We start from the raw sequence: 60,948 nt of genomic DNA, 5'->3' as shown, positions 1-60,948 counted from the left end.
ATAATGTTGAACATCTAAATGATCGAGTGCTATTAATAACATGCCACCATGAAGTTCTAATTTTTGTTACCATGTTGTATCCCCACTTTCTCCAAAAAATAACAAATTATCTTTGCCCATGGTTGAGAACCCGAACACATCTCTTTCAAGAGACTAAACCTTCGAGCAACCAGATGATCTTCCAAATTGAGTAAACCGGCTCCTCCTAAATGTTTCGGGGTACATATATGGAGCCATGAAACCCAACTGATACCAATGTTGGACTCTTTCTTCCATAACGTATACCTAAGAGCACAAGCCAAGTGATCAAGTGATTTCTTTGTCCAAGGTAACAAAGGCAAAAAATATGAAATCATCAGAATCATAATTGCTTGCACCACTTTGAGACAAGTAGCAAACGGCCAAGCTTGGGACTTCCAATAAATAAATTTATCTGCTATGGTCTCAGAAATCCAAGTTAGGCTTTGATTTGGTGAAATATCCACACCAATCGGGTAGCCCAAATGCCAACAAATCTTCCCTCTATCTAATATTCGACCACTCCAACCAAGATTAACCAAATCTTGTTCAGTGCATTTAATCAACAATGACTTGTGCATATTAATATGTAAACTTGATGCTAAGGCAAACACCTTCCACACCTCCATGGCTTTGGCTATGTTACTAGGATGCGCCTTGAGAAACAAAAAAGAATCATCTACCAATGCTTGAGCTATTAGCTGATTCCCTGAGGATAAAATAAGTCCCGCTATATCTTGACATATCGTGAACTCATGCATTTTAACCAAATTTGGGTGGGTAACAATGGCAAATAATAATGGAGTCAATGGACATCCTTGTCTCACTAACCTTGTAAGTTGTTAATGATATTGCCTTAGTCACTCCACCATTTAACATGACATGTGACATTGCACCTAATCCCAACATAAATGAGAGTCGAGACATCATTGTACCAAAACCCATCTCAAACATAAGTTGGGCAAGAAATGACCAATTGACATGATCATAAGCCTTCTCAATATCCAATTGTATCCATAGATTGACATATATCGCATTGGTGGGGCTTGCCCCACGAATCCATATGAATAGGAATACGAATGCATTTAATTGTATTCGTTTTCTTTTCTTTTCTTTTCTTTTCTTTTTTTTTTCTTTTTTAAAAATAAAAAATAAAAAATAAAAAACTGTTTTTTTCCTGTGAGCGAGTGAACGAACAACGAGCAACGAGTGAGGAAGCCTCACCCTACTCCCTCCCTGTGCATGCTGCCCTCACTTCCCTCTACATATTGTTCTCGGCCAGAAAATTAGGGTTTCGGTTGAAAACCCTAATCTATGTCATAGTCTTAATTTCGACAATATTTCTTTCTTTTGAGCCCGCATCCGTGACTCCCTCTCATGCTCTATTCTAATCCTACATCCTATTCTTAGCTCCAAACTCAAGCTTTCACTAAAACCCTAAGTTTAGCTAAGTTTAGTAGAAGGCCTAATTAATTAACTAATATTTTTCAATTAATTAATTAATTTTTTAATGAATTAAGATATGTATACAGTATTAGTAAATTAATTAATGTATTAGTGAGTCAATTAATGTTTAAGTGAATTAATTAATTATGATATTAGTGAGTTACTTAATTATTGATGTATGTGTGTATATACATATATGAGTGATATATGTGTGTGTATACACATGTATGTATGTGTGTATATGTATATATCATATATGTATGTGTCTATATATACATATATCATATATCATATATGTATGTGTGTACATGTATATGTAAACGAATGGTTTTATAATATTCTTGGAGCCGTTTTATATTCTCGAATATTATGGACGTCGAATACCACGAATATTACGCATGGGTCAATCTATGATTGTATCATAACAATTTCTTGTTTTGATTCCTTCGCATGATCCACAACCATTTGAACATTTAAAATGTTATGAAGGATGTCCCTTCCTCCAATAAATCCATATTGCATAGGATGTACAATAGAGGGCAATACCTTCTAAAGTCGATTGGCAATTACTTTGGTAAAAATCTTGTATAAACCACCCATTAATGATATTGGCCTCCATTGACCAAATGAAGTTGGAGAAGCAACTTTAGGTATAAGTTTGATGAGCCCAATCTTCCAGGAATGAGGCATGTTACCAGAACTCCACACTTGAAAGATTGTTGTAAGGGGGCCTTTAAGATCTTGAACAAATGATTTAAAAAACTCATTCGTAATTCCATCCCAACCTGGACTTTATCATTTGCTAGATGTGATAAGACATACTCTACCTCTTCTTCTCTTATGTCCTCTTCTATACTCATCACAACCTATTGCCTAACATTGCCCTTGATGGATTGAAAAAACATTTTTCGTGCTTCTGTCATATCATTATCTAGAATACTTTCATGACCTAGAAGTGTTGTAAAATGTTGAATACAATTATCAATAATTACTTGTGGATTTGTACTCAAAGTTCCATCAACTTCTATGTGTACCACATTCATTCTGGCATGAGAGGCATGTAACCCATGAAAGAATTTATGCGGGACAGAGTTATGATCATATACATCTTGTTTCTTGTTCCTCACCCGAAACTGTTGATAACTTCAGACCTCAAGATCTTGTAGTGCTTGATTCAATGTAACTTGAATATCCAATAATATGTCATCCACCAGGCTTAAGACCAACAAAGCATTACACTTGTGTAATAATTGTTGGAGTGCTCTCACTTTTTGTTTATGGAAAATTGCTTAAGAAATCCCATAATCTCGAGCAAACCGTTGAATATTAGAAAGGCAAACATCCCAGGAAGAAGCACCACCAATATTAACTTGTCTTCTAAATTCTCCCACTAACTGTCCCATAGCACGCCTCAACCGTTCATGCTCAAGAAAAGAAGAATTAAATCTAAGTGATTGTCTTCCCAATAAAGCTTTAAAACCATCCACCCCATGATGTGTGCATTCCAAGATAACTGGAAAATGAGACGATGCAATACCTCTATATACTTGCATAATCAACACTTCTGGCAAAAACCTTTCATCATGCATTATATATATGCGATCCAGCCTACTCCATGTTGATCTGAATTGTGTGGATTGGAAAGTATACCCAAAATTTGTTCCATTAATCCAAAGCCATGCATCATACTTCAAAACCTCTATTGTAAATAAGTCCCAAGCCGCTCTTTTTGGAGCATCCATCAAACTATGCATCGAAGTAGATTGCCCCACCTCTGAACACATATTGAAATCACTCAATAAAAATCCTGGATTTCCATTACTAAGAACTTTATTCAAACGTTGCCAAAGTTCAATACGTTGAGAGACTTCATTTGGTGCATAAATACCAACAATCCAAATCCTTTGCCCTTCATAATTTATCTCAACCACTATGTACCGACCATGTATATCACTTTGAACCACCAGAAGTTGCAAGGTATCTTTAACAATAAGAATTACACCTGAATGAAGTCCACCAGTGACACCCGCATAACAAACATGATACCCATTATGCTAAATAAAAGACCCAGACTTAGCATGGTCCTTATGCTCTACTGCACACAATATATCCCATTGCCCCTCAAAAACATTTTTCCACATATCAAACTTCTTAGAAGGAGAACAAACACCCCTTACATTCCACATGACTATCTTCATCAACACTAATTAGGTTACTTCTTCAGAACCTGATCGCGTTCCCGTTGAGCTAATATCTCTATGATATCTCCAAAATAATCACTTAAGACTGCAAAAGCATTTTGTACAGATGGTAGCTAGTTATTGACTGATGCCTCTATGACCCTTGAATTACCTCCTTTCCAAAGTTGCTTCTCTAATGGAGAAATGAATTTACCAGTTTTATCAAATCTAAGGTTAAAAGGCCTTGATCCTTGAGGGTATAGTGTTGGATTAAATATTTCATGAGGGGTTGACTAGGTGAGATTTATTGATATGGTGAAATGCAAGGACTCGTGGACGTGAAGACTTAGTTTTGCTTTCAAAACGATGGTGAAAAATCACTAAACAAATTACAACATGCAAGTACAAGGATAACCTATTGTTGATGGGTCTTGAACCCATGATATAAGAATAATCCTTCTTGATTTAGCAAACAAATGTCTTAAGCCATTCAATCAAAACTTTGATTGAAATGGGGATTCATAAAGTTCCCATCCCGGAGTGCCTATGTGGGTGAAGATGCATCTATTCCTTCTTTCTTTTTGAGATAATTATTATCAATTGTTGATTAGATTTCAGCCCGTGACATAAGAATATTATGTGTTGATTTAGCAAACGAATGTGTTCAGCCATTTAGCTATAACTCTGGTTGCGATGGGAGAATCATTAAGATCCCATCATGGAGTGCCTACTTGGATCAACATGCACCCACTAGGGTATACTTGTTCTTGATATAAAAAAATGGTTTTCCGTGTACATAATGATTAGATAAAAATGCTCAATGGTAGCATAATTAGTTTCTAGTACAAGTGATTAGTTTCTTGTGAAAGAGAGGTAATGACTCTAAGTAAAGTTACAAGAAGAACCTTTGTGAGGAGCTTATTCATTAGCTCTTATACCCTTACCATTTAACTTCACTTGTCGTTGTCCTCTTTCATAATGTAGGGACACAAGACCCCCTTTGTCATATAACTACATATGTCAATGTCCACATCTATAAAGTATGCACACTACTATAAGTCGGAATCCCTACATCCTCCAAGTAGTCAAGCAAGTGGATGCTCTGAGTGTTGAGGACCTATTTTAGGACTCCTTCAAGGTCCACGCTATGTGGAGAACTTGGATATGCTATTCACCCATTAGAAGGAGAGGATTCTTTCATATTGTTGGCAATCACATTTAATCTTAGTCGTGTGTAGTTAGAATCAACCCAACAACAATGGGCAAATGCTGAGGTTTCCCAAGCTCAATATCTCATCAAATTATTTGGAACAATGTTGTGATGTGGTCACATGGAGAAATAGAGGCAAAGCCATAGGATTTTGTTAGATTAAGAAGGATACGAGAGTTTATGATAGACAATGTTGACATGAATTGATTGAAGTGATGTTTAAAGGCATACATGTCCCTCAAACCTTCAATCCCATTGACTTTGTTCATTCTATCTAGCCATCCTAACCCTAATACCCTTGTAATTGGGGGCTATTATAAATTGTGTGTTTCTCCTTTTACTTTTCTTTGTTCCCACACTATACTCGATTTACTTGATCTATAAGATCATCTACCTCTACTCATTATGTACTTGCAAAAGTCTCGTTAAATTCCATATCGAGTGGGAGAGAACGTGGGTGGGATATCGCTATATATTCTAGATAATTCGCATTGGTAAAGATCCGAATGACGACAAAAGCTCGAAGCAAAGAACACAACGAGAGCCGAACAACGAAGGCCCCAATGATGGGAAGGTCCAACAACAATGAGCCTTCTTAATGACAACAACAAGGTGTTTTGTGTATGGGTTGTGTCAACGAGGCGTTTTCTGTACAATGAAACCATCTTAAAATTATATGCTCCACATGGGTAACCATGTAGGGTTGGGTTGACATTCATCAGAGAGACCTATTTGACAAAGAAAGTTGAAAGAGGGGCATGCTTTCATCATTCATACACGAACACATAACATGTATGTATGTATGTATGTATGTATGTAATGTTCATCCTCGGACACTTCACAAAATCGAAACATCTTTAATTAAACCGCCATGGCGGAGAAGGGAACCATGTAGAAAAGCCCTACGATTTTTTACATTGATAGTAAAACCATGGGGTGATGAGTTTTAGCATTTGATGATGATCATATCATAATACATATCATGATGGGGCCTTTCTAATTTGCCCTTTACAAAGAGATGTGTGTGTTCTGTTTTTTTTTGTATGTATGTGTGTGTATGTATGTATGTGTTCACACATAAACAGCTCAAAATCAGAAAGCAATTAGGGTTTTGTACTAATAATACCCTTCAGCAACCCTACCCCTTCCTCCTCCTGCCGTGTCTCAGGAACAATGAGGTAAGCTCTTCTGTAACTTTACATCGATCTCTTTCTCTGTGTCAGCCTTTTGTTAGTTTTTCCTACTCGTTACAACCAGATTTTTTTGTGTTCTATCATACTTCATTGATATCATACCTGTTCTTTTGGGCTGTGTTAATTGTGAGTTTAGTTTAGAATCATGAATGTGATTCATTTCCTAGATAGATTTATGAAATCATTCGTGCTGTAATCTATTCTAGGCTTGTTAGTTTTTGTATACACTGTCTAAAATATGTAGAGGACTATGTGTGGTGAGTGTCTCCAACTTAATTATTAACACAGTAAGATCCAGAATGCAGTATTCCAGGGCTATACCTTATTACTTAATGGATTTATTGCTAAATTGAACGTAAATTACATTTGGTCTCCAGAATAGGCGGTGGGTTTTAGCTATTTATCTAAGTATGTAAAATCATACATTTTTTTTGGTTAAAGTTGTAGCTTCTGCTCTATGGATTTAAAAATTGCTTATAACAGAAAGTTATATCAGAGTCTGGAGTGTGTAATATTATTAATTTTTTATATATTTTACGAAGTTGTAATATCTTGTTTCATGGATTTAATGTGTCACTAAGACATAAAATATACATAAAAATAAACTCTTCTTTTTGGTTAATGTTGTCGCTTCAGCGCTCAAGCTTTTTTTGTTTGCTAATGGCAGAAATGTAGATCAGAATCTTGAATGTGATGTTGTATGTTTTTATATATATTTCTACGAAATCGTAAATCTTCTTTTATGGATTTAGAGTTTTACGAGAATATAGATCGGAGTTTTAGATCAGAGGTTTAGATCAGAATGAGGAATGCAATGTGACTTGATTATTAAATTTAATTGAATGTATGCCACATTTTTATTTTATTTCACAGTAAACTTCAGAGTGATGTGTTAAGGGAAGCAATAACTCAAATTATCAATGATTCAAAGGAGAAGAAGAGGAAGTTTGTGGAGACAGTTGAGTTACAGATAGGATTGAAGAATTATGATCCTCAGAAAGACAAGAGATTTAGTGGATCGGTGAAGCTAACTCACATTCCAAGACCTAAGATGAAGGTTTGCATGCTTGGAGATGCTCAACATATTGGAGAGGTAATATACAACTAATTATATATATGTATATTGGAGGGTAATGTTGTATTTTGTAAAGGAATGTGAAATTAGTTACAATATTATACATATAGAAAAATGAAATTTGTCTGCTATAATATGCTTGTTTTATATTGAAAGTATTATACGGTACTGACTAAAAACAATGTATTGTTTTGTGTACAAATATTAAAGTTTGTGTTTCTTGTCTTATTTGATAGAAGATCATCTTCGAGTTAAGCTGAAGTTGTTATTTACCATGTTTAATCTGAGTGTATATTTTTGTATTTGCTAGTGACGTGTAAATTTTTGGGTTCAATATATTCTGTCTTCTTGGGTTAGAGGAAGGTCATGGAAGTGCACGACCTCATGTGATATTAGTCTTTTGTTCTACAAATTTCACTGTGCATTGCTAGAAGAAAAAGATGAATTTATCATACATTTGTTTTAGCGTGATGGAGTATTATTGGTTTATTTTGAGAAATGACAATATTGTATTTCCTAGTGAAATGTAAAATTGCGTGCAAATGTGGTCTCTTTGGTAGAGAAGTTGAGTAAATGTGTGGTTAGAAAGGCATGAATTTATGAGAATATCTATATGCAAATAGCTTCTTTGGTGGAGGTCTAAAGATGATTTCATGTGAACATCTGTTCTCATGTATTGTCTTTTTTGTTATGAAAGCATGATTTTAAATTCTGTGGTGGAAGATCATCCAACTTGGACTTTAGTGATTATTATCTGCTTTTAAAAGAAGATAATCAATAATAATTTCATGTGAGATTCTATCTGCAAATCTACCTTTCGGAAAAAGAAAGCTCATGAATATCTTGAATTTATTAAATCTTGTATTCTGCAAATATTTTCGTTAAAAGAAGAGCTTATTTATAGTTTCATGTGTAAATACTTTTCCCTGTAATGTGTTCATGTAATTTTATGGATTGCATGTGTATTCTTATTTTCAAAATAGTCTCTTTGGAAGAGGGAGATCACAAAAGAATATGATTTCCATGTGATTGAGTATTTGCAAATATTACCTTGAGTAGATAGACCATGGAAATTTCTGGTTGTATGGCAACTTTTATATGCAAATGCTCTCTCTTTTGTAGAAGAAATAACATGAGTATCCTGTTTCATAAAACAGAGGACCATGGTGATGATCTCTATATGATTTTTTGTTTACACATTTGTTAAGGCATATTGGCTTTTGTTTTGGTTATATTTCTTGCGACTTTATTTTTTCTCTAGTTTCAAAACATGAAATGGAAAATTTGATGATCACTCAAAAGGGGTCTTGTTAGGCTGAAATTTAATTTTGAGTTTTTTAACCACTGAACCCTTGGAAAACTTACTATGAATTCCTTAACGAATGCTTCATGGACATCTTTAAGCATAGATGTGGTTGTTAGTAGAGTAGGAATCATTAAGATACCGAACCATCTGTTGTAGAGATGGATTTCAGTACTGCTGATCCAGTCACAGAAGTGGCCCCTTAGCTTTTTGCTTTTGGAAGTTGTGGTTATGATATCTTTGGTTTTCAAATAATTATTGATTCTCCCAGGCTAATAAGCTTGTTGATCCATAGTATATCTCAAAAACTGCTTATTTTGTGGAAAGCTATGATGATTATTCAAAAGGTCTCGTTCGCCTGAAATTTGCTGTTTTTGAGCAAGTTTCTTGATGACATCTCTTTTGTCTGAGCTTGTTCACTTGCTAACACATGAACTGAGATTCTTCATCACTCACAATGTTTCATGTCTTTAGTGAAAAGAACATGATTTAAGTATAGATGTACTCACTCTGAAAATAATCTATGGTAAAAAAAAAGATCAATATGAAATGTACTAACTCCCATTAAGTTCAGCATTTATATTAAATGTAAGAAAATAATTTTAAAGTATATTTATACTCGTGCTTTTATGTGTTTGCTAAGTGTTTCTTTGGAACATAGGAGATTGTTGAAGAATAGTAGGGCTATCTATACATTTTGTTTTCTCAATTAGTGAATGAATGCTGTTTTTTTATCTGTCTTAATATATTTTTGTTCGATGCTACTGTAAGGGATGATTCATCCATCTATTTGTATATTTTATCAGGCAGAGAAGATTGGGCTAGACTATATGGATGTGGATGCATTAAAGAAGATGAACAAGAATAAGAAACTTGTGAAGAAGCTGGCAAAGAAGTACCATTCTTTCTTGGCATCAGAGGCAGTTATAAAACAGATCCCACGTCTTTTGGGCCCTGGTCTTAACAAAGCAGGGAAATTCCCGACGTTGGTTTCCCATCAAGAATCGTTAGAAGCCAAGGTTAATGAGACGAAGGCGACGGTGAAATTCCAATTGAAGAAAGTACTGTGCATGGGTGTGGCCATTGGCAACTTGGAGATGGAAGAAAAGCAGTTGTTCCAGAATGTGCAACTCAGTGTCAATTTTTTGGTTTCTCTTCTCAAGAAGAATTGGCAAAATGTGAGTACCTTTTCACAATTATTTGATTTGACTTTATTATATGCAAATTACAAATTATGTTTTCAAATGCATAAAATAAATTGAAAGTGCTTGTATAAGTGCCAAAAATAGCTCAGTTTGTTGTGCTCTACTACTGAGCTAAGTAATACCTAACTAAGTTGGAGGGATAAACAAACTGACTTCCATTATTTGTGGACTCTCCTTGTGCATCCTTTCTATCATTTTTTGATGATTTCTGGATTGTAGTTCTTTATATACCAGAGAGAGAAATGATGGAAAAAGATTCACATTCTGAAAGTGATATAATAAAGTTCGAAAAATGCATTTTTCTGCATTGGCAATAGATCAATACAACTGTGGTGCACTGCTTTGCATTTTCTCAACAATAATGTAAAATTTCTGCATATGTTTCGGTCTGACTACAATGTTTTATGATTGTATGATATACATATATCTTATGCGATGTTTTTTCCATCTGTTTTGGAATTTAAATCTTAGTGTATTGTTTTTCTTTGGAATATTTTACATTGTAATTTTACTGCATCGTTTTCACATGTTTTTCCTCAAGTACTTAAAAATAGTGCGTATATGTTTCTTTTTGACATTATGCATCTACCTATTTATTTCTGTACACATTGTTTCACATTCTAAATCTAGTGTGTTTCCCATTGATATTGTGTTTTGCGTTGTAGATGTAGTACTTTGTTTCTTTCCATGTTATTTTAAGTTTACCCTTGACTCAAATTTAAATTATTCTCAACCCTAAGTAAATCTAGGTTAAGCTCAAATGTAAATCTAGTCCATCAAGTATGATTAAATTTAGCTATTTTTTGCTGTAAAAAGACTAATAATATTGTGAATGGAATATGTTGCAGGTAAGGGTGTTATATTTGAAGACTACCATGGGCAAACCAGTGCGCATTTTCTAAGCTATCTTCAATTGTACTTGGATCATTTTTAATTATTCTAGTTAACATTTCTGAGTTGCTGAATTGATCTTTCAATGATCACGGGATTCAATGAAGAGAATGATGATGAGGATGTAGCATTCTGAAATTTAAGGTTGAAAGAAAAAAAGTTTTTTTTACTGAAATTGTGTATCGTCATTTCTGTATAATGTTGGAAATTCTGTCATCAACCAAACAGTTACTTGCTTGAGACTGGGGCAAAAATGGGTATACATATTTGCTACTTAAGGTTTCAATGTACATGGGGAAAAATTGGTATACACTAGAAAGTTATTGGAAAATTTGAGCTCCTTTTAAGAGGACCATTGGACCAGTTCTTATCCTGCTTTGCTCAGTAGCTTTTATTTTACTGTAGACCAGCTCGTTAAAAGTTTTTTGGCCTCATAAAACATCAAATTATGCATTGAAAAGTGTGAGCTTTTGGGCAACAAAAGAACACTTGTGTGTACTCTAAGAAAGTAGGAAACCATGTCAGCCAATCTTTGATGCTGTCATTAGAAGAAATAGAAAAAAGGTGGAGTGAGCAAAAACAAGGTGTATCTTATAACAATTATTATAAGAATGGGTTCTATCACTATTGATATAATGCAGACGATTTTTGAAATAGGAAATATGCACTGAGGCGATCTCTGTACTATTATTTGAAGGGGTTTACTTTTATTGTTGCGATGAAATGGTGTTTATTTTTATTTATTGAAAAACATGATGAACAAGTGGATTAAATGTCCAGACATTGTTCAAAGAATTATTGGATTTCCCCCCATTGAAATACCTTGAATTGTGCAGATGCCTTGGATGTTTATTTGATTGGTGGGAACCTGTTCTAGTGGCTTTAGAACAGTTAAATTCTTAATTCATCTCGAACATATTTGAGCTAGTATCCCTTTCGCATCCTCAATGGTTTGAAAACAGTCATCCTTGTCACATTCTCAATTGTGAAGATCTATTGAGCATAATGATTACATGTATATGTTACAATTTGTAACAGACTCAGCCTATCTTTAAACTAAGACAAACATTAGCCTTAGCTAAATTCATTATATAATGAGAGAAATTGTATATAATTCAAGCTTATAACTAAGACAAACATCTCTTTTAAAGGCGTCAAATATATGATGGTGTTCTTGGAAATAATAATCTCATTGATGATTGAGTGTAAACTCGTGGTTCCTTAACAATTAATATCCTCAGGTCTACAATTGACCGCAAACATGAAGATGTGTAGGACAAAGGCCTTAAATGAAATGCGTTGCTGAACCATTGATTGTAACTGTCTTTGACTCATAGCTATCATAAATAGATAACACAAACATGATGATGTATAGGCTATATGGGTCTTTGTCGGAAATCGAATGTTTTGGGGAACCAAATATTTTAATTGTGTATATGCTCTTGGTGTTAAATGAAATGCTTTGGTGAACCATAGACTTTAATTACCTTTGATTCATAGCTATCAGAAATAGATCACAGAAACGCTAGTGAATGTTAAAGAGGGAAACTATATACAAACATAAGATTGATCTTCATTTAACTAGTGAAGTTCTAATACAAAATGCTAACTAAAGTGAGTTTCCTTTAACTGATGAAGAGTTCATTACAACCATTTTATGTTAGTTAGACATTAAAGACTCCATCTTGAAGCGTGTAAATGCTTTACACTTGATAATGAGCATTTACACTTGATAATGTCTCGAGAGACCCGCAAGAATGAAAACATAAACTATGGGGATTTTTGGCCCAATAGCATGAAACCTTAGAAGCACACTCCAAATTTCATCATCCCAACAAGCCCAAAAAGTCCTAGCCATCATATATAGTACAATGTTACTCTCGAATGTATCATTGAATCCAAAAATTTAAAAAAGTCTTAACATGATTTAAGATAAATGATTTGTTACCTTGGATAACAAAGGTATCAAGAATAGATTGCCGACTTCTGGTAGCGGTGTTGAAATCTGAAGAGAAATGATGATCGGTAAAATTCCAAAATTTTATGCAATTCTAGTAGCACTAACCAAATTAAGAGACACTAGTTTATTTACGTTCTTTCCACACTAGAAAACCATAATAAAATATGTAACTTACATAATATATTTACCCAATTGTAAATCATAATATAAGTTTTATTTATATTTTTGATATTGTTTGTTGAAACTCAATTGGGTAAATATATTATGATTTACCCATATTAGACATATCAAAGCCAAACCAAGAATTGAAAAATGTATTAGCCCCATCTCCTATTGTCATATACCTTAATAATTATCGAATACATCATTTATAAGGTTTGCAAAAATTTGCCAAAATATGCTTTTATGCATAAAAATCTTATCTTCTGGTTTTTTAAAGTTGGCCCTACATATTATTTACCTGTTGTACCAAAGCAATTGGTGGTGGTGTTGACACCTGAGCATATGCACACAAACCCATACACATTGTAAGCACACACTCCATTGCTCACTTGGCAACTATTACAATTGCCAGAGTAAGTTGACTCATCATAGTAGAACTTCAAAGCAATTCCATAAGACCAATTGTTAGGATCCTCAAGATACACATTGGAGGGCGAAGACGAATCCGAGTTTCCACTTGAGGCGAAACCTTCATATTGGGAGCCGAAGCTATAGATGCTAGTGTAAGATGTGCATTGAAGTAGAGGCAAGTTAAGTTCAAAAGGTGGGTTATTAAGTTGAGAATTAGCATACACACAACATGAAGAAGTGGGTGAGTTGATAGATAGGCCTAGGTTTGTTATAGAGGGACAAGAGTATAGGGCCTTGCAAAGGGATGTTCCGGTGGGGTTACACACTGAAGCCCCAGAGGCTGATCCTGACATCTCCGAATGACATCCTAATAACACGAAATGATTGGTCGAGACTATAGAAAATGGTGCATCCACCGGAAGACCGAAGCTTGAGCTTTGTTGCATCATGCCACAAGTCGACATGGTAGGGTCAGTAATGACTAGGATATTGTTGGTATAGTCAATCTTTTTGATATCATAGGTGCCACCCATGGGTGTGTGCAAGACCATATTTCCTTTGTCTTTGCTACAATTTACGTATTTCTCGAAGGCCTTGCTCCCGCATCCTTTCGAAGTGCCGAATGGGTACATGACTGGGATGTCACCACAAACATTCTGGCACGGTGTCCACAACGCCTCTATGCCGACTATCTTCATCATTAGCATCATCATGATGGTCATCATTATCATTGTCATTACCATAGGATGCTTGTCATCATCATCATATGATTTCATTACTCCATATTGTCTCCTCTTTAGAGCCTCAATCCACATGGCTCTTATTCTTAGTCCTGATTCAAACACAAGAGGTTCAAGCTAAAGAAAGCTAAGGGTGGGTAACCCACCACGTTAATATATGGGAGTTTAAAGACAATCAACCCCAAAATGAGCATAGTTTATATGATTCCATATGCTTTGAGCATCGCCCCCTCAATGAACAAAAAAGAAAGAAAGAAAAACAGAGCACTATGCACAACGTTCCAAAAACAAAGAGTAAATCAAATGAATCGATTGTCTCTGAATAACAAAGTTTATGCACAATGCTCCAAAATAAAGTTTATGGGGAATAAAGAGAGGTTGATAATGGGAGTCCTACTTTTTCATTATCCCCCCCCCTCCCCCCTCTTTTCCTTTCTTTTGTGTGCCCACTTGTAGTGTTTTCTTTAGTCATTTTTTATTTATTCATGGAAAGTGTATAATGGCTGATATCCAAAAGTAAAAGCAAAGAAAACCCTTTTATGCTTCTAGCTCATTGAGTGAAAACTTCAAATATAAGGCTTGCTTTTTAGACAAGTGAAAAATGCAAATGCATACCTTGACCTCTTATATACTTTCTCTTATTGCGTTTTATGCTTATGTCCTACTTCTCCCAATGCACATGCTACATCTATGCATATGCACGCTACAGTCTCAATATTGTTCACCAATACTTTTGACATAGTGAATTTTAAGTGTGTCTAGGATTTAGATATTCTTCTAAAGTCACACTTACAAATATTGTTTGACGAAATTAAACTTCTCTTTCCAATATATTGGTGATGGTACTGTTAATCATCTCTCCAATTGATGCTAAATAACCTTTCAACACCTTGGTCATAAAGTGAACACATATAGATAACCTAAATTGAACACATTACACCTTTTTAGAAAAGATTGATAGGATTCTCTGAATGACATTCATTGCCACATTCAGGATTGCAAGTGTACTTCTTTACTTTTCTATCTAAAGAATTATGGGTTGATTTCTCTTTGCACCAAAACTTGTGGGATGTTGAATTCAGCACTTCATACTCTTATAGCCAATTCAACCAGCCATATCGTAGACTTATTTATTCTTTCAAACATGTAAAATCTATAGGCTCCCAAGGGTATAGGCAATTTTGATATGATGTGAGTCTCTAACTATTTACAAAGAATTTCACACATATTATGTAGTTTAGATACACATTATGTCACATTAAACTCATGTGCTTTGTATTTGTAGCCTTGATTATTGTGCTACATAATTCCTACTGGGTCTTCTTTCCCGCCAAGATGTAGTATATTCAACAAAAATAGTTGATTAGAAGATAGACTTGAAAAAATTAATCAGGTTCTACTTTATTTGTCATTAGCATCGTATAGCTTTGCATGTTCCCCTGGGCAACCATTGGTGTACTAATAGTGTTCAATACAATGTAAATGTCAAATGGACATAATTTTATTTTCCCATGGAAACAGAAAGTACTTTCATATAGACATTCTAAAGAAACACTCTCAAATGAAATACCGCATCTCTATCCCATACCAAATTTGAATGAAAGTTCACTAAGAGAAGCAAATGACTTTAAAAGTAACTTTTGCCAATTCCTACAATTTACTTGGATTATGAAAAGTCATGGACTCATAATAATTTACCAAGGCAAATCCTTCGATTGATGAGATTCATATAATTCAGAGGTGACAGGCTATATACATATACAAGAAAATTATAATACTTCTAGCATTCACTTGCAGCAGCACTAAAGGCTCTCTTCCTTACTAAATAGTTTTTCTGATAATACCTGATGGTATAAAATGAACCATAAGTACATATAGTTATCCATTAATAAAAGAATGAGTCATCGATACCATCATCATCACCATCAGCCATGCCATTATCATCACCATCATCCATGTCATTATCGTCGTCGTCATCATCATCATCATCGATGTCATCGTCATCATCCATGAATACATTCTCTTCACCTTCAGAATAATCATATGGGCTCAAAAACTTTGAATCATCATCATCTTCTTCCTCATCCACATCCTCATCCTGGTAGTTTGATTCTGTATCAAGATCAAATTCATCAAAGTAACTATCCTGGTTACTCTCACTGCTATTACTACTTAGATTGCTATCGATTTCTTGAGATAAATTGTCCTCAGAAAGAAAACTCCGTTGCAGATGCTCGCTATACTCATTGTAACCAAAGCTAGAAGTTAAGGACATTGAATCACATTCACTGGGGCTGCAAATGTGAGCAACAAATAACCAGAAGTAAGTTATAAAGAAGATTAAGATTGAGAGAATTCAATGACTCATTTCAGTTTACCACCAGTTAGTCAAATATATCTCAACCACCATTAATCAATGGATAGTATTTCTAGGGTTCAGATATATCTTTGGAATATTCAAAACTTTTTGTGTTTGGTGTACTTAATTCACTAATACTCAGATCTTCATACAATAGTGTACTAATAGATCCAATGCAGAATACTTAACCTTTTTTCCTCTTCAAAATCTGCACGGAGATCTAGTTTCGGTCTCTCCTTGCGAACAGTCAACAAAATCTCTTCTCTAAAGATAGGAAGAAAATATTATTAGATCATCACAGAAAAATGCTACACTCCCCAAAGCACCACAAAATGACAGTCACAATATCACAGAATTTCACAGAAAACTTACTTTAACTTAGACCTCCGGAGATAGGATACTAGCTCAGGTTCATTGGACCTTACTGACCTAGGTGCTCTTGATACCAGTCCTACTCCATTACATACATCCTTCTCACATGAAAAAGAAAAGAGACGCTAAGTCCTCTCTTAAACACAACAGTATATGCCATGGCAAACAAATTTTAGATAAATTACAAGATGCTGGAGGCTCTTGCATTCACCAGCAGTTAAAGCAGCCAATAGCCTTTCCACTTCAATCTGCAAAACATAGTCTGAATTTTTGTAAAAGGGCTAATCATTGTAATATGCAAGTTTGGTATAAAAATGGAGGTGTATTGTTATGACTGTCAAAAGACATTGTTCATAGAGGTGTTTACATAACGCTAGATTGTATTAAGAAAGAGATAATTACAAAAATGCCAGGACTCAGTAGCAATATAATTCATGGCTATATGGCTTGATGGACTAGGTATCCAAATGATAATCATATGAGATAATTTCGAGGCAGTTCATGATACTGGGATCAGTATCTTAAGAAACGGAAAAAAGAGAAATCACAATACCTCTCTTAAGTTGTAACAGCCACGCAATATCAAAGACTCCAGCTTCTGCTCTTGAGAAGCAACTAATTCCCTGTACATATTAAATTCAATCAGATGGAAGTACCTTTGACATGCACAGAAGCAGCAGAGAAAAAATTCATTTTTTCTAGAATTAAATCCAAGTTTTGACCTTAAAAATGATCCTGTAAGAAAATCAGCCCCAGAGAAGTCCACCCCCAACAAATGGTGCAGTCCCTATCCAAATACAAAAGATTAAGAATAAGAACTAAATGGCCAGACACCAAAGACAACTGTGAGCGCAGGTTGACGAAAGAAGAGAGTTATAGATAAGGCCATTAAGCAAAGATGAAACTTTTATTATGCTATGCCAGGAGAAGTGGAGAAATTACAACATATTTATTCAGAAACCAAATAGCACCCATTTTATATGTACATGGGTAAGTGATGATATTGCAGAGGCTTGTAAATGTAGCATCTTCCTAATTTCATTCAGCATCTTTCTAAATTTAAAGCACTTTACAGGGAGCTTACTTTAATTATCAATCGCACTTTCTGATCTGAAAATTTGAAACCTCGCAATATCAACGATGAGATACTGGGACATCCATGCACAATTTTAACACATGATGTAGATCTGATGCAAGCTGTAAACAAATGAAAATCAAGTTTGGTTTTATATGCACAAAAATGTTCGATTCTTTGTAAAAGGAAAGGATATATTACTTCGATTGAAACCTTACAAGAGTGCCTGTTCATATTTTCACTTTTGGGATATTGAATAGAAAGGCGCGTCAAATTGTGACAGCATGAAGTCAAACTATCTATTACCTTCTTCACATCTACATCACTGCAAATGCCAATACAAAACAAATTGAAATAAAACTATGTTAAAAACAGATGATACATCGTTCATTGGCCACTTATAGTACAACAATTTTCATCATTCATTGGCCACTTATAGTCCAACAATTTTCATCACTCATTAGTCACTTACAGGCCAACCATTTCCAGATCCAATAACCCTTTGCAAACAGCTATCGCCCTGCAGAGATGTCTTGAGTCTAATTCGGGTAAATTGTGTAGGTGAAGTGTCTGCAAAGAAGCTCTGTAAAAATAAGGCAACACATTCAAATTCATTTATTAGGGGAAAAAATAGTCTGGCCTTAAGAATTAAGTGCATATGACAGAGTAAGAGAAAGATATATTAACATAGTTTAAGAGGCCAAAATGGCCTATAAGACCAAACAAGAAAATTGAAATAAACTAAGACGTGACTGAAGAATCTCATCATGTATACATCTAGATTCTAAAAATCAGATATATTGTAATTTGTGTTTGAAAGATCTCTAGCATAGGTTGATCCAGAATGGAGAGTTCTTTGAAGAAAGAGTAGCATCTGCGGTGGCAGGGGATAATGGCCTTCATCTGTCGATGACCAGGGTGATGAGATCATGGTCCACGGGACGTAGGCCTACGTCCACAACAAATTGCTATATCCCAATCTATTGTGACCCATTTGCAATGTCCTGGTCAGGAGCCCATTTGTGTAGCCCTTGATTGACTTATAGCATCAGTGGGAGTAATGGGGCAAAAGAAAGTTGTGATTGTTCTTTGTTGATTAGTATGTTATTTTATTTTCTAAGTTGATAATATCAGTTCAGATCACTCTATTCTTTTCCACTTTGGTCATGTTTAGATGGGGATAATCCAAGCTATGTTGGAATGGTTGCGCATTTATGCTTATGCCATCTGACTTGAACCAATGTTGTGTTTCAACATACCAACAATGAATATCTTTGTGTCCTCCAAGTTGTTTTGATGACACAAATGCAAACCTTGAGTACCTTTCATTTAGGAAGCCCCCAAAGCATTGGATATTGGTCACAGATTGGAATAATGCCTTGGTGCTTATTGGGGTTACTCCCATCTCTGCTCGGATTATATCATGGGGCACCGAGATTGATGATCCAACCTATGTTGGAAGGGGGGTAGTGCATTTATGCTGATGCCATGTGACTTGAACCAATGTCGCATTTCAACGTACCAGGAATGAATATCTGTGTTCAACAAGTTTCTTTTGATGATGTAAGTGCCAAATTTGAGTACCTTTGTTTCGGGACCTCCCAAAGTTGTTGGATATTGGACATTGATCGGAGTAATGCCATGCTGATAATTTGGGGTTGCTCCCATCTCTGCTTGGATTATATGATGGGGCATTGAAACTTTGCTCCTCATCATCCGGACAATTATTGAGGCTAAAGGTCTGTCTAAATCTTTCCAATTGTTTGCTTTATTAAGACTTGGTTTGTCACAACCAACATGATAGAAGACATAAAAATCTCATAGTTGATGTGTGCCAAATGTTTGGTTAATCTAATGTTAAAAGATTGGTCACAAGGTGACTAGTAAGTGTGTCTTCAATAGAGAGGTGCACCTTTTGCATTCTTGATTGTATAAAAAGAGGGTTCTCACTGTACTCGACATTGAGAAGTTCAACACCATCACTTTAGTTTTATCTTTGTCAAAAGTTTGTCTGTCCAAATACTTTAAAGACGTTCAGATGTCTTTGTAGTGTCTCCAAAATGTCAGAAATCAGCAATATATCATTAGCATATAGCAATATTTTTATGGCTATATCTACGAGGCATGCTCTCGAACCGCCAAATCTCTCTATGTAATCTGATACCTCATCTATATAGAGACCAAAGAGAATGAGTGACCGTAGGATCCTTGTTTTACTCCAATTGTGCTAGTCACAGCCTCCAATAACCCATTGGCAAACCACACCTTTCTTAACATGAATTCATATATATATATATATATATATATATATATAGGGAGATTGATCTCTATTAGAGGCCAAAATTGACCTGAAAGACAGATATGGGTAGCTTCAGATTATTCACACAGCAAAATAAAACCTCTAGGCATCTTAAAGAAAAGACGATGGTGATGTTGATATGTACGGTGGCTTTACAAATGGTAATGACCTTTGAAATGATCTTGCAAGCATAAAGTACAGAAACAACTATGGATGGGATAGATTTATGTTTAACATCCATGGAAGACTAATTGTGATCTATGGATTGGTAGTAAGGGGAGATCATATGCAATGTTGGTTAGTATGGTTGAGTGAGTCAATGACAACGTTTGATTATGTCTGGGTGTCTCTGGATGGCCATGACATCCATGATATGTTGCTTGCATGGCCCATGTGCTTTGAATCCTGTACTCCAAATGTCCATAAATTAATGAAATTCTCTGGACAGCTAAGACATAGAGAGAATTGATAATATGGCCCATGAGCCTTGAATCTGATACTCCCAATCTCAGTAAATTAATGACATTTAGCACCCAAGTGTTCAGGTAGATAAAAATATGGCTTACCACTAGGGTAAAGACACAAGGTAAAGATCAGAGATAACAGAATAAGAAGTAAAATTGTGGCCAAAGTTTAGGAACTAGAAATAGGCATATTGTAGAAGACTGCAAACCTTTAATCTACACTACACCAACAGATGGAGCACATTCGGAATCCAGATTACGCTGATTATTGCCTATATTACAACACAACTTATATAGAACAAGGATCTGTGTGCATACCCTATTGCTCCATTACATGAAATTAACGGATCCAGACATGAATTTGATAGCAAAATTTTTGATGTCCAGGAATCCCTCAGCATCTTTCGCAGGTTTTTATCAACTTCAGCTTCAGGTATAGGTAAGCCAAGCTTCAGTAAACTGCAATGGTAATGAATCTGTGTAAGTTAGACTCTAGATATTCAGCATGGCATATAAAATAATTCAGTGTTTCACACAGATACAATGGTGTGCTTTGAACTGATGCTCTAACAGAGAACCCTCATTTGAGTCATTGGCTTGTCCAACATCACATTCATGAGTAACTAACAGCGTAATCAACTTACACTACTTAAAGAAGGTATTCTTTGTGGACTCCCTGTTAGAATATTGCCAATTTTCATGTAGATACAGTTGGTGACCTAGGACAACATAATGGCATATTGGCAACTGTCTCACACTCTATGCCCTACGGTACAATACTTATGACTTTTGTCTAGACAATGTAAAAATACCACGTGCCAAGCTAAATTTGAAAGAGGAATCCATAAAACATTTGCATGGACCTTATGTTTCACCAGAGCATCTTCATTTGAATGATCTGCATGGCACTCATCTTCACTGATGACCCTAGTAGGCAGCTGTACCACTCTTTGGTACAGGTGTTCAAAACTGGCATAGTTGATGGCCTTAACCTCTATATAACCTCTTAGGTTATCAGCATTAAGTGTTACAAATGTCCATAGTTTTATCTGATGTCACCATGTTGGGGTCCTAGGTAGGTATCCAACAAGACGTTACAATACCTGATTCAAATATCATCTCCATAAAGCACGAAAAGTAGGATGGGAATCTCATTACACATTAAGAATGATTTTAGCACAACCACCACCACCATTACTTTCTGTTTTGGCATGTGATCGGACATTAAAAATGCATACATGAACAAAAGATGTTCAGTATTCAACTTGAGGAAATTTCCATAAACTCAAACCAAACCATACCGCAAATATTGACCAGCATTTTGAATAATTTTTGCAACGGTACTATTGTCAACTTTACAATATGTCAGGTCTATGTTTCTATAGCAGGCTGGTTCCATAGCAATCTTCTTGAACAAACTGCATGATGAGGCTGCTTGACATAGACTACGAATGTCCAACAGAGAGAAAACCTAAAACACAAGAAGCTGTTATCCATGTCATCTCATATGAACAATCCAATATCACAAGGCACACTGCAAAGGTAAGTACATAATACAATAATTCCTTCAGTTAAGTTTTAACGATGTTGTAAAATCGAAATATCCAAGATATAACAATAATACTCAATCATGCACATTGCAATGGCAATATCAAAGTCTAGGAATTTTTTCTTGCAGAAAAAGGCATGTGTCCACGACATTGATAGAATTTTTGCTTGTACAAGAACTATACATCCGGTATACATCACGTATCCACAAGAACTAGAACTGTTTCTTAAGGGAAGCATACATCAGACATCGATAGAATCTTGAAAAGATATGCTTGTAGAAGGAAAATCACAAATTCAAAACATTCCATTCAACCATGAAATCTTCAAAATTTATGAGTATTGTAGGAAAATCATACTTCAAAACTTTTGAATTTAACCATGAAATCTTGACAACTTTTGCAAAACGTTCCATGAAACTGTGAAATCTTGGAAACTTTTGCTTGTAAATTGAAAAACATATGTCACATCATTCCAATGTAAATAATACATCAAAGCTTTTCTATTCAACCATGAAATCTTGGACACTTTTGTTACATCACATAGACATACCTTAATACTGAGATCGTGGGAGAGAGGCCAAACGAGTGAGTTAGAGAATGTATCATGTTGTCGCCATAGCCTATTTGCCGAATTCAGCAAATGCAAACCGAAATCTCTCGAATTTCTCAAAAGCGCTACTTTCTCTGCATCAGAAGACTGGCGTCTAAGTACCTCTTTGAGGACGAAAGAAACTAGTCTTGAAGGCGAAGCAGGATCGTTCGCATTGACGAAGGCATCGAAAAGGCTTTCAAGAGCTCGTGTTGAGACAGAGTTACAATCAGGATTAGGGTTAATGTTACAGTCAGAGTTAAGGTTAGGGTTACAATTCGGGATAAGGTTAGGATTAGGGCAAGGATTAGCATCATGATAAGCATTTTCCATATCAGCAGAGATCAGAAACTGCGGAGGATCAGAGAGATGCCATGACTGATGGAAGGGGAAGGAGGGGGAAGGCAGCATTTCCTCTCTTTCTCGATGCAAGCATCTTCTTTCTTCATCGCCATACATACCTACCCATAGCTATCTCAGGCTCCAGGCAGGATATTTACAAAACTAACCCTCTGCTTCCAAATCCTCTCCAAAAATAGCCCTCTTCCTTGTTCCTTCCAACTTACAAATACAATGCCTCTTGGCTTCTTCCTAAACATACATACAATGCTTCTTTCTGTCTATCTATCTGCACCCAAATCATAAAGAGGCCTTCGTGGCGAGGGAATCGGCGCCACGGATGGTGCAGGGCTCACAGCTGAGGGACTGTGCGATCTGCACCGTCAGATCTTTATCTAAAAAAGTGTGGGACTTTCCTGGTAGCCCGACTCTTTGATTGCAGTAGCCCGATCGACTCAGGACAAGAGCCCGAATTAAATCAGTAGCCCGATCGAAGGTTTACAAGAAGTGACAAGAGTCTTGGTAGAAGGAGGGAAGAAAGAAAGGTTATTGTCAATTAGAGTCATAGAAAGAAAAGGAGTTCTTTGGTGTTGTATAGGTATTTGGAGTCCAATGAGTTTATATTCATTCCCATAATAGTATATTATAGCATTCTTTTATCTTCCTCTTCTCTTCTCTATTTCTCTTCATTATTTGGAGCTTGAATTTTGATCAACGAGAAAGTGATTCAACCTTCATGTGTTGATGTCAAAACTGAGGCAAGGTTTATCAGTAGAAAGAGTGAGAGAAAGAGAGATGATGAAAGGGATAGACGAGATAGTAGTGTATGGAATCCCCACATGTTCTACACATCTAGAATTTCCACATAAATATACCTTTCAACTTCTTCATATAGGCCACGCTCATCCGTGCAACATGCCTTGCATACCCAAGGTCAAATAGGTCATCTTTGGAACAACTTATATACATTTGGGTGTACCTCGATTGAACACAAAATACTTAGGGGAACAATACATGAAGAGATCCATCACATTGTCTTTGGGTTCGGATGCAGAGGACTCGTTATCTTCCTCATATGTAAATGATGTTGTCGAATATGATGATGTTTCTTCCAATTCATCTTCCTACATTGCAAATATGAGATTAGCATCTCCCAACATGATCACAATACCTTAGTATGTAGGATGTTTCATTGCAATTATTTTGTGTGATAGCAAGTAGGATGTTCGAGTGCAAATATTTTGTGTGATCCCAATTAGGATGTTTGATAGTAATTATTTTGTTTGATAGTGATTATTTTGTCTAAAAATCGAGGGCAAAATGATCATTAATTTGATAATTGAAAAACAATAATTACATGCAGTTGAGATACTGTGGTAAATTTGGTTAGGCTACTCATTAATGAGTCAGACTCTTGCCTTTGGGTCGGGCCCCTTCAAGTGAGTTTGGCTAGCCAAGATTTATCGATACAAAAAATGATATTGCACCAAATATACAAAAATGATATTACAAAAATGGGAATATACCAACCCCAAAACCTGGGGTGCCCATTTCAATGGTATTTTGTTGAGTCGTATATTGCCATCTTGTCCCGTGTGACATTGGCAACAAATTTTGATTCAGTACAAGTTCGGGGTTCTTTTGGAATAACGTGGAATTGGTTAAGTGCTCTTTGTCTTCAGCTTTCTCTGATATGATTGATGAGATCTTAATGTATTTTACCTCGGGATCCCAAAAAAACTTTATTGACCATTGCCTTTTGTAGTTGCTGAAAAATGATGGGCCACTGTCTTTGTCCGAGTGTCGATTGCTCCTCTTCCTCTATCTTTAGCCCTCTTAGAAGCACTACATCAATGTCATGTACTTCCACAAATGTGCTTCCATGTCCGTTTTCTTTCGAAACCACCGTTGGACTAGTTGGCATAACACAAACTCTATACACGTCTGAGATTTGAGCCCCGTCGAATCTCGACCACACTTGAAGAGTCAGAGTGTCCTTATTTGATGGTTCGTGTTCCGATATGGGGTCTACAACCTCTTTAGTCTCTCCCTTTGCTGTCTCCATTTTGTTTTCAGCCTCTATCTTGGCGGATAAGTTGCTTTTGGTACCCCTTCTTACAAAGACCCTACACCCAAAACCAAAGGTAGCACAGATGCATCACTATTATAGTCTCGTATACATTATTGAAAATTGAATTGTGCCATACCTCCCTTTATTAGGTCTTCTTTCACCCCAATCAACATCAAACTCAAGGAATTGTTTGGACTTAGCAACCATCTATACAAGCAAGGTAGAATACAAATAATTATGGACTTCAAAAACCACAACAATAGAAACTCTAATTAGATTCAGAAACATGCATTCATATTCAGAAACATTTGGATTTTTAATACCTCAATGCTAGTATATTCAGAAATCATGCAAGTTGTTAAATTGCAACTTTCAAGTTTTCAAAATATAACATACAAACATATTCAGAAATTATCCAATACAAGTAGACCATTTTTAAGAACATATTCAGAAATTATCCAATGCATGCATCCAACAAGAATTGAAACGCTAATACCATTTTTCAGGAACATTTTAATCATACATTTCCAAACACTCAAATACCTTCACAAAACCATTTTCAAGTAGCAAACAAAAGTAAAAACCAATAAAATATATACCTCCCAACTCAGCAGATAACGATGCAGATGCAGGTGCAAGTGGTTGGCAAGTGTTGGTGGTTAGTAGATATAGGTGGTGATGGTATCTTCTCTAATAAAACCCTAGTTGTCCCTAGACATCAAGGTTTTAGTCCACTACAATTATAAGTCGGGCTCCTTTGAGTTGGGTTGCCTCAATTAGTTGAGCTCCCTTAGCTGGGCTCTCTTTATGAGTCAGGCTACTGCCCTGAGACGGTTGGGCTCCTGCCTTTGAGTCGAGCAAATGCGGAGTGTCAAGTCGAGCAACTAATTTGAGTCAAGCAAACTAAGATCGTAGATGAGTGGGTACATATGGGCTTTAAACCTGCTAGATAAAATTGCATCATATAATGATTTCCATAAAAGAATCAACGATGTGCCCACTCATCAACTAATTTGATCGGGCAAACTGAGATCGTTGATGAGTGGGTACATATGGGCTTTAATAAACCTGGTAGATAAAATTGCATAATATAATGACTTAAATAAAATAGCCGAACAAATGGAGAGTGTGAAGTCGGGCAGCTAATTTGAGCCGGGCAACTGAGATCATTGATGAGTGGGTACATCGTTGATACTTTTATGGAAATCATTATATTATGCGATTTATCTACCAGGTTTAAAGCCCATATGTGGGATATTCAAGATGATATGTATGTATCCTAACGTGACAATACATTTCAGGAAAACTTTACCGTGTGTTAGATATTTGTTGCAGGATTATAAAATGTGACCTAGATGATTTGTGATTTGAAAACTTGAACATATGTTATTCTATTAACTATGACTGCAATACAAGTGCTTGCTTCTACTTAGTTCCAAGTGCAATATAAGTCTGTCCATGTAAAGACGTGTGGACATATGTATACGTATATGTACATGTGGATTGACAATGTTAATCACAAACTAAATGAATGTACAATTCCTATTAGCATCAATCCAGCAACTTGGCATTTTCCATGCTTTATTTTTCACTCTCCAAGCTTCAATCGCATTTGCCTCTATTTGCATCCCAGCTGCAGCATATATGTTTTCCATGCAAACATATGAAGCACCACATTTCTCATCCAACTGTATGGATTGTTCAAATGCCCATCTCCCAAGTTTCACATTCACCCACTTCTGGCAAGCACCCAGAATAGCCAAAAACAGAGGAAGATGGTCCGAAGCTGAAACCTTATCGAGCAGAATGTTGGCCCTATCGAAGTGTCCGGCTCGAACAAAAAGATCGATCATACATGTGTAGTGTTGTAGTGTTGGAACAAGGTCACACATAGCAGACATGTTATCAAACAGCTTTTCTCCCTCGCTTAATAGGCCAGCATGACTACATGCAGTTAAAGAAACAAGAAAAGTAACTGTGTTCGGAACTATACCTTCTGCCCGAAGCTTTCCCAAAAGGCTCAAAACAATGTTAGCTTGACCTAATTGTGCATAGCCTGACATTAACGTATTCCATGATACAACATCTTGTAATGGAAGTTGTTCAAAGACTTCTTGTGCTTTTTGAAGCACACCACACTTGACATACATATCTACCAATGCATTTCCGAGCACCAAATCGTTTTGCAATAATCCTTGTTTCCGTATATCAACATCTATTTCCTCCCCAGTCTCAAGAGATCCTACGATGCTACAAGCTTTGAGAACACATATATACGTGACTTCATCAGGATGAACTCCTTCATCCTGCATCAATCTAAAGCAATTTAAGGCTTCTTCACTTAGCTTGTGTTGGGCATAACCTGCCAGTAGGGAATTCCAAGTCACAACATCTCTTACTGAGAGCTTTTCAAATACATCTTTTGCTTTCTCTAATGCATCACATTTTGCATACATGTCGATCAATGCATTTCCAAGGACAACGTTTTTGGCCAAGAGCCCTTGCATCGTGACCTGCACATCGATCTTCTTTCCTATCTCAATTGACCCAACAATTCCACAAGCTTTTAAAACGCAAACATAAGTTATAGCATCAGGTGAGATACCTTCATTTTGCATCTCTTCAAAGCATTTAAGAGCTTCATAACCACATCCATGCTCAGCATATCCAGAAATTAGAGCTGTCCAAGATACAACATCTCTCATTGGCAAGAGCTCTAGTACTTCTCTCGCCTTTTCAAGCACGCCACACTTTGCATACATGTCAATTAATGAGGTGCCAACCACAACCTCCTTCCGAATCAACCCTTGCTTTCTAACCTCGACATTGATCTCTTCTCCAATCTCAATAGCTCCGATGCTTCCACAAACTTTCAAAACCGAAGTAAAAGTGACTACATCTGGGCGAGCCCTCTCCTTTTGCATTCGCACAAAGCATTTTAGAGCTTCATGACTTAACCCAACATGAGAATATCCAACAATAAGTGTGTTCCAAGACACCACATCTCGTAAAGGAAGCCAATCAAATACATCTCGAGCTTTTGAGAGAGAACCACATTTGGCATACATATCAATCAACGCATTGCCAAGCACTAAATCACAGCTCAATAGACCTTGTTTCCGAATAATAGCCTCAATTTTTTCACCCATCTCAATAGACCCAACAAGGCCACAAGCTTTCAAAATGCAAATATAAGTGATATTATCAGGTTGCACATGATCGGATTGCATTTGTGAAAAACATTTTAGTGCTTTGTGTCCAAAACCAAGTCCGACATATCCACCAATGAGAGTTGTCCATGTCACCACATTGTGTACCGGAATCTCATTGAATAAGTGTTGCGCTTCTCTCATAGAACCACATTTTGCATATGTGTTGAGAAGGGCGGTGGTGACATAAACATCTTTTGGAATCAATTTTTTCTTCATTATTTCCACATGAAGGTTTCGAGCCTTCATAAAATTCTTCTCTTTTCCACATGATTTGATTAGGTTTAGAAGAGCATACCTATCCTCAAACTCTACTTTAGGGGTGGTTTCCAAATTTAGGTTATTTTTTAAACATGGAAATGATAGCACATTTGACCAAAGTGGGTCCTTTTCCTTCTCCTTTTCTGTTTGTTTGTTTATGTGGTTGAAGTTTGGGCTTCTTTGAACAGGAGATCTGCAAAGATGGAATCCAATGATGTGTTATTATATGCTTAAGTAGCAATGAGAGGCATAGAATGATGAAGAACTCACGCCATAGCCATGAGGAAAGACGATGATTTCTGATTAGAGGTATCTGATCCGTGTCCTCTGTTTTTCCATGCCGTGTTCCTTCTGCAGAGAGAAAGAAAGAGATTTAACGAGATCGATCAGACTAGTAGCATCACATGTTTGCTTGAAGAGAAAAGGCTCTCGTAATTGTCTATATTTCCACCGATTACCCCTCAGCTTTCCTTAATTTCCCAATGAATGCCCCTGGCTTCTGCTTAATTGCCCACCAAATACCCTCCTATTTTTCACCTTCTCCTCCCCAAATGCCCATTCTTTTTCGTTGTGACTTGACACAATCACAATATATTTTCGTTCGTATGGCACAAGCTTTGGTTCGGAAAGACCATTCTCAATTTCTTCTACATAAGCTACTAGAAGCCGAGATCCTATTGGATCAATGATGAGATTGTATCAGACCAGTAGTGAAATTGCTAGGACACCCGAATATGAAAAATATTTCCCAAGCGTCTCTAGTGGGGAAATTTGCGTCTATAAATATGGCGTGTTGAATTCATGTGAACACTTTGAATCTAATGAGCATTTTTTAGCATTCTTGTTATCTACATATTCTCCATCATGGGCTAAATGTTGATCGAAATAAATCAATGTTTATCTCACAATGTTGTGTGTTTTGATTATGTTACACTGGCATTCCTTGGGTATCAGGTTTAACTGTGTGTTGGTACATGCTCATGATTATGGCATCCTTGGATATAGGATTCAAATGACTGCAAAATTCCTTTCGCATTAGGTTCAATTGTGTACAATCAAATACCCATGGTTGTTCTAAAAGTTTTATTCGCAATTATTTTGCTATTTTTCTCATTCTACATGCGGTGCAAGTGACTACTAACATGTAGGTTTTGTTTGCCACTCTTTTGCCCATTTTCTTGGTTTTATGCAACTCTATATCAAGATCAGCTAAGCAATGGAAACTTGCTTGCTGTTTTTTAACAGATTTTCGCCATTCAATGCAATTAAGAACCATGACATTAAGAAGACTTATGCATGAGCTTCCAGCTTTATCTCAGGTACCTTACTCTAAGTGGTGTGTTCATATCCCCAAGCCCAATCTTGTATAGGAGCTCTTCATATCAGGCGAGTCGACCAACACCATATTATAGGACTTTCATACTAAGCCAATGGAGGATGCTATTTCTTTCTACTATTACCCTCAAAGTTGTAGCCTAGATTGTTTATGTTTGTCTTTCTTTTAATTGAAATCCTTGGTTGAACCATGGTTAACATCTAGTAGATTGAAGCACATGTCTCCTAAATGCCCATTGCCATATGTCCTACAGCTTGTCAGTAATGACATCCACATCAGGAAATCAGGGTTATGTGGTAAGCTTATAAGAAGCTCTTTTCCTTCTATCGTATGTCCAGTTCGGGTAAGGAGATCAGCTACACAACCATAATGCCGAAAACCATGCAATGTATCATGCTCTATTGTAGAGTTAAAGTAAATTTGCCCTTCTTCCAGTAGCCCTGCATTACTACATGTGGCTAGCATAAGCGTGAAGATAACATCATTGGGAGTTAGACCGCTTAGGTGCATTTTTTGCAAGTATTTCATAGCCATTCCATGGTTCCCATAGTGAACATACCCTGCAATGATTGTTCCCCAAGATACCAAGTCCTTCTCTGGCATTGCTTCAAAAATTTGGCAGCCCTCTCCTATGCTCCCACATTTAATATACATATCAAGGAGCGCATTCTTAATTGCAATATCAAGGTCCTGGTCCTGGTCCTGGTCATTCTCATTCCTAATGAGGTGGTCATGTATGAGGTGGGCTTTTACTATGGATCCTAAACTTCCGCCAGCCATCAAGCAACACAAAATTGTTGCTCGGCCTGGCTTCAGTTCTTCTTCTAACAATTTACTAAAGAGTGCAAGGGCAGTAGCTCCAAGACCATGTTGAACATAACCAGCCATCAATGCACCCCATGAGATAATGTTTTTGCTTGGCATAATATCAAATATTCTTTGTGCATCCTTGACACAGCCACATTTCGCATACATGTCGATAAGAGAGCTTCCGATTGCTATGTCTAATTGGAACCCATTCCTTACTATCTCATTGTGCAGGATCTTCCCTTCTTGTATGGACTGGGAACTACCACAGGCCTTCAATCCACTTATAAAAATTACCTCATTGCATTCTATGCCTTCATGTTGCATTGCATCTATCAAAAGAAGAGTAGTTTGACCCTGGTCTTGTTGAGCATAGCCAAATATCATCGCACCCCATGACACCACAGTTCGATCTGCCATATGGGTGAAAATCCACCATGCATTATCCAGGCTTGAGCATTTTGAATACATATCAACAAGGCTATTTTCTATAGCCTTATTCGATTGAAATCCCAAATGAATTAATTGACTATGCACCAAATATCCATAGTTTAGTAATCTTGAATTATTGCATGCTTTCAGTATGCATAAGAATGCAACTTCATCAGGTTCTATACCATCTTGATGCATATCAATAAAGAGTTGGAGTGCTTTAAGGGAGCATCCATATTGAGCATAGCCTCCAATCAAAGCACTCCACGACACAATAGTTTTAATGCGCAAGAAACTAAATGTTCTACAGGCTTCCTCTAAACTAGCGCATTGTGCATACATATCAACAAGTGTGCTCCCGGAAGCTATATCGTGTTCAAGTTCGAGTTCTATCATCCAATTATGAAGAATCCTACCCTTCTCTATCTCCCCTAGAACACAGCATGCTTTTAGTACACACATAAAGGCAACTCTATCTGGCATTATTCCTACTTCAAGCATCTCATGAAAGAATCCCAATGCAAGTTGAGCATTTCCATGATGAATACATCCAGAAATCATAGCAGACCACGTGACCACGCTCCTGAATCTCAATCCATGAAAAACTCTATGGGCATCACCATGAGTTCCCCATTTCACATACAAGTCAATAAGTATATTCCCTACAACCACATCTAATCCAACCCTAGAACTAAGTAGCATGCAGTGGAGTTGCTTGCCCTGTGCCAATGCTCCTATCTTGATGCATGCAACCAAGACAAAAGAGAAGAGAAGGTTATCAGGGATGAAACTTTCAAGACACAATCTATTGAAAAGCTCAAGAGCTTTATACGACTCTCCATGCTCCACATATCCTGACATCATGGCTCCCCATGAGACCACGGTTCGAACTTGCATTCTGTCAAATATACAATGGGCTTCTTGTAAGCTACCACATTTACCATACATGTCTATAATGGATGTGGCCATGCCAACATCAACATATAATCCATCACCATCACCATCACCATTAATGATGATGTGGGCATGCATTATCCGACCTTCTAATAATTCTGCTGACCTTGCACATTGTTTCAATATGGATAAGACCCTTTTTCTAGGAGAATTGACCATGTGCTATACATCGTCTTGCAAAAATTCACAAATATACATAGAAACAGAGGTTATGACAAAGAGTAAACACCACATGTAAAGATCGATCTTTCAAGCTTTTACGGTGGCGGTTTCTGTAGCAAAACCACAACATGTTTGCAAGAAAACCCACCATGCGTCTCGTATGGTCACTGATACATTGCCATGTCCCATCTATGTCTTCTTCTCAGATAATCGGACACGACACCGAGCCTCCGCATTCGAAACTCACTGGTAAATCTTATGACAGTTTCTCTCAAGTAATCACGGCTCATGGATGGTAAAATGGTCTCACCCTGGTTCTCTCTCTCTCTCATGAATGAATGACACAGGCATTGCTGACAAAACTAATCTTTTGATCACTTTGCTGCTGCTCCCAGCTTGATGTACAAAATCCTTCTTCTTTTAGCATATAACATGTACATATACATCAACATGTATAAAGTTTTTAGTTATATTGACATAGATAGATAGATCTGTTCTGTTTTGTTCCTAAAAAAATGGATGATTCTTTCAAGGGCTTGGTTTATTAGAGTTAATGTCACTAGTTTCTACAAAGGAGTTCTGATGTCTTTGTTCAGTGAATTTTATTATCGTTATTACCTTCATATTTTCGATGCCTTTCTAGAAGATGTCCCCACATGTCAATGACTTTTCGCCATTTGCTAGAATGTTGATCACATTCAAGAACTTTTAAGTTATAGATCTCAATGCACATTGGTTTAGACTTCAAAATGTGAAAGGTCTCGAAAAGTGGGTTACTCCAACTGTAGCTTCGAAATTTGAACGTACTTGCATAAGAAAAGTGCTTGCTCTAAACATGGGTTCACATTTTGAATGACACGCTTGCCTCCAAAAAATGTCCACATGTTCTAAAAGCTAACTCGAAACATTGCTTTAAATTTCAAATGAAATACTTGTCTAATAAAAATTCATTCTTATTCTATAATGGTTGTAAGTGCATCAACAAAACATGATTCAATGTCCATCATATTGTGGTGTGCATGTGTTTGTGCATTTCACAATATGAATATTATTGGTTGGTATCAAAGCAAAAGTTGAGGAAAACAAACTGTATTGATAATTACCACTTTCCACCTTCCTATATATCACTAGCTTATGTAAAGAAAAAAGACATTAAAAATATATTTATATACTCACTCAAATTGTTTTGGGCCTAGCTTATCAACATTGGCTCTATTTACTACAATATACACCTATTTACAATTCGAACACATGTAGCCTGGAAAATATATATCATTACATAGGCTTGTGGAGGTTTAATATAAAACCATCAAATCATTTTCAACCCTAATTCATCAAACTCAAGTGCATTCCACCTAGTATACACAACAGAACAAGCCCATTTGTCCACACAATATATTATTGCATTATGATCATCATCAGCATTATGCATTGTAGAAGACTAAGCCTCTCCACTCAAATATATTATTGAATCCTACTTCACAAGAGGGCTTGTTGATGAATGGTGTTCTCTCAAATGCTATGCCTCATCAAAGATATTACAATACATCAACAAATCCTATAACAGACATTATTATCAAGGCCTCGTTTATCTCAACCATTATGCAGAGACTGAGATCACAGCTTGTATAAGACCACAATATTATCAATTCCATTCATATATAAAACGTATCCTACGCATTTATCCAGATTCACATAACTTACAGTTTGAATAAGATAGTAAAGATGAAACATCAACACTATTCATTGCATTGCATTCCTAGCTTGAATAAGTCAAATACAATATTATCTCCGAGCCTCATTTATCCACAATATAACATTGGATAAAAACTAACAAATTTAACAAGAAATATGCCATTGCACAGTGACAAAATATCAGAATTCAAGTTCTGTATAAATTGAGATAATATATTAGTGAGCCCAAAAGATGTCATTGTATGATAACATTACTAACTTGTATAAAAGAAGACATAATCAACAAATCCATAATATATATCATCGCATGGGGACAGCTTTGTATAAGATGAGACAAAATTATCATTGGCAATCCCTCACTAACCAGCTTTCTAGCTTGCTTGTATAAGATATAAACAATATCGTTCAAACAAACCCAAAAATCATGATCAACACCACCAAGTCACAACACTATTTTTCACCTCATGATGAGTAATGATGGCAGCATGCCATCAGGCGTAAGAAAAAGTGAAACACCACAAATCATTTCTATTTTTTCTGCAAAACTTATCGCAAAAGTGCTGTGCTGCGAACAGTTACGAAGCACAAAAAGATCAATTGTGCACCCAAACAGAAATAGCCTCCCAGCTTTTCAGCTTTTAGTCTTCCACACAGTCCGGGCTCTATTTATTTCTACCTCATTTGTTGCCAACCTGACAAGATGTAGATACTCCAAATCTCGTGAAACTAGAACACCAGATGACCCATTCACCTTTCTGCCATTCACAATGGTTCCATTAACCACTGTTCCATTGACTGTTGCCTTGTCAGTGTGAATTTGCCCACATTCCTGATTATTATGTTCATCATTGTATGGAGTTTCTGAGGTTGCAAGAGAATCTACTACATCGTTATGCTTGCATTCTCGCCGATAATCGAGTGTGATCCTGTGAAGCTGATGTGTATCCAATATTTCTGGTGGCATGCTCTTGAGAGAATAAACAAGGACAAACAAAGATAATCAGATACATCTTGCAAAAAAACCAAGAAAGTCATCGAATTTAGCTTGACACACAGCATACCTCTAAAACCCAACCGATGTAGGTGACATTGTTCACATGTTGATTCATATCAAGATCTCCCCGTCGTGGCTGTTGAGTTCGATAAGATTTTGGTTAGCCAACGGCCGAGCTCATATGGTACAACACATCAATGTCCAAATAACAGTGCAAATTTTGCCATTATGTGATGGGATAAACTATTATTGAAGCATACCATGAGGCCAGATCTGATGTGCTGGGGTGGATCCTGTAGCTTGGGTATCTTCTTTAAACTGCTACTATTTTCCTCCGGAAAAGCATATCTATTGCCACATCAACAAATCATTTGTACAGTGAATAAGAAAACAAAATCGTTACCTTCAATTATAACAAAGAAAGTTTGCTGTTTATCATTCAATATTAAGCAAACAAACAATTAAATCATGTTCTGCAGTGTGTAATAAAAAATAGTTCTTCATCTAAAATCAAAACGTTTTTGAGTGAAACCCTAGTGATATTGCAAATATTTTTGAAAATATTTGAGCTCTTCTTCAAAAGTAATTTCTAAAATTTTCTCTACCTTGGATCCCATTTGCCTTTTAAGTCTAAACACGTTAAAGGAAATACCTTACTGCTTAGGTTTTATCTAAATTTCCTGTCTAAATTCCTAATGAAGCTCAAATGTGTGTGTGTGTGTGTGTGTGTGTGTGTGTGTGTGTGTTATAGGAGACACACTTATATACTGTATTTACTTTACAGAACCCATTTCAAATGTGATAAAACTTAACCACAGAATTTGCAAAAACACAAAATGGTTTCTTTTACATTATTATTATTTACTCTAACCAGACACAATATCACACTTCAACTAAAGAGCCACACAGATTTCAGTTCCAAAATGCTCCAGATTTGCTGTCAAACACCCTATGCAAGTCCAGATTATCATATTATTTTTGTGGGATACCACCAATAGCCCCAACAGCATTTAAGCTGCAATCCAACATACACAGATCTACAGATTCATGATACAAATATTTAATATTACAGCCTCTCGGGCACTCTTTTATCCCAACTCTTCCTATCACTCTTTTCCCTATGCCTTTTAATCAAGTACCATTTAGTACAATATTGTAAAGGTTTTTTCGTTTATCCAACAGTATCTTATCTTGTTAGAATACATTATATGAGGATAATTTTGTTTGACCACATGTATGGAGTTGACTAGGGTCTGTACTCATTATTAGTTACCTACACTAATATAGTTGATGCTATCCTTATTAAAAGAACCTTTAAAATATATGTTTGCTTGTAGCTATACAGTTTTTAAGTTCCCATTATTTCTTATTCTGAAATGTGATAAGCAATATTTCCTATAAATTTGCGACCATACTCTTCAATGCAATCTTGTGAAGAAGTACATCACTTCCATGTCATATCTTCAGAGGAGTATTTGTAGATTGCCTAAATGGCAAAATGATCAAAATCTTGTCTTTTGAATTACAAATACAAATGAAATATAGAATTACTGCCTTGATATGGATATTTGACCTACTATAAAAATCTACATCCAAAAAATATACTTAAAGAGAAAGAGAAAGCATATTAGACCTTGGTGCAATTGGACAATATTGCTCATATTCTACTCGAATGTCATCTGTTATCCTTGAAAGTCTTCTGGAGTCTTGGTTCATCATTACCCATGTGCTGGATAGACAAACAAAAAATGATCAACCTCAACAGAACCAAAGTATTCTACTGCATTTCAAGTTACGCAAACATAGCGCCTGTGTGTGTGTGTGTATCCCACCTTGTAGCTCGCCCAATAATTCTGTTTGTGGCCACATCCGTTAGAAGCCAATCCCTCCTGATCCCAGCTTTCCCCTCACCTTGACACCAAGTCTCAACCTTTAGTTCATCACCCCTACATGTAGATTGAAAACAGTTAGTAATTTTCAAGAGCCACATGGGGGGTAACAAGCATAAAATGTAGGTGAGGGTGACACGCCCACTATTTTGCATATTGATAATAGGGCAAAGAAACGAGATCTAACCAGACAGGATAATGATCCATTTCAATGTGCATCCTTGTAGTGACCCAGATTAACCTTCTTTTACGCATCGATGGTGTGGTGGCAAAACCATCAGTAGAAAATCCCACACTCTGTGCATGATTACAAGCGACTTCCTACATAATGTACAGAAATCCAGGTTAATACAATCAATGAAATTTTATGTTTCTCTTCAAACCTAACTAAGAGAAACTAGAAATGAAATAAGGCAGAAGCTTCATCATGAAATTTATCCTAGACCCTAGAGTGAAAACACTAAGCCAATCCTTGGGCTTTCTGCACAATGTATAGAAATCTAGCCTGTTAATATCAAACGAAATATTTTGATTTTCTTAAAATCTAAATAATAAATACTCGAAACTAGAATAAAGCACAAGATTCTGAATGAATATACTTTAAAACCCTAGAACTGAAACACTAAACCAGAATGGAACTAGAATAAAATGCAAGATTTGTAGAAAGATATCAAACCATGAACTGGCAGAGGTGCTTCCTACACTTTGCACAAATTCAGCTTTATCATCATAAGGGCAAAACTATGAATAGCTCTGAATTTTCGTTAGCTCTCCAAACACCCTTAGTCAAACTCTATCTTTACTCTTTTCTCTCTTTTTCAGTGTACTTGGTGCAAACTTAACTCTGTGCAGTGTACCATGAGATCTGGGAGTCATATAACTGACTCATTAGGGAGGTCATGAATTCCAACATTCATGAGATGTTTGGAGATGTTTTTACTAGTGTTCCAGTCAATTTAGACATGTACACAGACAGATATCGAACTTCTTCGAAATGCCCAAATGTTTCACTAAAAAGGGGCATTGATGCCATATGACATCATCCTATGAGGGACCACAGCCTAGTTACATATATAAAATCATTGTCATTGTATTCATACCCCCTGCCAAGTTAAATATATAATCACGACATAATTTTGGTTTATTTTACCCCACATTCTGGGATGATTCACATGGATGCAACTTTTCACTTCATCAGTCACTGTGGACTTTTGAAGACTTCTCATTCATTTCACATAATTCTTATCTCTCTCCAAAATCACCCGCAAAAAGATTTGAGAGACGGTGGGTACATTGAAAAAGAGAGAAAGGACAGATAAAGGATGAAGAGAAAGAGACAAGAAAAGAAGGGCGGTTGACTGAAGGCATTACGTAGTTCCTATGTTATGCCCTTGCAATTATTAATGAAAAGTTCTGTTTCACTTGAAGCACGAGATCTAGACCACATCTGAAGTAGAATTAACATGTTTCGTGATCAAATGGATCCTAAAATCAGAGATCTCGAGTGCTTCTAACAAATAGGGTAGCTATTTGTTTTGATGAACAAATTTCCCACTGAAATAGATCTTAACCTGTAAATCAGAGACTTTGGCTACAGTTTCAATGAAAGTCTGATACTAAACCCTAATACTGATTCCTAAATCAGAGATCTAAGATTATCATTTCTATAGACAAGACAGGCAATAATCTCAATAGAATTGAATTAAACCAGACATAAAACTTAATTCCTAAACCCGAGATCTATAGAATCTAAATAATATTAAGCCCCAAACCCGAAACCTTACCAAGGAGATAGATCCCAAACCATAAACCAAGGATCTTGTAGGATCGTACTTGAAAGTAGGTAATCCCAAGCCTTAACGATTCTTGAATAATCAGATCTTACACCGCAAACCTCCTCCAGTATCCCTGTAATGGTACATTGAGCTAAGCCTAAGCCCTAACGCAGGGAACTACAGCACTACTTTGGTGGACAAGTTTCTCAAATGACATAGATCCTAAATTCTAAATGTTCTAAATGAGATGGATTTTGTTAAAACACTAAAAAGCTGATTTCGTAGAGGAATACCTGTAATAGGTTAGCCATAGTTTCTATGGAGGCAGTTCGATTCATGCCCACCTCATAGCATCGGATTACGAACGTCTCCATGTAGGAATACATAGAATTTTCAAGCATTCCAACACGCGGGCAAAACACATGCGAATCTACAAATGCAGTATCAGAGGTAAGAAAAGTATGTTTTCCTTTCTCTTCTTCTTCTCTTAGATACTTGTCCTTCTGCTCTTCTTCTATACGAAGACCCTTCGAAGGTTTTCCATTCAGTGGAATTGATGATGGTTTCCATGTTTCAGCAGTAGTTCCTGAAGAAGAAACTCGGACTAAGAAGCTAGACAAAGAAGAAGCAGAAGAGGATGCAGATGATCGATTGGGGTTAGGGTTAGGGTTTAGATTAGAGTTATAAATTAAGTTGGGGTCAGGTTTATGGTTAGGGTTTAGGTTAGATCTGACATGGAATTTATGGTGCAAAGAAACTCGCATCAACATAGCTTCACGTCCCCTATTATTACTACGGATAGCTACGAGGAGAAAGAAAGAAACAGAGTACTTTTAGAAGAACGGGAAAGTAAGATACAAAGGTATAACCATGGAGAAATACAGAATTAGAGCAATGCAGAAGGAAGGAAGGAAGGAAGGAGGAAAGAAAGAAAGAAAAGAAGAAACTCTGATCTTCTTCCTTCTTCTTCTTCTTCTTCTTTCTTCCTTCTTCCTTCTTCCTTCTTCCTTCTTCTGTGATTTCTCTCTTTTCTTCTTTGGGAGGGTCTTCTGCAAAAAAACTAAAGGGAGGAAGATAAAAAAAGAAGAAAGATGGAATCCCTCCTCTCTCTCTCTCTCTCTCTCTCTCTCTCTCTCTCTCTCTCTCTCTCTCTCTCTCTCTCTCTCTCTCTCTCTCTCTCTCTCTCCCAGTCTGTCTGTCTGTCTGTCTGTCTCTGTCTGTCTGTCTTTCCACGCTGGCACAAGAACAGAGCTCTGCATGTGGCCGAGCTTTTCTGCAGACCTACACACACACACACACACAGTCACTAACACGTGAGCCATAGCCATAGCCATGGCCATGCCCCATACCTGCAAAAACATACATAGCATGAACCATACGTGCATTCTCCTATGCGAATGTTTCAATCATTCTCGTATGGTAAACACCCTTGAAGTATGGTAAATAGTAAATACCATACTTTTGTTTTGTATTCATTATTTATTATAATTTATAAGTTCAAAAACAAATTAAGGTAAGAAAGTTAAGGTAAAAAGTGTAATAAAAAAAAAACAACGCAAGAATGTTTTGATAACGTTTGCATTCGTATGAAAAAAGAATGTTTGCCAATGCATTCGAGTATATTACGTACTATGTATACATACATACATTCCGCTCATGTCTATCTGCCACCCAAAAATCATAAAGAGGCCTTCCTGGCAAGGGAATCTCAGCCTCGGACGGGGTGCGGGGTGCTTAGCCGAGGGCACGTCCGATCTGCACCGTCCGATCTGTATCCACAAAAAGTGCGCCATCAAAAAAGCTGCCAGCCTCTGTCACTAGGAGCCCAACTCTGACCGCCTTTGTCACCAGGAGCCCGACTAACTCATGCTAAGAGCCCAACTCAAATCAAGCGCCCAACTCAAATCAAGCGCCCGACCAACTCAGGGCAGGAGCCCCTCTCAAATCTTGACCTCAAAAACTTCAAAAAAACTTCTGAAGTGTAAATAAATAAACTAAACATCAAAATCTTTGAGTTTGAAATATATAAAACTTCCACCATTAAAATTAAAGCACACGCAAATCTGGATCCCAATGTAGAACAAAACGTTAGAGATCGTTCGAGACACCATTTCGTTTCACATGAAAATTTCAGCCACAAAACTCACCCAAAATGTGTTTTGAACATACTTCAAACTTCAAATTACACCAAATTTCCAGCCACAAAAAGTTTCTATGGTCACAAGTGATGTAGTATTAATTTCGGAGACCAAAAATCTCCAAAATCAAAGGCCAAAAAGCTAGAAATGAAGTTAGTTTTTGCATGAATCCATACAAAAGCAAAGATTATGTCCCATGTGGGGAGGATGGCAAAATGCAACCACAATTTTTGTAGCAATCAACATTCAAGTCCCCTGAAGTCAAGGTCAACCTTCTTAGTCTCACATATTAGCGATTGCGCCCTAAGCCGACTTGCACCTCTCTATAGTCTTCCGGCATGGGATTTTGAAGTGTTTCGGGTGTTGCCAATCAATTCTTATGAAATGTTCACCGTCGCTCCTCTTTTCGCACCAATTTGTTGCTTCAGACTTGTGCCTCGTGTACCTACCTCATCGGTTGATTTCGGTGCACCTAAACCGTACACCTTTTTCCTCCATTTGGCCATTTGTTGTAGACAATCCTCAACAACAACCTTGTCAAAGGATCCTAACCCTTCCCAGAGCCATTGAATAGCTTCCTCGATCGTTTGTAATTGAAGCTTCCATGACTCATGTCTACTAATTCTGCCTCTATCTCCAATTCTATTTCTGTGATATATCCATTTGAATTTGGGCCGTATGATCTATAAATGGTAACGACCCACATAGGGATGGCATATTCCTTTCAATGATAATCTGAATCTAGAGTAAATGCTTACACTTTACTTGCAAGATGTTGGCAATCACAATATGAGCATTGGAGTGAGACATTATACCATAGAGTGGGAGTCATCATGCTCAATATTCTAAACCAATATTCGGCCTCATCTACAATATGCATTGTATTGGTATTAGCCACATACATTTGGGGTATCCTCTCAACCTCTTTAAGTCTTGACCTTTGATCCCTACAATTTCCACGGGGCACAAATCTACCACACCTACATATTTGTTGCTATTGCATCTACCATTCTATGACGGTCCCTCTGATGCAAGTGTCGGTTTCACTATCCCCAATTAAGACATGCTCAAGATCGGTTTATTATTCCTCTCAAGGCAGTGTGCTTGATAAACTAGTGATGCCTCTCCACAATATTGGTAGTGTCAACATGTTTGTAGTTGAATTATCTACCAAATTTGGGCCATAGATTCTTCCACACATAAGTCATGCCACACCATCCTCCTTCTATATATTTACCACACACCAAGTTTGTCCACATATTCTACCTTCAACTCCTCACACATAACATTAAATGCAGTTTCCATAATGCAATGCATGAGTTGACACATCCGTCAATAGTGGTGGTTTCTCTCGGTAGTAGTTACTTTGGGCAACAAGTTATCCACACATGATTTTTTAGCATGGAACTTACACAACGAAAGGTGGCAATGTGTTTGCGAGCTTTGCCCATTTGCAATAATCCAATAATGATGGTCCTGAACAACCATATTAGATATGGCATTATATGATGTCCAACATTTATCAATGACTATTGCATTTGGCCTCACCTTGGGCATCATTGAGAATATGACTCTCAAGCAAGTTTCTAATGTAGTTTACTCATGATTTGACCCCTTATCAAAACTACAAATCACGTACTATAGGGGATCTCAATTCCCATGACGTTTGGGGCAGCGGTTGCATATAATGAACTCGAATTGATTGTTTTAAATGTGGAGTTGATCGCCCAAGAGTTGTTTTGTGACAATCGAGCCACACATTTGCAACATTCATTGATATTCAAGTATCAAGGTAAATGGTTCTTGGGTTGGAGATTCATTGGGACCAAGCAAGTTTGGTTAGGCGTGACCCACTTTCCCTTGAACTTCCGATTTTTAACATATTTTCCATATTATGGACCTCCTTTTGTATCATAAAGAATTTATAACTAACAAGTTCTACCCAAGTTTTAATAGACTAGCCATGGACTTGTGATATGCTTCTTTCCACACAATCATTTGTGCAACATGCCTTGCACACCTAACATGAAATACGTCATCTTTGCAACAACTTATGACATTTGGGTGTGCTAGCAAATGGTAAACATCCTGTATACTTTCTAGAACTTGACCATTATGAGGTCCATATATTGAAATGGTCATGGTCCCATGGTCAACCTCGTCATTCATTCTAATGTTGACATGGAAACTACAACCACATTGCGATGAACCCTTTCATCGTTGAAAGCAAGGATGAACTCGTTGAGGAGCACCTACGTGATGACAATTATACCTAGTCACATGTGCACCCTTTTGGACCCCTTCCAAAACCGTGTATGATACTTGATTTGAACATCCATGAGCATATCGCATAACTTAAGGGATCTACTGCGATCACTTATATTTGATGACACTCGTTCCCTCCATGTTGTTTGGTGTTGCCTTTTGTATTGATTGACAATGACGTTGATCAATTAGTGTTTTTACGTATGTACTAGCAATGCCATGATCACGAAGATCACTTGCCCAATGTTTCTTTAGCTCTTTAAGAGTCTGAGGCAAAGGGTGATAGGAGGCCCTCCATGTGATGTAAATACTACCTCCCTCAATTTCTCTCCATAACTTACTTGAAGATTAGTTGATGCCTTAAGGTAGATTTCACTCTCATTTCCTAGCATGAGTCGACTCTTCACGCGTCTCCATGCATTAAGATTGAGAGGTGCACCTCTTGCAACATCTTTTAATCTTTCAATCATGACCTTAACTAGTCTCGATAAATCTTTAACCATAAAATCAAAGTACCTCTTGTGAACGCAAATTACCTTGGGGAACAATATATGAAGGGATCCACCACCTCGTCCTCTCGTTCGGATGTAGAGGACTCATTGTCTTCCTCCGATGTAAATGATTTTATGGAATATATGACACTCCCTCCAATTCGTCTTCCTACATTACAAATATGAAATTAGCATCTCCCAACATGATTGCAATTAGCATGCTAGATAGCAAGTAGGATGTTTGAATGATGGCAAGTGGTTATTTTGAGTATAAAATGATTATTTTGTCGGAAAACCACACCAACATGATGGTTGGAAAATGATCATTATAGGTAGTTGGTAGAAATCCGTTATTTTGGTCAAGCTCTTGATTAACGAGTCGAGCTCATGGCCGATAAGGGGTAGTGGCAACATTTGACAAACCACACCAACATTTTGATCACCATATTCACCATGGTTTTGACATTTAACAATACCATATACACTTTGACACCATATATAAATTGCGTCAAATTTTGTTTCCTCTTTCATATTAATCCATTATACAACGAATTATGAATATACCATGTACAAAATGGTAGATATACGAAATGTTCTTACAATGATAATACACTGAGTATACAAAAATGGGAATATATGATATGGTTGGCCCAACAGTTTAAGATATCGAAAACCCCAAAACCTTGTGAAGGAGCTCCACATCTTCATGACCGAACTAATGCTCAAAACCTTGCACCACAATACTTCTACGAACCAATGGTCCAATGCAAATATGGGATTTCAGCCTCCATCTTGGTAGATACGTTGCTCAGAACCTTGCACCACAATACTTCTACGAACCAATGGTCCAATGCAAATATGGGATTTCAGCCTCCATCTTGGTAGATACGTTGCTTCTGGTACCCCTTCTTACAAAAACCTTGCAACCAAAACCAAAGTTAGCACACATGCATCACTATTGTAGTCTTGTATACATTGTTGAAAAATGAATCGTGCCATACCTCCCTTCAGTAGGTCTTCTTTCACCCCACCCGGCATCAAACTCTTAGAACTCTTTGGACCTGGCAACCATCTATACAAGCAAAGGCAGAATAAAAATAATTATGACCTTCAAAAACTACAAGAATTTAAACCCTAATACTAGATTTAGAAACATGCATCCATATTAAGAAACATTTGGATTACACCCACTGATAATGCAAGTATATTCAGAAATCATTCAAGTTTTCAGCATGCAACATGCAACCATATTCAAAAATCATCCAATACATGTAGAACATTTTCAAGAACGTATTGAAAAATCGTCCAATGCATGCATCCAACAAGAATGCAAACCCTAAAACAGTTTTCAAGAACATTTTAACGTTTTAGTAAACAAAACCATTTTCAGAAAACAAAAGTGGCAGTAGCAAACCAATAAAATACATAGCTAGCAAGTAAGCAAGTGGCAATGCAAATGTAGATGCAAATGCTGGTCATTGGCAAGTGCAAGTCATGGGTAAGTGTAGTTGATGATGGCTTCTTCCCACCTAAGGTAGTCAAATTCCTTGTTGAGCAAGTTCTGACCCACACGAAAGCCGTGATGATCTGAGCATTGTCTTGGAGAGAGACTCGATGAAATAGACATGTCTGTGAATTTGCGGACTACCCACACCTGGACAAAAAGACCAGATCAACCGCACATCCATAAACGTGTAACCATCAAGTTGGGCTCCCATCAATAAACTGAAGCCAAGGCACGAGCAATAGATGTTGAGCATCAATGATGACCCAAATGATGATGACCACCATGGTGGGGGCTCTCAAAAACACCATAACTTCAAAGGTAATTTAGACTAACCATGTGCACCACCTGCTAACATTGACCCTAACATTTCTCCTCCTTTTCCTCACAATCCACCTACAACCTCATCCACACCATCCCACTCAACATGTCACTCATATCACACTCCAGAATAGTCCAACTAATTAGACCTCGCTGTCGAATATGGTAATATAATGGACATATTCACATTACCCCATTGGACAAACTAGATTAGGCTATTTCTGTAAATAGCATAAAGGGCAGTTGCTCTAGCTTGGTCAATACATAACCAACTTTGTAACTAGTTTGTATGGATGTTGTCATTTGTTGATTCTTGAATAATAGAATTTGTATTTGTGCCTCTCTATTGCTCTCGCTCATGCTCTCTCCCCTGTTTCAAGTTCGTGAAAGAAAGAAGCATTTTTTGGTTAAGTTTGTGTTTACTTCATCTATCTCGTGTTTCGGGTAAACCATACATGGTAGTACCTTCTTTTCAGTCGTGGCCACTCCAAGCAGAACGTCAATCAACTGACTTGTATTTAAATGGCCTCTATATCCATCTCGTTAGAGATGAGTCTTCTGAAGTTCGATGACATGAACTTCAACTTTTGGAAGGAACAAATGCGAGATTATCTAATCGTGAAGGGTTAGATCGACCCGATCAAGAGTGAGAACCCTCAGAAGAGTACAAGCTGAACAAGTGGAGGAAGCTAGACTGTATAGCTCCTGCCACCATTTGGATGCACTTATCCGAATTGGTCTATTATATGGTGCAATCATGTTTGACAACCTATCGACAGTGGAAAACATTGTTGAACACATATGAGAAAGGTGGCCGCCACGAATATCTATTTGATTCGGCGCCTTTATAACCTTCTAATGAAAGAATCTGATTCAGTCTAGGTTCACCTGAATGACTATGAGAGCATAATTTCCCAAATTTTGGCCCAAGGAATGACAATTGATGACGAGTTGAAACCTCTATTACTAATGAGTAGTCTTCCTCCTTCATGGGAAATGTTCGTCATGACCATGTGTCTATCTTGTTGAAGACGCTCGGAGGAAAACCTTCGTACATGACTGGGCAAGTCATGCCTTTATGGTGCAAAGTTTGGGTGACCGACCAAACAGTGGGGGAAGAAGTTCTTCCCAAGTGCCGACAAACACAAGGAGCCAAAGCAAGTCTAGAGACACAGGAACATGTAATTATTGTAAGAATCCTGGACACATCAAAGTCAAATGGCAAGCCGTAAAGGCGAAGAATGAAAAGGCTCAAATATTAGAGCAAAAGGGCAACCAAACAGGGGAAGTGAATTTCGTCAGAGTAACTTCCATTGTCGACTCTTTGGTTGAAATCTTGTCAGATGACCCAAATATTCTAATAATAAAAAACATGGTCAAATCAGAAGTTTTGTATATGATCAAAGAAGCTACGAGCTGGCTTCTTGATTCGGGTGCCTCCTATCATGTGACCCCACATCGGTCGAAGTTTCGGCAATATACAGCTTGTAATTTTGACTCGGTTTGAGTCGGCAATTCCCAGCATTGTGCAATCGTCTGCATCGGTATAGTAGAACTCAATCTTCCAGGTGGTTCTACTAAATTAGAACTTCATAACATTTGACACGTCTCAGAACGAACATAACCATTAATTTTAGTGGGACAACTTGACGAAGCAAGCATCCGTGCTGGCTTCTCATTGGGAGGGTGTATGCTCCACAAAGGGAACCTCTTGCTTGGTTGGGGGCCGAAGGTACATTCATTGCACCCACTATATGTCACCCTTTGAGAGGGGGACTTATTTTGTAGACATTCTTGTGGCATCCCTATGGCATGGACAACTCGGCCACCTAAGCAAAGCTGGCATAACACATCTATCCAAGGTCAGCCACATTCCCAAGCTCTCCTCCAACCATCAATTTTGTGAGCATTGCCAATACGACAAGCAGGTTGCGGCTTCACACCTGACTAGTGCATCAAGGGAGTCGATCCCACTCGACTTGGTCCATTCAGACGTCTGTGGCCCTATGCCACATCAGTCTCCCGGTGGCGCGTTTCATATTTCATCACTTTCATTGGTGATGCGACTAGGAAGTGTGGGCCTACCCAGCTCGGACGAAAGATCCTGTATTCATGATCTTTTCTGAATGGCTCGCAATGGTCGAAAACTAGTCTGGCCAAAAATTGAAATGCCTACGATCGGACAATGGGAGAGAATACAATGAATTATGCTGACAACATGACATTAGATGGGAATTTACGGCTCCATATAGTCCAGAGCATAATGGTATTGTTGAATGCATGAATCAAACAATTCAAGAGCGAATTGTCGCCATGTTGCACCATTCCGAACTCTCGAATGACTCTGGGCCGAGGCGCTACTTACTCCTATACATATTATCAATATGTCTCCAAGTAGGCCTCTTGGACTTTAAATTTTGCAAGAGCTCTGGATTGGCAAGAGACCAGATTATGGAAAGTTATGGATATTTGGTTGTGAGGCATACGTGCTTGTGCCACGGGACGAATGTTGAAAATTTGAGCCAAGGTCACGAAAATGCATTTTCCATGGATATGAACCTGACTGAATTTTTTGCTAGCGGCTATGGGATCTTGAGACTTGCCAAGTTGTCTGAAGTTCGGACATGGTATTTAACAAGTAAAAAATGCACACGGCAGCTGGACGTCAGATCGAGGTAAGGGAGTCATTTTTTCGGATGTGTAGACTCTTCTAGATGGCCTAATACAACATACCATGTCAGCTTCACAGGTATCCATACCTCCAATTCCCGATTCGGTTGAGACCAATATTGCGGAAAGAGCCGAAACTTTGACACAACCGAATTTGATGAATATGGCTCCGACCGACCTGAACACTCGAAATACGAACATACCAAGCATGACTGTATTAGAGCTGCCGACATGTCCAGTCTTACCACGTAGATCCAAAAGACTATCTCAGCCACTAGAGAGGATCTACTGTCTCGACCTCTTCTTCACAAACTCTGGCGAACCAACAACATATGAAGAAGCTTCGACATGTGCCGATTTGGTGAACTGGTGACTTGTAATGGAATCAGAAACGAATTCCATCTGAAAGAATCAAACATGGGTCCTAATAGAATTGTCAAAGAATCGACGTGCGCTGCCATGCAAATGGGTCTTTCAACTCAAGGAGACATCTGATTCGGCAAGTCCCAAGTATAAGGCCAAATTAGTCATGAAGGGATTTCGGCCAGAATACGGGGTGGACTTTGACGAATTTTTTTCACTTGTAGTTAAGATAACAACCCTTCGGTTCTTACTCTCCGTCGTCGCTACCGAAGACCTCGAGATTCTTCAACTAGATGTGAAAATGACTTTTCTTCACAGTGACTTAGACGAAAAAATCTATATGGAGCAGTTGAAAGGCTTCATGTCACTCGATCAGAAACGTCTAGTCTGCCAACTCAAGAAGAGTCTTTACGGCCTCAAGCAAGCACCGAGGCAATGGTATCAGAAATTCAACAACTTCATACAGTCGATCAGATTTTCTCGGAGTGATGAGGACCATTGCCTCTATTCAAAGAATGCAGAAGATGGCCACCCATCTTCCTCATCCTCTATGTGGATGATATGTTGCTCTCCACCTACAACCTCATCCACATCATCCCACTCAACATGTCACTCATATCACACTCCAGAATAGTCCAACTCATTAGACCTCGATGTCGAATATGGTAATATAATGGACATATTCACATTACCCCATTGGACAAACTAGATTAGGCTACTTCTATAAATAGCATAATGAGCGGTTGCCCTAGCTTGGTTAGTACATAACCAACTTTGTAACTAGTTTGTATGGATGTTGTCATTTGTTGATTCTTGAATAATAAAATTTGTATTTGTGCCTCATATATGTTATTCTCTCTCACATTGTCTCCTTTGTTGCAAGTTGTCTTTGTTACATCTCTGTTCTTTACTCTCTTTCATTAACTTGTAGTCCATTACCATACAGTGTTGTGTCATAATCATCTGCCCATAGACAACCCATCTCCAACACTCACATTAGCAACACTAGAAATAGGAATATGTAAGTAACAATTGAAGGATACATTTAGGCTTAGTGAGAATAATAATGCAAACTCTACTCATCCATTTTTTGGACATGATTCATTTGACAATGTTCCCAATTCCAGTTGCCAAATTCATACATCTCTTTCTAGTTGTTGGTTTGGTTATTTATAGCATAGCATCAAAGTCATAAACTTGAGAGGACCTTAGTTTGATCCTCACCATGGGACAAGCCCATGGATGGATGCTAAAACATATGCCTATTTACCTATCCCTTGCCACAAACATGCCTCCACCAGTCACTTCTTCCTTTACACCTACACATGCACCATGAGATATTTCCTACCACACAATCACATTCACCCCCAAAAAACTTACATGGAATTCTTCCTTTACACCTACACATGCACCATGAGATATTTCCTACCACACAATCACATTCACCCCCAAAAAACTTTCATGGAATTCTTCCTTTACACCTACACATGCACCAGGAGATATTTCCTATCACACAATCACATTCACCCAGAAAAACTTACATGGAAGGGAACATGCCTAGTAGAAAAACCCTCTTGTGTAGTCACTTGGATATCCATATATTCTATTTCACCAACAATTACTTCTACCCATGACGATAGAGGATCTTGCAACAACTCAACAACACGAGATTCAACACAAGTGGTTTCTTCAATAAGATCATTTATCATATTAACCGTTGACATCCACTGGTTGAACATTTTAATAGGATCAAGAGGGATTGAATGGCCACATAGTCTGCCCCACAATCTGGATATGGAACCTATTCAATCGCAATTCAACATAGGATCAAGAGGGGTAGTGGTTGCAAGTCACCCCGACAATCTAGATATGGCACCTATTCAATGGAAATTCAACATAGGATCAAGAGGGGTTGAGTGGCCACATAGTCACCCCCACAATCTGGATATGACACTTATTCAGTAGCAATTCAACTACCATGACACCCGTCACTTTTTTATAATATTGTTACGATTTTGCCCAAGCGGATGCCAACTTATGCATATACCCCCAAAATCTACAATGATAAGATGCATCTCACCCACAAAATAGTCAAGGTTGGTTCCATGAAATTGTTGGCCCACTTACTGAGCCACTCGAAGTTCAAACACCACGGTGCCTCCGATTCTTCAATGACTCAACATTCTAACAAAATTTTGCATCTTATACTCTCGAAGTGTGCATAGATGCAACTACTTTTTTATCCCACAATATTGGCAATGGGATGAATTAAAAATAAAGCCCAAGCAACATTTCTTATGCTACTTTTCAACTAGCCATTACTACAACCATTCCTAGATGAAAACCCTTCCAAGGATGTTTTCGAGATGTACACTATTATCATAATTGCTAAGAAGTGTACTTTAATAATGACCATCATTTTAGGAGTTGCTTCATAAGTGAGAAAGTTATATGCTTGGTATGTGTATGAGTTTATATCCAAGGTCATGCGCTCCAATTTTATTTGAATTCTACCATTTTTATGTCGAAATAGTTCGAAAAGAAAATTGATGGGAGTGATTTCAGAAGCTCATGTTGTTAATGTTATTAAGGTTTTAAGATGTTGGTTCAACTTGCAAACTCAAGAACTTATCAAATCTTATAATATTGGATCACAAAAGCAAATAGTCACGTTATACTTACACAAGTATATTGTTTCTCATATTGGATCACAAAAGCAAATAGTCATGTTATACTTGCATGAGTATATTGTTTCTCTTCAAATTGATGTCCTTGACAACATTGCAACAATAACGGACTTTTGCAATAAGTGTCACATGTTTGTGGTTGATTGAGCCCACTTATACAGTCATGCCTATGATTTTGGCATCTTAGAATATTCCACTTGCACAAGCAAGGAAACAATGTTAGAAATCAATGATTTCTAACTACATGGAAATCAATGATCACCATAGACCCCAATCACATCAACAAAATTTCAAAGGTAGGAGGTCATCCATCCCAAAATTGTTCTAGAGATTCCAACAATCTTTTTAATGATGAAGATGTTCATAGACTAAGAGCTTCAGATGGCTTTTACTACATGCAACACTACCAATAGGTTAGTCATTGAAAGGGGATGTGACAACCGTTCTTAAACAATGTTGTTATTGCGGTGACATGTAGGAAACTACCAAGCATGCTCTTTGGTCATGCTCACTAGCCCAACATGTATGGAATAAAGTTCTTTCTTTATTCATGACAATTAATGCAGGCTGTCTCTTCTCTTGGGGATCAACGGTATGGGGGGTTCTCCATTCCAGTTTCTTGTTGCATGAGGCAGATGATGCTCTAGAGGCTATAATAGTCATCAACAAGCATCTAATTTCTATCTCCTTTTCAGCAACCTCGCAAGCAAATGCGTACAACCCATGTATGGAAAAACAGTATCTACAGTTACATTATGGATCTTATGGAAGTATTGTTGTAAAAGACGATATGATTCCATAATTCCTCTTCTCTCAGATATATTGCCGGAATTATGGGAGAGCTAATTGGTAGTAATGCATGGGCAATATGACAATACGCGAGGCTCTTCGGAGATTGTTCTAAAGAAAAGGAAAAAATTACTACAGTTATGGAGGAAGTTGCCACTGTTCACAATCTCATCTCAAGGACCGATATGGATATATCATTACCCTTGGTCCTTGCCCTAACCATGTATTTTGTATATAACACTCTCCGATTGTACATTTTGTAGCCTTCCGGTGCTTTTCTTAATACTAATGAAGGATTTTTTTTGGAAAAAAAATAGGTTCCACACGAAATGTTCTTCCTCAAAGGTTTAGATTTCTCCATTATAATTTTCAAATAAATCCAAAGTGTCACCATGGGAGACCCCCTTCCAAAAGTCAGCTATGAAAGAAACTTATCCATTTGTTATAGCCAACAATTTCATTTTGCCAAGTACCTATATGTTGAACTTATTGTGAATTGAATACCATGTTGAATTCAAGAGAGGGAACCTTCGCAATTTGTCACCAATCTTAATATGAGACTTGCATGATTAAATGTAAGTTTCCCTAATTTGGAATAGCCACGATGTCTCTAAACCTCGACCCTCTTTGCCATATCAAAGTTGGAAGCAATCTCTTGATGTGACACCATCTTCCGACAAGTCACTACATAGTCATCAACATGCCTCCAAGTTAGTTACTTGGTAACCCAAGTAATACATTACGAGTTATTGCATAATAAGACAACTTTATAATGGGGGAGTGTTGTATGACCCATCCATGAGGCTCATGAATTACAATGAAAGCTTAAAGGCCACAATCTTCATGCATATATATGATTCATCCAAATGTCATATGTAGTTGACATGAATGTAGTAACAAAAGGTTTAGCTTTAATAATTGCATCACACAATTTTCTTATTGAGCTCATCCACATTACAATGTATAACTCTTCACCTTAACAATTGAGCAATTGAGTCAACCGTCATATCAAGTTCCCTAATTATGTCTCACTTAATTATTTGCTTGTTTTCCAACAATATTTTGTTAAATATTCCTTCAATCGACCTCCCTCCAAAGAGAGAAAATGGGATAAATACGACATATAATTGCTCAAACAACAATATAATTGAGAAAATGGGGATGTACTGACCATAGATTTGCACAAATAACACATACAATTGCTTGAGAGATGTTTAACCAAGGGCATTTCTAAACCAACCAATGCCCTTGTCAAAATGTTACTCATTTTTTTATTTGTCAAAGGAACACTCATTTTCTCATGAATTAATTAGAGAATGTTATGATTAGGAAAATGCATAATCATAACACATGAAATGAATGGGCATAGATGGTCACAAATGTGTCAAGGATGTCTTATCCATGGATCATTTTGTTGATCCATTCGTGGATATATGATCGCATGGTTTGTAAATGTATCATGGAATGCGAGTCATAGATAAGTCATGTAAAGGAAAATAAAAATCGCTTTTAAAACTTCGTCAATGTCGATCAAAAGCTCGCCTTCATGGCAAAAAACTTAAGTCAAAAGCTTGTCTTCATGGAAAAAAGCTCAATTCTCATTAAGAAGTTCACCTACCACTTGCTCACCGAATAAATACACCCCATGATAACTACTTGTGACTCAGAGTATAAAAGACATTGTACTATTGTGTAATAATTTGTGAATAAATGATAATCATGAGTATGGTGTAGAGGATTTTTACAACAAAAATAATGGTATGGTGACGCATTTGTGATTGTCTAGTACCTATCTACAATGATAAAGTTGGGCACTACATATTACATGGAATGGAAAGGAGGAAAATTAGTCGGTAAATGAATGATAAATATCTTAACTAACATGATCTTTTTTTAATAAAAGATTTTCTTCAATAGTATTAAGAACAAAAGCCCAAAGGCTACAACTTGAACCTAGCTACCAAGGAGGTTACAACTTTTCCTATACAATGATGTAAAATACAAGGATGTTTACATTTGTTGATATTCAAGAAAGAGTCCATGGAAGTCGATATTGCCATTGAGGCTCTTGAGTTGACATTGTAAACATGGGCACCTTTTTCCATAAGTGAAGAAGCTTTTTCCTTTTCTTGTTCATAGTATCTGGGGAACCTTGCATATTGTCGTATTGGCCACGGACTACTACTAGCAAGTTCTCCCATATCTCAAACAGCACATCTAAGAGATGAATGTCTACCCCGTCATAAAGTTGGTTACATTGATATTTCCATAAGGCTCATAATGTTATTGTGGTCACAGCTTTCCAAATTTGGACAGATCGCACCTACTTGCGAGGTTGCTGGAAGGGACTAACTAATATCAATCTTCTATTATGTATTGTCATTGCCTCATGAACATCGTTTGCCTCATACAACATCAAGCCGGAATGTAATACTCCCCACATCGCTGATTCCCATGAGAATAGGCAACCTACATTGATTGTTAGGAATAAAGACATGACTTTCTTCCATACTTGTTGAGCAAAAGAACAAGACCATAGGACATGGCTAGTAGTCTCCTTAGGTTCATGGCAAACATTGCCGCAAAATGGGTGCTACATTCCCTTTCAATGAATGACCAACGGGTAGTGCCATATGCACTAATAACCATCGAAAAGAATAAATTTAGTTGGCCCCTTGAATGAACATATCCATTTCCAATAGGCTCTCAAATGCAAAGTGGAAACACCCCAATTGGTCCAGTGTTTCGATAATGTAAAAGCACAACATTGACATTTCTTGTTAAAGAACAACATGAAAGCATTGCGTTTATATGTTAGACTCGAAACATTTATAATAGGAACGAGTTATTTTACTTTAGCTTGGCGCACTGCATGCAAAAGTTCACAAAAACATGTCTTTCATAAAGGAGTTATGAATAAAAATTTCCCATGGGCCCATTAATATGTGAAGTGATGGTATTAGATATAATAGATAAAGTGTCCAAATACTCTCCATCAAAGTGAATCAATCTTATTTGAGTTATTTCAACAAATCAAGTCAATCTCCAACAAACAACCTAACACATTTCTCTATTGAACATATGCTTTATAATTTAATTTTCCACGATTGAAAAAGTTGAACAAATAGAAAATATAAAACATTGTATTCATTTCCTTTCCCCATTATAATACAACCACCCATAATCTGATTTGGTTATAAGACATCGACGTTTCCTTTTTCAAAATTTCAAAGAAATGCTTAACCATGCTTTTGATGCCTCTAACTTCAATTTAATGAATTAACAAAGTTGTTTTGATCTAGCATTTCAAATCTCTCCTATTTTTGGGATGGGACTCTACCATGGATGACCAAGGCAAGATGATTCGACTCTATGTACATATAATTTAGTTGAGATTGAGGATGCTTTATCAATTTCTATACACATATGAAAATATCACCAAATTTGAATTTGACTTTATTGCAAAACTACGTCATTAATTTGGCACTGAAACCATTTCTTTCAAATAAAAACTTTCAATTTGTTTTCACAATGGAACATGTATTTAATGTTTTTTGTACGTATTGGCGATGCATGTCATTTAAGGAGTTATTTACAAACTCAATGGGGAAAAGAGAGCCAATGAAGGTTTTTGTTAATTTGTTGCAAACTCAATGGGAAAATGAGACGTCTTAGAGGGGACAATATGCAAGTTGATAGCAAGCCTAGACATAGAAAATTATGTTCTTCAATGAGTACTCGAGCTAGTAAAACAAATCCATGCTTCCCTCCCGTACAAATTACTACATAAGAAGAAGAAGCTTTACATGTTCCACATGATTATTCATAAACATATAGAGGTTGTTTAATGTTTAATACTATATCACATACATTCGAACATTAAAAGCATAGGTAAGATATGAACAAAAGTATCATCCTTATACATTTGGGACACACAAGAAAGCACAATAGGGTTAGCCCCTTTTGTGTAGAAAGTATGGAAATCAATCTCTTCTATATAGAAGCTATCCAATAAAACAAATAAGGTTTTGAGCCATTTATCCCTTACTTTGTAATTGAGACATTTTAGATCTATTATGTCACTGTGAATATAAACTAGTTTACATTCACAATCAAGACTCCAATCTTGAGCACTTAGAGGGGGATGATTAAGGATCATTAAATTCCCACAAGACCAGTTAGAACATACAATTCTAACATAAGTTATGTCAAACTGAAAACATCACAAATGTGCTGATATTTGGTTGTGTCTTCTGTAATGTGCAATAGACTACCTACCTAGAAAAGAGGCGAATGCATTTAAATGGGATTCGCTTGAGCTTGCAAATTCCAATTATAGTAGAATCTTCCCTGAGCTAGCCATTATGAGGGGATTAGGCACCCAAAAAGAGGCCAATCTCTTAAGCATATACTATTGTGAGCTTAAACATGTTGAAACTTTTGGAGGTTATGATCCAAGGCAAAGCATATTGGTGGCAAACATTATGAAGCCCCATTGTCATTAAGTACTGGATGTACATTATCATGAGGTTATGTGCGTGCGTGTGAAATGTGAGGAAGACCATTAGGGACGCAAACTAGGGAAGATGGTTTATTGATAAAGAGTTTGGTTTTCATTTAACTATGTGATTTTTGAGAATGTAGAATGATTTTAATCTGTTGTCATGAGGGATTCCGGCCATAAAGAGAAACGGGGCCAAGTGCGCACGAACGGGTGTGTGCACCGATATATACGAACCAAGAAACATATACAAATATAATGTAAATAGCATAGGACTGGTAAGTACTAGGTAGTAGGAATTAAGGGGTACTTTAATGTCCCACACGCATAGAGAGAATGCGGGGAGTTCAATGTGAAGAAATCGAAGGGGGGGATCTCTGACACCGATCACGATGTAACGGTCTCCCCTGTGGGTACAAGTGCTATGTGCAAAAATGTGTATGGATATGTAATCGGTACTGGACAACAAACAACACATACAGAAAATAGAATAGGCGTGAAGACTTACACAGATGGAGATTTAATGGAAAGCTTCTTATTACTTCGTTCTTTCTCAGAGATACTATATTCTGCTCGTCATCATCTCATTACAATGTTAGGTATTCGCTTATATACTAAGCCCTAACTTATTAACGAGTTCACACTCAGACGGATACAATTTGGAAGGAGTCGGCCTTTTATGCCAACGAACTCTCCCGTAAAAGGACGACTCTTTCTTGCATGTACAAGTGCTTGGGGTTATCTCCCCCGTAAAACTAGATTACAAATTTAACTAGATCTTATGTTACAAGTCTGTCGGCAAGTAGCCGAGTCGGCAGAGGTATAGTATGAGTGTCAGTAAGCTCTTTCCTTCTGCTCCTTGTTCGGCTTTCTTCTTCTCGGTCGCTTGTTGTAGCCCCATCTTCGTCCTTAGCGTTCCGAAGCGTTGATCTGGGAGTGGCTTCATTAGGCAATCGACGATGTTCACCTCGGTGTCGATCTTCCGGACTTCAAGTTTCTTCTCGGTCACGAGCTCCCGGATATGATGATATCACACCGCAATGTGCTTCGTCTTCGCATGGTAGACGGGATTGTTGATGAGGTGTATTGCGCTCTGTGAGTCGTAATAGATAGTCGGCGTTGGTTGGTCTATTCGGTTTGCAACTCCGAAGTCGGCAGTCAATCGGTGCAACTAGATCGCTTCCTTCGCTGCTTCCGATGCTGCTATATACTCGGCTTCTATGGTAGACAGAGCCGTGCATTCTTGAAGTTTCGACCTCCATGATATCGCACCGCCACCATAGGTGAATATGTAGCCTGATGTCGATTTCTGATTATCTGTATTTCCAACATAGTCGGAATCGGTGTAGCCTTCGACTTCGGCTGAGGTTGTCAGTCCGAAAGTCAGCTGTGCATCCATGGTTCCTTTCAGATACCTAAGGATGTGCTTGACGGCCTCCCAATGCTTCTTTCTTGGGTTTGACATGTATTGGCTGACCACCCCTACGGCATAGGCTAGGTCAGGTCGGGTCGCCACCATTGCGTACATGATACTTGCTACTGTTGATGCATAGGGTATCTTTCCATTAAGCTCTCTCTCCTTGTCCGTTGCAGGAGAGTCTCTATCCGATAGTCTAATCGACGTTCTGACGGAAATCCGCGCAAACGCATAAAAATGGGGCAGGACCACGGGGATCTTGAACCAAGGAATTAGGGAAGTGAGGGGAGAGAGTCCGCACTTCGCGGAGGCACCGAGATTGTGGGTGAACAGAGAACTGTAGTGAAAGAGAGAGATAGAGAGCCGTGCGTAGCCACGAACACCTACACAGACAAGACAGACAGAGATGCAGTGAACAACTTGTATTAGGTAGATAGGGTTCTATTAATCAAAACGCGCGCACGGCGTGGTAAACGATTACAACCGGATCAGAGCTGGTGATGGAGTGTAGAGCTCGTCTCCCTCTCTTCTTCTCCCCTTGATGGCGTTTCTAAAATAGTTTGAGGCCGCCCCTTTTATCGCGCAAGGAGCGACAGTTACAAAAAGGCCTTTAAGACCTGTCACTATCCTTTCAAGATTCTCTCCTCGATTCGCTCTCCTTGTAACTTCCCCTATGCGATGTCGGAACTCCTATTAATGCACTTAACTACCTAGCACGCCTCATCCTATCAATACCTAGTATTTACATAGTTTAATTCAGTAGGGATGTGCACTTGTGCACACTCGTGTTCCCGCTTGTTTCACACCGTTTCCTTCTATGGCCTGGAATCTTGACAACATCGACCCTCACCAAACCACACATCCTTCGGCATGTGCCAGATAGCGAATTTAGTGAGGGATTCCAGGGTGTTGAGAATCAAGCTCAACTTGGTCTAGTGTGTGAACTCACCTTGAGAGTGAAGAGACACTCCAACGGTCAAGAGTCACCATTATGTCACCACTTTGTATTCTAGCATTTAGTATGAGTCATAGAATCATATTCTATGACACATAACTTATGAGCTTTCACATTCCCCATGCTCCATGAGTCTTGTAGTTAATGAAGCGAGAGGGTGACTACATAGAGTACCCTCCTCCCACCTTGTATAATGTTGAGTCTTTCTCCTTTGTCAATATACTTTTACCTTGCGTATTCTCTGTGTTTCACTCACTCTCTCTCTCTCTCTCTCTCTCTCTCTCTCTCTCTCTCTCTCTCTTACACACACACATAACTCACATCTCTTCCGCTTCACAAGAATCCATCTCTTGATTCTTTACATGGTATCAGAGCGATTTGGTAGCTCGATCTAGCCCATTCGCCTCTCATCGTGATCGTGTGTTGTGCTCTACGCCGACGACCAAGAACCGGCTCATAGCTATTGTAACTTCGCTACATAGCTCGCATTCGAAGAGAGAAGAAGAAGAAGAAGAATCGACATAATGAATACTCAAATGGGAGCGCTCTCCCTGCCGAGAAGTTGGATCGAAACAACTTCGCATCTTGGGAGTACAAGATGCACCAATACCTTGTCGGACAAGGCTATTGGAGCTACATCAAAGGAGCGCATGAAGACCGACCCGCCGAAGTGGCTCCCGGATATGTGACATGGGAGCAAGCCGCAAGCCGTGTGGTGTATTCCTTGGCGACATGTGTTCACGATCACATGCTCGGCTACATTCGCGAAGCCAAGACGCCGAAGGAGGCATGGGAAAATCTACGAAAGATTTTCGCGGTGAACACGACCGCGAGGAAGCTTCAACTCCGCCAAGAGTTGAACAACATTCAACAAAGGGACATGTCCATCACGACATACACCTTGAAGATCAAGGAGCTTTGCGACTCGCTCGGCTTAATAAGCGTAAGTATAGATGATGATGAGATGGTGCAAATATGCCTCGGCGGCCTCGCACCACGGTTCGGCGCGATGCGAACCGCCGTTCTAGCACGGGAGAAATCTCCCTCCTTCTTTGAGCTCCAATCAATGCTATTGGTCGAAGAAAACCACGTGCGTACAAGGAGCAATGAGGCGGAAGGCCACATGCTCTACACACACTCTAATGGAGGAAGAGGACGCAGACGAGCGAGAGGCCGATTCGGCCAAGGACAAGGCGGACGAGGTTCGACCTACGACAACAACTCCCAATTTCGGCCGCAAAATGGAGGCCAACGAGGAACCTTCCCAAGAAGGGGGAGCTTCCACTCCGGCCCGAGCCATCAAAACGCAACCGAATGCGGATATTGCGGAAAGCTCGGCCACCACGAAGAAGAGTGCCGAAAGAAGATACGTGAATCGGCTTCCACAAGCTGACAACTCACGAATTACGCACTCAACTCCAACTACGAAGATCGTGGAAGAATGTATGCACACAATTCCGACCGTGGCGAAATGTACGGGCACAACTCTGACTACGAAGATCGTGGTGGAACGTATGCGCACAACTCCGACCGTGGCGAAATGTTCATGATGAAACATAGAGCAAACTCTATGTCGGCCACTACCTCAACTAGTGCCTCTAGTCCGGAAGACGTATGGTTCGTCGATTCCGGTGTCTCGAACCATATGACATCGCATCAAGAATGGTTCCGAGAACTTCGAGAGCCGGACTGACCCGGCTATGTCGAAACCGGAGACGACACTACGCACCCGATTCGGCACATTGGCAATGTTCCGTTCGGAAAAGAAGGCAAGCAAAATTACATTAAAAATGTCTTGCATGTACCGACCATTACGAAGAATTTAGTCTCCGTCGGCCAAATTGTAGAGCAAGGGATGCAAGTTCGATTTAATCAAGGCGGTTGCTTCATCGAAAAAGAGGGCCGACTCATCGCACACGGACGAAGAGAGGGCCGGATGTTCATTCTCGATTCACGCGAGATGAAATCCTCCATGTTCGCGAAAAACACGAAAGCCGACTCCGACATAGAGCTATGGCACAAGCGAATCGGCCACATCAATCTCAACAAACTCAAAGCAATGAAATCGAAAGGAGTCGTCATCGGACTCCCGACATTCAAAGAGAAGGAGATTGAAGGTGTCTGCAAAGCGTGCCAATTCGGCAAGCAACACCGACACCCATTCCCGAAAGAGCGGAACGTGAGCAAAGGTCTACTCGACGTAGTCCATTCCGACGATGTCGTGAAAATTTTCGTCCATAGGCGGAAACCGGGGTGGAATAGGCAAATCGGTGGTGTGCACCATGTGCACATGTATACTAGGAAATGGTGTATAGAAATAAGAGGGGGAATTTTATCCCACATTGTAAGGTCCCTCCCTCCTTGGGCTATAAAGGGAAGGGAGGGGTCACTTATGAAGGGGTTGCCTATTTTGAGGGAGAG

The 60,948-nt window shown here is 37.9% G+C and overlaps 6 protein-coding genes across 9 annotated transcripts; 1 reads left to right on the top strand and 5 right to left on the bottom strand.

The window, feature by feature from the left end:
- The first annotated feature begins 5,918 nt into the window (after positions 1-5,918).
- Positions 5,919-10,687, top strand: LOC147855716 (large ribosomal subunit protein uL1). Its single transcript, XM_087330206.1, has 4 exons — positions 5,919-6,032; positions 6,921-7,140; positions 9,232-9,603; positions 10,479-10,687. The coding sequence occupies exons 1-4, from the start codon at positions 6,028-6,030 to the stop codon at positions 10,530-10,532; spliced, it is 651 nt and encodes a 216-aa protein (XP_087186332.1). The 5' UTR covers positions 5,919-6,027; the 3' UTR covers positions 10,533-10,687.
- Positions 10,688-12,033: 1,346 nt separating this feature from the next.
- Positions 12,034-14,097, bottom strand: LOC147855715 (uncharacterized). Its single transcript, XM_087330205.1, has 3 exons — positions 12,942-14,097; positions 12,470-12,526; positions 12,034-12,371 (listed from the first exon to the last, which is right to left on the bottom strand). Exons 1-3 carry the CDS (start codon positions 13,867-13,869, stop codon positions 12,325-12,327), a joined length of 1,032 nt encoding a protein of 343 aa, XP_087186331.1. The 5' UTR covers positions 13,870-14,097; the 3' UTR covers positions 12,034-12,324.
- Positions 14,098-15,487: 1,390 nt separating this feature from the next.
- Positions 15,488-22,997, bottom strand: LOC147855714 (F-box protein SKIP17-like). 3 transcript variants are annotated; one of them, XM_087330287.1, is made up of 12 exons: positions 22,464-22,997; positions 21,665-21,834; positions 20,682-20,822; positions 18,073-18,183; positions 17,819-17,925; positions 17,610-17,722; positions 17,248-17,312; positions 17,079-17,148; positions 16,711-16,773; positions 16,526-16,623; positions 16,343-16,417; positions 15,488-16,088 (listed from the first exon to the last, which is right to left on the bottom strand). In XM_087330287.1, the coding sequence occupies exons 1-12, from the start codon at positions 22,959-22,961 to the stop codon at positions 15,680-15,682; spliced, it is 1,920 nt and encodes a 639-aa protein (XP_087186413.1). In that variant the 5' UTR covers positions 22,962-22,997; the 3' UTR covers positions 15,488-15,679. The 3 variants fall into 3 exon arrangements, with proteins under 3 accessions (XP_087186413.1, XP_087186414.1, XP_087186415.1); XM_087330288.1 differs by having other exon boundaries at positions 21,665-21,849; positions 22,464-22,604; XM_087330289.1 differs by lacking the exon at positions 21,665-21,834 and having other exon boundaries at positions 22,464-22,658.
- Positions 22,998-24,397: 1,400 nt separating this feature from the next.
- LOC147855713 (pentatricopeptide repeat-containing protein At4g39530-like) lies at positions 24,398-28,785 on the bottom strand. 2 transcript variants are annotated; one of them, XM_087330381.1, is made up of 5 exons: positions 28,653-28,785; positions 26,225-28,575; positions 25,512-25,854; positions 25,049-25,119; positions 24,398-24,967 (listed from the first exon to the last, which is right to left on the bottom strand). In XM_087330381.1, the coding sequence occupies exons 1-2, from the start codon at positions 28,661-28,663 to the stop codon at positions 26,436-26,438; spliced, it is 2,151 nt and encodes a 716-aa protein (XP_087186507.1). In that variant the 5' UTR covers positions 28,664-28,785; the 3' UTR covers positions 24,398-24,967; positions 25,049-25,119; positions 25,512-25,854; positions 26,225-26,435. The 2 variants fall into 2 exon arrangements, with proteins under 2 accessions (XP_087186507.1, XP_087186506.1); XM_087330380.1 differs by having other exon boundaries at positions 24,398-25,119.
- Positions 28,786-29,883: 1,098 nt separating this feature from the next.
- LOC147855712 (pentatricopeptide repeat-containing protein At4g39530-like) lies at positions 29,884-32,070 on the bottom strand. Its single transcript, XM_087330102.1, has one exon. The coding sequence runs from the start codon at positions 32,068-32,070 to the stop codon at positions 29,884-29,886; it is 2,187 nt and encodes a 728-aa protein (XP_087186228.1).
- A 1,918-nt stretch (positions 32,071-33,988) lies between these two features.
- Positions 33,989-39,434, bottom strand: LOC147855711 (oleoyl-acyl carrier protein thioesterase 2, chloroplastic-like). Its single transcript, XM_087330179.1, has 7 exons — positions 38,720-39,434; positions 36,839-36,972; positions 36,595-36,708; positions 36,396-36,491; positions 35,023-35,110; positions 34,830-34,898; positions 33,989-34,735 (listed from the first exon to the last, which is right to left on the bottom strand). The coding sequence occupies exons 1-7, from the start codon at positions 39,194-39,196 to the stop codon at positions 34,400-34,402; spliced, it is 1,314 nt and encodes a 437-aa protein (XP_087186305.1). The 5' UTR covers positions 39,197-39,434; the 3' UTR covers positions 33,989-34,399.
- Positions 39,435-60,948: the final 21,514 nt, after the last annotated feature.

The sequence above is a fragment of the Azolla caroliniana genome, unplaced genomic scaffold, assembly GCF_043228905.1.
Source record: "Azolla caroliniana isolate FFs.n. ecotype wild unplaced genomic scaffold, voAzoCaro1.0.p SCAF_14, whole genome shotgun sequence".
In the NCBI taxonomy this organism is placed as follows: Eukaryota; Viridiplantae; Streptophyta; class Polypodiopsida; order Salviniales; family Salviniaceae; genus Azolla; species Azolla caroliniana.
Note: the sequence above shows the minus strand (reverse complement) of the source record. Positions and strands in the feature narration are given on the sequence as shown.

What these genes read in the sequence shown, in the direction of transcription:
- LOC147855712 (XM_087330102.1), bottom strand. Translation starts at nt 32,070, where the DNA reads ATGGTCAATTCTCCTAGAAAAAGGGTCTTATCCATATTGAAACAATGT.
- LOC147855716 (XM_087330206.1), top strand. An exon ending in ATGCTCAACATATTGGAGAG is followed by an intron (nt 7,141 to 9,231) that starts GTAATATACAAC and finishes ATATTTTATCAG; the next exon opens with GCAGAGAAGATTGGGCTAGA. An exon ending in TCAAGAAGAATTGGCAAAAT is followed by an intron (nt 9,604 to 10,478) that starts GTGAGTACCTTT and finishes AATATGTTGCAG; the next exon opens with GTAAGGGTGTTATATTTGAA.
- LOC147855714 (XM_087330287.1), bottom strand. Translation starts at nt 22,961, where the DNA reads ATGTATGGCGATGAAGAAAGAAGATGCTTGCATCGAGAAAGAGAGGAA. An exon ending in CCCACGATCTCAGTATTAAG is followed by an intron (nt 21,835 to 22,463) that starts GTATGTCTATGT and finishes CTTGTGTTTTAG; the next exon opens with GTTTTCTCTCTGTTGGACAT. An exon ending in AAATATGAACAGGCACTCTT is followed by an intron (nt 17,723 to 17,818) that starts GTAAGGTTTCAA and finishes ATTTGTTTACAG; the next exon opens with CTTGCATCAGATCTACATCA.
- LOC147855715 (XM_087330205.1), bottom strand. Translation starts at nt 13,869, where the DNA reads ATGTGGATTGAGGCTCTAAAGAGGAGACAATATGGAGTAATGAAATCA. An exon ending in CAATTGCTTTGGTACAACAG is followed by an intron (nt 12,527 to 12,941) that starts GTAAATAATATG and finishes ATTTCTCTTCAG; the next exon opens with ATTTCAACACCGCTACCAGA. An exon ending in TGATACCTTTGTTATCCAAG is followed by an intron (nt 12,372 to 12,469) that starts GTAACAAATCAT and finishes TATGATGGCTAG; the next exon opens with GACTTTTTGGGCTTGTTGGG.
- LOC147855711 (XM_087330179.1), bottom strand. Translation starts at nt 39,196, where the DNA reads ATGTTGATGCGAGTTTCTTTGCACCATAAATTCCATGTCAGATCTAAC. An exon ending in CTATGGCTAACCTATTACAG is followed by an intron (nt 36,973 to 38,719) that starts GTATTCCTCTAC and finishes TACATTATGTAG; the next exon opens with GAAGTCGCTTGTAATCATGC. An exon ending in ACATCAGATCTGGCCTCATG is followed by an intron (nt 34,899 to 35,022) that starts GTATGCTTCAAT and finishes CGAACTCAACAG; the next exon opens with CCACGACGGGGAGATCTTGA.